The following is a 72,089-nucleotide window of genomic DNA, read 5'->3' as shown; positions in this document are numbered from 1 at the left end:
TGACAAAATGGTGCCAGTAATTCGATGAGTCTTTTTTTATTGTTTATGCCACAGAAATAGGATTTTCCTTACTAAAGAAAAAAGAAGAAAAAGCGTACAGTTTTCTCTTCAACAATATGAGATTCAAGATATTTAGTACACTTGTGACAAAATGGAGGAGATCTTTGGGAGGACACTCCTGTGTATATTTTTATTTTTAGCTTTGACTTGAACGTAGAGATGTGAAATAAGAGCTTACAAGTTTGATTAGATTACTTCTATGATGCTTTCCAGCTCTTTATCTATGAGCCTAGAGCCCTTTGAGCTTAAGTGCCTAGAAATAGAACTTCAAAGAGACACCATCTCAGCCTTTGGAGATGGTGTTGACTGTCTGTGTCACTACTTCCCTGATCGTAGATTTTCACTGTTTTGGTGGCATACCTTCAGTAGCTCTGAAAAGAAATTTTCCTTCAATCTGTCTTCCATGTTTTTTTTTTTATACCCCTTCCCCATTTAATTCCATATATTAAAACTCTTACAGTTATAGATGTGGAAAATAACTTTAGGAAATAATAGATAGAGATTGGGTAGAGAAAGAGTGAATATGCATATTGTATGGAACATGTGCATTTGCACTCGTGTGTGTGTGTGTGTGTGTGTGTGTGTGTAAGAGAGAGTGGCCTACTTTGCAAACTACATATATTAATTATCTCAAACACTACCATTGTTGCACTTCTTTATTGTTTCAATGACATAAATTAAGCTGCTGTTATTGTACCAGCCGCCAAGTCCAAAAATTGTGATCAAGCATTTTCTAGCCCCTTCAGCATAGAAAGAGGGTGCTGCTTTCCTCCTAATTCCTTCAGAGAAATTCATCACCAAATGTGTTTTTCCTGTGACAGGTATAAGTAGTGTGAATCCCAGACTAGCCTTTTATTCTTACCACTTCCATGACTGCGGATTCTGACTCAGACTATGTTCAACCTCAAAAAGTAGGAAAAAAGCAAAACTTCACTTTCTGTTTTGATAAATTGCCTGGGATTGGAAGCATTAAAAAAAAAAAGAAGTTGTTTGGAACCAAGGAATCATCATTTCTTATCATTTAATTATTTTGAATTTAGACTATGGCTAAAAACAAAACAAAATGCAAAAAGATGGCAAAACTCCCTTCCCCAAATTAAGACAAACAGGAAGACCATTTTTCTCTTTAGGAAGGATGCAGTTGAGTTGTTAATTTGCTTTCATGTCTATTAGTATATCTCATGTATTAAAATCAAAAGGAGATGCCATGAGAATCATTGTCTTCTCCCTATGCTACTTCTCTCCAGTGGACAAGTTTTGTTGTGTTTTCCTAATGCTAAATGTTGACTCCCTGAGGTTTTATAATGAGCACAGAATCAGAAGAGAGCAAGACAAATCACCTCCCCTACTAAGTGTTTGATAGATTTAATTTGTCTCCCTTTCCTGACAAATATTTGATATTAAAGCCCACTAAACTTGCCTTGCCTTTTCATTCCCATGAGGCTATTTGGCTAGTGAATTGTTAGCTATTATAGGCTAGAGAGCGATACACTGCTGGAGGTCATAATTTAGAGATCTTGGTTTGGATCATCGGTGACTGATTGGCACTGCATGAAGATTCTACCATAGTCTGCTATTGCTTTAAGAGCCCATCAACAAGCACTTATTAAGCTGGTTGTTCCAGATCCTTTGTTAGACAATATAGGTACAAAGACAGAAATGTACAGCTTTTGCTCTCAAGGAGCTTATCCTCCACTGGAATGTGTGAACATTATAACAACGGGCTGATACTTTTTCTTTAAATTATATTGTAATGACAATTATTTTTAGTGTGTCAAAGGGCAGGGTCACAAATATGTGATACACATGTACATGTTTTTTATAGTAGTAATGGTTTCTATCATTGAAACTCTTGATTGGATTTTCATTTCAAAAAGTCAACTCTTTACAAACTATGAGCTGGTTTTGTATGATATGATATGATATCATATTTTCTGCCTAATTCAATTCAATTCAACAAACATTTATTAAGTGCCTCCTACATTGTTTGTGTCAGGTTCTGGGGCTATGGAAACGTAAACCAGTCACTGAATTCAAAGAGCTTCCAAATGATACATTTGGATCCGGCATTAGCTGGCACATAGATGCTGGAATAGTCTGCTGAGCTTAAGGTTTATGAATTGCCCAAAGACCTTGCAGGTCATAGTTATCAACTATTAACTTGGTCATTTTGGGTAATGAAATGTGACAAAATATGTCTGTGACTATTACATATCAACTACTGGTTTGGGTATCTTGCTCATAATAAATGCTTGTAGAATGAGTGACGGATGAACTGCTTGTGGTAAGGAGTGAAACTGCCTACCTCTAATGATATTTCTATAAAATTAGCCAGTTTCCAGTTATTTGTGAGAATGATATAAAATGAAAATCATCCGCATGTTCCTCTGTGAATTATGTAGCTTTTGGGTCTCTGGCACTGATTTTACACCAGCATTTGATACTTGAAACAAATGAATTTTTCTATTGTTAAAAATGACTTCCTTGAGGGAGGAGATCTGGTTCAGTGATTATATGGCCAGATTGGAGTTATGGTCTATTGGTGGAACCAGCATGATACTATTGAAACCCTGTGTATATATGAGTGTGGAGTGGGAACTAAATATGTGCCTTTGAACAGAACATCATTTTGGTGCAATATGATGCCCTACAATTTTGTATTGTAATTTAATAATAGATGTATTTATGTATATAACACTTGTTTTACTTTTAAGTTGCTTCTAGATTGTCTCTCCTTTTCTCTTTTTTATATACATTTTTGTTTGAACACATCTGACTCAAAGTACATAATTTCATTTTCTTGTGGAAATTGAAAATTAAATAAATATTCATAAAGTTTAATAAATGTCAAGTGTAATGTTTTTTCTCCTCTCAAAAATTGATCAATTCAACTAATTTTTATTTCTACATCCTTAACAACTTGCCAAATCAATCAAACAGCAAGAAATTAAGTGCTTATAGTGAACCAGAGAAAGCTAAAGATGAGAATAAAATCACAAAAGCAAAGCAGTTTCTGCCTTCAAAGAGTTTATATTCTAAAGTTTCAGAATGCTCGACTACATCGTTGTTAAATGTGCCTGGCATGTGCTTTGTGTCCTTAGTGCAGGGTGTCTTGCTGCTCCAGCTAAGCTAAGTTGTCCGTCCCATAGGTCACAGGTAGTCAACAGTTGGTGGGAAAGACAGGTTTATTCCCCTGACTCTAGGACCAATGCTCTATCCATTGTACCTCTGTCTGCCACTGATTGGTTTACCATGTTTAGATGATTGCTGCAATCTGGAAGTAGAACCAGGGTTCTTGGTGGACAATGATAGTAATATCTTTGTTCTTTTTTCCTTCCTCCTTTTTTTTCTTGCTTTTAAAATTTTATTTATTCATTATTTTGTTGTTTTTATTTTATTTTTTAAGATTTCAGTAGTTTTTTTCCTTCCAGATACATGTGAAGGTAGTTTTCAACATTTATTTTTGTAAAACTTTGTGTTCCAAAATTTTTTTCCTCTCTCTCTCCCTTACTTCCCTCCTCCCCAGGCATCCTTTCTATTGTGTACACTATATTTATAATTAGAGGATATAGATTAAAATTCTGTTACTTTTATTTGCTATCTGTGAGATCTCTGGGTCTCAATTTCCTCTTCGTAAAATTAGGAGGGCTGATCTCACTGTGGACAATAAAACTTGCATGAAAAATGACAGAAAGTTGACTCAGATAGCTTATCCTATATATCTTCTGTGAAGAAAATTAGGACTTTTGATTAGATATTTGTCTCATGAAGAATTCTAATTTTTTATTTAGACCTGTGACTTACCAGAGATAGAGAACTTCATGTGAGGAAACTCCATCTACAAATGAAGGTTAACACTTGCTTTGTAATTTATCCTTTAGATGAGTTGCCTGGGCCATTGAAAGGTGAAGTGATTTGTCCAGTATCCCACAATCAATGTGTATTAGTGGTAGAACTTGATTCCAATGCTTTCTAACTATAATGAATACCTTCATAAAAAGATCAGGGAAGAAGCAAAATGTTAAATAAAAGTTGTTTTCCATTTTCTTAATTCACCATAGTATCGTTTCCAAACCTCTTCATCTCTTCTCAAATTTCCTACACATCCTTCTCTCCCTCCTCTTAATGGAGGACATTACCTCATTTTTTCCCTCAAAATCATTATTTTTTTAAACATTCTTTCCAAATTTTGAGTTACAAATTCTCTCCCTAGCTCCAACATCACCCCCATCCAGTGAGAAAACAAGCAAAATGAAATAATTTATACATGTGAAATCATGCAAGACATTTTCCATATTTCCATAGTCATATTTAAAAAAAGATAAAACTTGGAGTACTTGGAGTTCAAAATTCATTACTCTTTCTCTTGAGGTAGATAGCATTTTTTCATCATAAATCCTTTGGAATTGTCTGGTATTATTGTATAGCAAATTTTTGCTACTTGATCATCCTTACAACATTGCTTTTTAACTGTCCATAATGATTTACTGATTCCTCTCATTTTAGTAATTCATCACAATCAAATGTCACAACTTATTTGGCCATTCCCTACCTGATGGGTATCCTGTTAATTCCCAATTTTTTTTTTTTTTGTCACACAAAAGAATTGCTTATTATTGGTCCTTTTTCTTCGATCTCTTTGGGAGACAGTTCTAGTAGCTAGGTCAAAGGGTATGCCTTTGGACATTGCTTCTAATTGTTCTCTAGAATGATTGGACTAGTTCATAACTCTCCCAACAATTTATTATCCTTCGTCCTTCTAGCATTTGTTATTTCTGATAGGTTTGAGGTGGTACCTTTGTTTTAATTTGCCTTTCTCTACTTAATAGTCATTTAGAGCATCTTATCATATGACTATAGGTAACTTTGATTTCTTTATTTGAAAACTGCCTGTTCGTGTCTCTTGACCATTTATCAATTGCAAAATAGTTGTTATTTTTTAAATTTTGACTAGGATTTCCCATTTAGAGGAGAAATAAGGCTTTTATCAGAGAAACTTGCTGTAAAACTTTTGATATTACTTTATTGTCTAGGGTACCTTTTAGCAAAATATCATTCCCTGATTATTTCTCTTAAAGTCTATTTTTGCTTTTACTTTGTCTGAGATTATGATTTCTACTCTTGCCTTTTCTTTTTGCTTTAGCCGAAGCATAATACATCCCGCCCCAGCTCTTTATTTTTACTCAGTATGTGTCTTTTTGTTTCAAGTATGTCACTTACAACCAACATATTACTGGATTCTAGATTGTAGTCTATTCTGCCATCCACTTTCATTTGGATGAGATCCTCCCATTCAATTCACATTCGCTGTTATCCTCTTTTCTGTTTATCCTTCTCTCTCATTTATTCTGTTGCCTCCTTTAAGCCATCCTGTCTTTTGTCACTCTCCACACCCTCTAAATTTTTGTTATTCCCTTCCATTCTATTTCAGAACTGGGATATCTATATGCATGATTGTTTGTATATATTTTTCTATCTTTGAACCAGTCAGATGAGAAGTGAGGTTTAAGATGAGAAAGAGGTTCAAGTTTTACCTGCTACCCTCATTTCCCCCTCCCTTATAAAAGATCTTTTTACACATGTATGAGAGAGAGACAGAGGGAGAGAGATAAGGAGGGAGGGAAGGAAGGAGGAGTAGGGGTAGGGAGAGAAGGAGAGGGAGAGAGAAAGAAGCATTGTCAGTTTTTTTGTTCTGTTTTGTTTTGTTTTTTGCTACATCTTCATTCAGATACCACTAGTAAATCAGGAATGTTCACTACCATAAAACTCCTGTCTTGGGTCCTCTTCCCTCAATTCTATTTTGTTAGTGATTCCTTATCTAGTAATTTGTATATTGTCTCCTTTGTTATATTGTGAACTCCCTGAGGGCAGTAATTATATTTTTTGCCTTTCTTTGATTCCCTGGTGCTTGAGAATTGTCATACCTATACCACAAGTTGATTTTACCCATAATTTTTGAAACTAAACCTAAACAGCTAGATGTTTCATTTTAGTGAAATATGCTTAGAAAAGGGGAAAGTTTTAATAGAAATAAACAAAAACAAAACAATAAGTGATTCAGTATCCAGCATTCCATGGTCTTAAAATATCATTCAGCTTGAAAAGCTTTAAATTTTGGATTACAAAGGTTCCTGCAGTTGGAACCCATTCTATAGCTTTTTTCTAGAATTTTTTGGCTAGATCCAATTATGAAGATGGGAATTGTGGGATTAGTAGGACTAAGGACACTGTGTAGCGACCTTTGTCTACCCTGAAAATAAAATCTGCAGGAGTTCTCCTTACACATTTGACTTTGAAGGTCAAGTATTCATACTCATCTGATTATGATTATGGCCCCAGTCTGAGAAAACCTGGCTCATAGATGGAACTTGCTAGGATGGCCTTTGTAACTCTTAACAACTAGACCTGAAAATGTTTGATATTTTTAAGCATAAACCATAATTAGGCTTTAAAGCTCCTTGGAACATTCAGCAGCAAAAGATTAGGGGATAAAGTCTAAAAAAATGAATGAGGGTGTTAATAAATGTGAGGACTGCAAAAATAGAAATTTTTCCTTAATACAATAGTAATGAAGTTGGAATAAATGAATACAAATCCAAGAAGCCCTGGGATTATTGTTACTCTACTTCTTATTAATTTCTTTAACTCTAGTGTGTCAAAGTGGCTAATCGTCATAGCAACATATAGTTAACAATGGTTAACAATTATTGAATTTATTATGATTTTTCTTTTTAGTACAATCATGGGATTAAATTAAGCACCTGTGAAATCTTCAATAAGTCATTGCTCCTCCTTGATCCTTGGATTTTCTTATTAGACAAGATAATCTCTGACCTGGTCTTTCTAACTTTACTTCTATGATCTTTATACTTCTTTCCCAATCTCTGCTCCAGTTTGTTTCTCCTATAATACAAGACATATTTTAAGGATGGGAATGTTTGATTTCTACATCAAAAAGTTAGAAATAGGTTCTCAAACAACCCTTTCTCTCTTTAACAGGTTGTCATTTACTTTTTCAAACTGTACTCTCACCTATCCTTTCATTCAATGTAGATTTATTAATCATGTCATTAAAGCACTAGTTGTTAAATGCGTACCATGTGTCAGGCATTTTGCTAAGTGCTGAAGTTCTTTATATCCGCCTTTCCCCCTAAAAATATTTTCTCTCAAGGACTTCATGTTATAATGAGAAACAACACACAAAGAACTATTAACAACTAAGAAAAATACAAGATAATTTAGGGTTAATTTCGGAGGACTCACACTAAGATTAAAGAGAATGGACAAAAGGTTTTTACAGGTGAGATTTTGGCTGAAATTTTTTTGGAAGCTAGGATAGCATAGAGGTGAAAATGAGAAAGTTGAGCGTTCTAGGAATGAGGAGTCTACTACTTTCTGTTAGGGCCACAGAGATGACTTAAAAAAATAATATTAATGTTCAGTTTCAATTTCTCTGTCTATACACCACTTGCCTAACCACTGAAAAGGCAAAAATTTGGTATTTATCATATATACGAAGTCATGGAAAAAATATTTTTACATTACCCTCATTGTGAAAACAATAGCAAGAAAAATAAAGAGAAGAAATTATGTTTAAATCTTCACTTACATTCTATCAACTCTCTTTCTGGAAGTGGAGAATGTGTTTCATCATGAGTCCTTTGGAATACCTGGATCACATTATTATAGAGTTAAGTTTTTTACAGCTGAGTATCACTATAATATTCCTATTACTGTGTACATTATTTTACTGGTTCTGCTCACTTCATATTGTATCTATTCACGTGAGGCTTTCCAGGTTTTTTCAGAAACTATCCCCTTCATCATTTCTTGTATTGTATCACAACTTAATGCTACAATTTGTTCAGTTATTCCCCAGTTGATAGGCATCCTCTCATAAGAAGATATAAAAAATATGTTTGTACCTGTTCCTTTTTTTCTTTGATGTCTTTGGGGTATAAATATGTTACTGGTATTACTAGGTGAAAGGCTGTGCACACTTTTTTTAGCCCTTTGGGGATAGTTGAACTTGTTCTCAAAATAGCTGGGCCAGTTCAGAACTCTACCAGCAGTTTATTAGTTTACTTATTTTTTCACTTTCCCTCTAGAATTTGTTATTTTTCTTTCGTCTCATCTTAGCTAAAATGATAGGTGAGAGTACTACAGAGTTGCATTTCTCTAATTATTAATGACAAAGTAATTTTTTATAAAACTATTGATACCTTTAATTTCATCTTCCAAAAATTTTCTGTTCATATTCAATTTGTATCAATTGGTAAATGGCTCTTATTTTTATAAATTTGTTTCAGTTCCTTCTATATTTGCGAAATGAGATCTTTGTCATAGAAATTTTTTAAAATTTATTTTTTTAATTAAAGGTTTTTATTTTCAAAATATATACATGGATAATTTTCAACTTCACCCCTACAAAACTCTTTTTTTCCCTCCCTTCCCCTCACACCCTCCCACAGACTGCAAGTGATCCAATATGTGTTAAACATATCATAGAAATTTGATATAAATTTTCCTTAAGTTTTTTGTTCTTTTCTTCTAATTTTTGGATACATTTATTTTTGTTTGTTCAAATACCGATTGCTTTTATATAATCAAAACTATCCATTTTATCTTCTGCAAACCTTTCTATCTCTTGTTTGATCATTAATTCTTCCCACATCCATTACTTATATAGGTTTATTTTCCCCCCCATGATTTCCTAATTTGCTTATGATATCTAAATTACATACCCATATTAATCTTATTTTGGAATATATATGAGATTTTGGTCTAAAGCTAAATCATGCAAGACTATTTTCCATTTTTCTCAGCAACTTTTGTCAGTTATTGAGTTCTTGCCCTAATAACTAGGATAGAGAGATGTTTAAGAGCTTCCTTGTCTTCAAAGAAGTTACAATACAATAAAGATAAATATATGACTTTATTGTAAAACATTACTTTTTCCAGTATGTGACTGATGCCAGAAATATCACATATTTATTCTAGTGGAATGTTGGTTAGTTAGAATATTATTTATACTCTGGGGAGGGGCAAAGGAAGGAATCAGAGATGCATCAGGAGAAACTTTCATTAACATATGCTTAATTTTTAGTACATTTAGAGTAATACAGAATTTTAGGGTAAAGAAGGGCCATAGCATGATCAAATTATAAAACACTTGTGAGAAGATGGTATTGGACTTGCCCTTAACAACAGGATTTTAACAGATGAAACTGGAAGGGAAGAGCTTCCAGAACAAATGGTCTAAGCAATTAGTCAGAAAATGATTTAAATGCATGTAAAGGGAATGATGCATTGCCCAAATGTTCTAGGATTTAGGCTTTCTGTAGAGCAAAGTTGGTCAATAAATCAAATTGTGTTAGAATTTTAAAGATATTTAAAAGCTAGTCCGAGAAGTTTTTGATATATTTGGTAAAAGTAATGAGTTTCTTAAATTCAGCAAGATAACTATTACTTTTTAAACATCTACTGTGATCCAGGAATAGTACTAAGTGTTGGGATTTCACATGCATTTATTTATCTGTATAGGAATGATATGTTATTCATACATTCATTCACATTTATTGTCATTTGGCTTGATCATAAGACCAATCAACTAGAACTAATGAATTGTCCCACTGTTTCCATCTCAGTCCAAAAAAATCAGAATAATGACTCATTCCCATGTTCTGGCTTCTTAGATGGTCATTTTTAGATTCACATGGGATTTAGTCTGTAAGTCAGTTGGTTCATCACTCTTGATATGACCAGATTTCTCTGGGTAATATATAACCTGCTGTACATCTGTTACCCGAAATTTCTGTAGAGTTCTTCATTTATTATATCATCCTATATGGACAATCTCTGTGTTGTTCTTTCTGCTGCTGTATAAAATTGTCCTTTCTTTTATTCCTCTTAAAACATCTTTGAAATCTATCTTCTCTTTTTCTCCTTCAAAGATATGAGGAACAAATCTGTCTTCATCTCACCTAGCCATTTCATGATTTCATATATTTTGATTACATTCTTGCTTGTTCTCCATTCATCTTCTCCAGTGGCAACATCCCCAAAATTGCAGAGTAACATTGGACTTTGTGATATAAATAATTGATACAGCTTGACTTAGCACTCGGCCTGTGGCCCATTGAAGAGTACAAATGCATTCCAAACTAATTTAACTTTGTGCAATGGGAATGTCACATTTTAGTGGCAAGTTCCACATACAATTCATCCTTTTCTCTAACATGATCCAACCATGACCTGCACATCAGTTGATTTTTTAAAAGTTTTTTTCTGTCCTTATGTAATTATCCACTAGCAAATACATCTCACTTTTGCAATAATTGCTCATACTGGAACATCCTAAAAATTTTCATTTGATTATGCAAATAATTAAATTCCTAATATGTTCCAGGCACTGAAGATTTGAAGACAAAACTGAAAAATCATTGTTTTTCTTTAGACTACATTAGTTTTTATTTTTTAGATTGATTCCTTTTGTTTTTATTGTCATTATTCCCTACACCACAGATTCTGTTCCTGTGTCATTGCTGATGACTGAAAACTCCATATTTTATGTGTGATATTTTATAACAGAAATATAAAGTAGACCAGTTGTATAATGAAAGTTATGGGTAACTGGTAAATACTCCTAGTAATGTCCCATTGTTCATGAAGGGCTTTCATGAGCCTGTTTAAAGGATTTCTAGATAAAGAAAACAATCCCAGAGGATGAAGAATCCCAAAGATGTAGTTTGTACTGCAGGAGGAGGTGCTCATATCCATGAGTTCATAAGTCCATTATCTGTCCCCCAAATAGATTACCTAATTTCATCAAAATTCTTCTCTCAGTATTTTGCAGTTACATAGCCTTGTAGTTAGACTCATTTGCTTTGCAGTGTAAGACCTAGAGAAAGCTTGGAGAAGATCATACAGAAGTCAGGAAACCCAAGTTTAAATCCTGACTCATGTATTAGGGATATGAAAGTCATATGAGATCTCTCAAACTTACTTTCCTTTTCTGAAAAATGGAAGAAATAATATCAGTTACATCTCAGGGCTATTGTGAGGATCAAAGGAGATAATGCTTTATAAAACTTAAATATAATATGAATTAAAAATATTATTACTTGGGTGACTAATTATCATAAGGACAATCTATTAGTTATATCTTCATTCAGGTTATTCATAAAATGACTTTAAAGCTTAAGGGAACCAAACTTTTTAGTTTTGTCCATTTCTCTCAATCTCAAATTAGATTTTTCTTTTTTGGGGGAGACAATCATGATTAAATGACTTGCTCAGGATCATACAGTTAGTGAATATCTAAGGCTGGATTTGAACTTAGAACCTCCTAACTCCAGGGTTTGTGCTCTATCCATTGTGCCACTTAGCTGTCCCAAAGTAAGAGGTTTTTAAAAATAAACTTTCAGGTGAGATTTTTACCAATCAAAAGTGGAGTAATAAGGAATATTTATTTTAAAATCATCAATGTTACATGTACTGTTAAGACATGTTCATCTAAACAGGGGCTTTCCATTTGTTCATGAAACAATGAAAATGGTATTTAAGTCCTACCTTAAGGAAACTACTAGATCCACAAAGGTGAAGCATTATGCCTAATCCCTTTATTGTATTTAGTCATGCAATTTGGACTAGGTTCAGTTCCAGGGAAATTGAACTCTAATGAGAGGGAACTGTTCCCATTGACTCATTAAGTCCCTTGGAAACTTGATGATTTTTTTTCTTATTATTATGATTATTATTCCAGATCATATATCCAGTATCACTATATAATGTAAATTAAATGTGGGACAGGTGATTTAAGAAAGGATTTGATTACTTAATATAATTATTATAATTTACTACGAAGCTGATATTTAAATATCATCACAACATAAAGCATTTTTCAGAACTGTTAATTGGACAGCTTACATTTCACTTCAGCTTGACAATGTTCAAAAGAATATCCTGATTCACATGTGGAGATAAAATGGGGCAATTATCTTGGTTACCAGATACTTAAAAAAAATTTAATTGCATTTTTCTGGTTATACATATATATTAACTTTATGAATCATGTTGGGGGAGAAGAATTAGAATAAAAAGGAACAACCATGAGAGAAAGGAAAAAAAATAGAAAAAAGAAGTGAACATAGCATGTGTTGATTTACATTCAATCTCCATAGTTCTCTCTCTGGTTGCAGATAGCATTTTCTATCCAAATTCTATTGGGATTGCCTTAGATCATTGAACCACAGAGAAGAACCAAATCTTTCATAGTTGATCATCACACAGTCTTTCTACTTCTTGGTCATATTCTTTTTTTTTTTTTTTTTTTTTTTTTTTGTTGAACTCATATTTTTTTTTAAATAACTTTTTATTGATAGAACTCATGCCAGGGTAATTTTTTACAACATTATCCCTTGCATTCACTTCTGTTCCGATTTTTCCCCTCCCTCCCTCCACCCCCTCCCCAAGATGGCAAGTAATCCTTTACATGTTGAATAGGTTACAGTATATCCTGGATACAATATACGTGTGCAGAACCGAATGGTTTTCTTGTTGCACAGGGAGAATTGGATTCAGAAGGTATAAATAACCCGGGAAGAAAAACAAAAATGCAAGCAGTTTATATTCATTTCCCAGTGTTCTTTCTTTGGGGGTAGCTGCTTCTGTCCATCCTTGATCAATTGAAACTGAATTAGCTCTCTTTATCGAATAGATCCACTTCCATCAGAATACATCCTCAACCAGTATTGTTGTTGAGGTATATAATGATCTCCTGGTTCTGCTCATTTCACTTAGCATCAGTTCATGTAAGTCTCGCCAGTCCTCTCTGTATTCATCCTGCTGGTCATTACTTACAGAACAATAATATTCCATAACGTTCATATACCACAATTTACTCAACCATTCTTCAATTGATGGGCATCCATTCATTTTCCAGCTTCTAGCCACTACAAACAGGGCTGCCACAAACATTTTGGCACATACAGGCCCCTTTCTCTTCTTTAGTATCTCTTTGGGGTTGGTCATATTCTTTAAGAAAATTGAAGTAATCACAATCAACTAGACCTCTTACTGTACTTCTGAACTACTAGAATTTGTGAAGTTGTTTCTACCAGATTATCTAGGTTGACTATTAAGCAAACTTATTAAAATTATTTTCTTTAATTTACTTGGTTTGTGTAGATACCATATGCTGTTTTTTAAAATATATTTCCACATTTATCATGCTGCGCAAGAAAAATCAGATCACAAGAAAAATCAAGTCAATAAGGAAAAATGAGAAAGAAAACAAAAAGCAAGCAGACAATACCACATTCAGTCCCCACAGTCCTTTCTCTGAGTGCAGATGGATACTATATGCTGTTGTTGTTTTCTGCCTTTTGTTTTTGAAGAGGACCAATGATATTACAGGATGATGTCTTGATTCATGCATGAGTTGGATTTAAGTGAGGGAGAGCTACACAAAGTCATCAGTCTTACTCTCTCTTCCAGAGTCATCAAAGTCCAAAGGCAGGATAAAAGTCAGGATCACTGACAATGGCCCAGATTGCAGTGGATGATCTTGAAATCTTCAATGTGTCACCAAGCTCTGAGCAGTAAGTTTCATTGGCCCTAAGAACAAATTATTTATTGCTCCCTCCCCCCCACCCCCCATTCTGCTGAGGAAAGCCTTCACATACTTCAGGTAAACCTCCCCCTAACTCCTTGATGGATTTTAGCCACTATGACAAGATAATTTACTGGAATTTGGCCTTTATGCATGAATGAGCTTCTTTTTATTTTTTTAATTTTAAAGCTTTTTTTTTCAAAACATATGCACAAATAATTTGACAACATTGACCCTTGCGTAGCCTTGTGTGTCAGATTTTCTCCTTCTTCTCCCCACTCCCTCCCTTAAATGGCAAACAATCCAATATATATAATACATGTTAAAATATGTTAAAGAAAAATAAGATCAAAAAAAGAAAGTAAATGAGTAAGAAAACAAAATGCAAGCAGGCAACAACAAAAAGAATGAGAATGTTATGTTGTGATCCACAATGAATGAGCTTCTTGCAGCTGTAGGTGAGAGTGGAGTGGCAGGCAGATATCAAAAGTGGATGAACTTCCCTGAAAAGGGTTCAGAAAGTCTTTATAGCAGAGGTACTAGTCCTTCCCGCTCACCCCACATACCCTAGATATTATATGAGAAAATAATGGAGCTATGTAGCCTTGAGCTACATTACATGGATTTAAAATTAAATTGTAGCAATCCTTAGAGATCACTACTAACTCTTCATGCCTGCTCATGATAGGGATTTTTCAGGTGGATATTATGCTATATAAAAATATAATTTGTTGATTACCTAGTGTAGTAAAATTTTATTAAAAAATTTTTTGTTGTCAAAATATTGTTTTTCTTCTCTGAAAACATATAATTGCCATTTTCCTTAAACTATAATTTTTAGCCAATCACATGATTCATTGATTGGTTATAGTCTCAAGCAAGCCCATGTTGCCTCATTTAATGATACATTTACTCAACATTATTTAGTCTGGTTTCCAGTGAGCTTGCCATGCTTGAAAACCACCTAATTTAAGGACTTCCAAACTAGTAACGAAAATTGTCATAAGTATATATTGATAAGTAAGGCATCAATATCTCAATAATGACTTTAAAATGCTATCAAACTTTCTAGTTAGAAATCCTTCAGTTATATTCTTCAATCAAATTTGTTTCCAAAAGTTATATTTATGTTTATTTAATGGCACATCAGTTTGAATGTCAGTTACTTGGTGAAATCCAGTGCGGGTTCTTGGGAATGTTTTTTGAATTTACATCTCCAGAATGTTCACATTGTTTTGTTAGAGAAAAGTGTTCAGTTGACGTAGTGGTTAATTGTCTTAAATGTGAAGGCTCATAGTATATAAACACGGCGTAATCCCAGTACTCCAGGATGTGGTTGAGTGCACAGACATGTAGGAAGAAGGGGATGCATGAGTCAAATAAATTTAGGGTTTTGAAATTGAGAAAGAGAACAATGGGTTCCAAACCCACTCTGATGTTTCCTAACGATATAACCTTAGTCATACCATTTTAATTTTCTTGAATTCCACTTTTCTTCTCTATAAAAACAAAGAGGTAGGATTAGGTAGCCACTAAAGTCTCTTGGAGCTTTTAAAATAAGATTTTGTAAATGAGAATGTTGGTATAATTAGAATTTCAATGGATCTGTGAGCACTCCTTCCAATGGTTCATATTTTAGCCCATCCAACCTTTCGCATCCTGTGTAACTCTTGCCTATGTCCTTTCGTAAATCCTTCTCAAAAGCATCTGCCCAAAGTTTTGGGATTTTTTAAAGTTCTCTTAACATTGGACATCATGTCTCTATGATAACACTGTTAATACCACTTTAGAAAGGAAATATATCTCAAAATTTTAAGTATTTAGTACAGGTTGACAATAAACATTCTTTGACACCTTGAGAGGAGGGAAAAGATAATTTAAAGTAGACATAAGACAGAATTCTCTCATGTTGAGTAAATATAAGACATTTTTACAATAGGACATAAATTTACATATTATTTTCCTATAACTAAAACATACAAAAATCTCCATTTATTGTAATTAAATATATCTTTCAACCATTCAATTAAACTACAACAATAATTTATCCAGTACTTGCCATATAAAGCCACTTTACTAGATTCTGAACATACAAATACAAAGAATAAAACAATCCTGAGTAAGGATTGCTTTATACTATGTATGTTTATCTCCCAAGATAGTCTGGCAGACTAGGTACTTAATAAGTACTTACTGAGTGATTAATACAAAGACCACAGAACAAATAAGTAAATAATTCATACCCTCAAGTTGCTTTTATTTTCCTGGGAGTGTGCAATAGAATTAGATCTGTTAAATTAAATCTTCAATGGATGAATATTAGAATTTAGTTTTCTATAAGAATGGAAAAAAAATTAAGTACAAAATAATCAAGCAACTTGCCCCATTAGGTTGTAGCAACTATTTTGACACTCCCCATTTAAAGCCCTGATTAATGAGATATAAGGGAGTGAACATGCATTATTATCAGAGATCAAAGGACATTGGGATTGGAAATAACAAGTTAGAGCTCATCCAACTATTAGGGACAGTGAAACCAAGGCCTAGAGATGGTCCTTATGATGCTTGTTTTAGTGAAGACAATATTCTTCTATTGCCACATGCTACTTATGAAAATTCACTAAGGGAGTCACATCATTTTGGTAGTATGATACTAAATGGTATAATACTAAATCTTTGAAGTTAATCTTTTTACAGGCAAATGGGCCTTTCCACAATACCATCCCTCTGTCTGATGCCATTATCAGAGTCAGAATATTAGTCCAGATAGACCAGGAAGCTTAACTTGGCTAGCTACTCTTAGGATCCTTTGTTGCAATATCGATGAGGATATAGGTAATTCCATTTACTTCTAAGATCCTCCTTCCAACTCATAATTTCTTCAGATGCCTATCAAGTTGTTTGTTGCTGCTAAAAGAGTAAGGAAAGCTAGAACAAAGCTAGTTTTTCGATATAGTGAAGTAAAGCCCTCCTATCTTCATTAGCAAACTCTGGATTTTATCAGCTAGACCACCCTTAAGCACTGCATTTTTCTATAAGCAAAAGCAGCCACTTATTGCCGCAGGATCCCTTCCTAGTTCCATTCCTCCTTCCAACTTCTTAGCTGCTCTCTAGCTTGGCTTCCTGGGAGGAAATAATGTCAAGGGTGGCCATAAATGTTCCCAATGTGGATTTTGGAGAAGAATGTCTTGACCTTGAGATGTCAGGTCCCCAAAGGGTAGAAGTACCTGTCTAAAATGCCTGATAAACTTTTAGAAGATTCTCATCTAGCAGACACATTTGAAGTCTCCGATAAACTCTTAACCAGAGGAAATAGGCCAATTGACTTAAATGAATGTGGACTTTAAATGGCTTCCTACAGCTCTGTGAATTGCACAATCTTGAATCAAAGCTCTGAGTTTCCTATGTCATCAGTCTGAATGGCTCTGTGAGAAAGAACATTTATAGGTCTGTTTCTTTATTGGTCAGTATCTATGGAGAGACTGCCAGAAATGAATGGACTTCAACTTCATATTTCTCATTTAAAAAAAAAAAAATGTATAGTATACTTTGCAGATGTGCATTACTAAATATAAAATTTTCATTGCCATAGAGGGGAATGGAAAGAGTTCTGGATCAAGTTCAGATTTGGGTTAGAATCTGTTTCTATCTTTTGCTAGCTGAAATCCAATTTCTTCATTAGTAAAACTGGGGTAATAATACTCTCACCACCTGTGTCACCAGGGAAGTAAGGAGGAAAAACTATATCCTATGGGAAAAATACAAATCTAGTTGGCTGACTGACTAGCTAACTGAAATTGCTATATAAAAATGATTTATAATTTTAATTTATAATATAGAATAAATCATTTCAAATATCTTATTTATATTGATCAGATGAGTTGGATCTTCTATCTTGTTAGAATAAGTAAATTTTCAAGTGGGAAAGAAGACAGAAACCAAGAATGGGTTTTTTTTTTTTTGCATTTGTGCTTACAGATGATTGAAGTTGTTTTGCATTTACTGGCTTAAAAAATAATTAACTTCAGTGTCCTTTTCATCTTTTATAGTTAGCATTCCCCTCCTCACCACCCCTGCAAATTTATATTAGCTTTTAATACAAGATTATCTTGTGCACCTTTAGAACACAGACTAGAATTTAGCAGGTCAAAGTATAAGTGGAGTCAAAAACTGAATAAAATACAAATAAAAACAGTTCAATAGACACTTAATTAAGAGAGTGGAAAGTGCATTTTCTGAAGGGCAGAGGTGATGACTAAGGAACCCATATGCCTATCATTTCAGGAAGTATGGGTTTGGTTAGGAACAAATAAACACTATTTGGAATTTGAACTTAACTAAAGATCCTGGCAATTTAAACTTGTTTCCTCAAAGAAAAGCTGCAGAACCCATCTTCAGAGTGCATAAAACAGGAATCTCAAAATATTCAGAGTCTTCATACATAGGACCAAAAAACACATTTCCCACTCTTAACCTCAAGTTAAGACTCTTATTAACTCTTATTAAGTCAGGAAGGGCCAGTTGGACATTTAATGGGAAAAAGAAGAAAACTTTATTGCTACAAATATTATTAATATTATTCTAAAAGAAGGATTTGAACATCTAGTTGAAATGGATGGAGCACTGGCCTTGAGTCAGGAAGATCCAATTGCCTTCAGAAAAACAAAAAATGAAAATGAAAAATGAAAACAAAACAAAAATAAAACAGAAAGATTGTGAATGGTGAATCCACTAAATAAAAAGATTTATGGGGAGATATTAGGGAGTGAAAGCAAGTGATTCTCACTCCCATACATGTAGATAATTTATAGTAAATGCTGGGAATATTAACTATTGAATAAACACAACCAGTTTAAAGTTTAAAATCTGCTATGCATAAAATGTAATGCTAGGTGTTGGAGATAAAAAGAAAAAAACGGAGAAAACCCTGTTCTCAGAGAACTTACATTCTACTGGGAAGACAATGAGAACATATGTAAACATTCAGAAAATAAATACAAAATAAATATGAGATAATAAGTGAGAGAACTAGCAGCTGGAATGGGAGAGAAATGACCAAAGGCTTTCTTGGAAAAGATCTAGCCTAAGTGGAATCCCTAAGGAATTCTTTTAAGTAGAGGAAAGGCATTGAAGACAACCAGTACATAGCCATAGATATGAGAAATGGAATGTTATTTTTGAGAAACAGCAAGAAAGTTGGTTAAAAAAAAAAGGTGGAGGAGGGGGAAAGAATGATGGATAGTTTATAGTCTGGACTGCTTAAGAAAGAATACTGTGTTTTGTAAAAAACAGTTGTTTCTCTTCAAGCAGCTGAAAAATATGTGTGTTTAAATATATACATATGTATGTATACATATATGTATGTATATATATCAATATGTATATGTGTTCACAAATATATAGATAAATAAATTTCTAAGGGTTTTATGGGTAACCAGATTACAAAGCTGGATTTTGGTAACAGGAAAAAATAAATAAACACTTTCTATTAATAAAAACTGCCCCTAAATAGAATGGGCTATGTCATAAGATAGAGGTCAGTCCCTGGAGACTGGAAACATTTAGAAATGTTAGGGAGAATTCAGTGTAAAATAAGATAGGGACAGCTGGTTGGTGCAGTGGATAGAGCATCAGCCCTAAAGTTAGGAGGATCTAGTTTCAAATCTGACCTCAGACACTTAATTCTTCCTAGCTGTGTGACACTGGGCAAGTCACTTAACCCCAATTGCCTCAGCCAAAAAAAAAAAAAAGTGTAAAGTAAGATAAACTCTAAGGTTTCTTCTAATTGTGAGTTTCTAAAATTATAGGAAATTGTGTGTGTGTGGTAAATGAAGATTCCCTAACTTTTTGAGATTCATGAGAGGGAGGATAATTATGCATGTTCACAAAATCTCCATTTTTCCCCCTGGAGGCAGTCAGAAAGATTAGGTTATATGGCCCATGGATGTAAGCTAGTTTGAACATTATCATGATCTCTGAATTGTACCCATTACTGACCAGTAATATCCCTGAAACATTCCACCAACAGAGAAAAGCACTCTTATTTCTTTGGTTATGTTAGCAGAAGACAAGCTCATTCTCAGCAGTCACCAGGTGACTGAGATTTCCAGGCCCTGAGAGTGCATATGTATTCTGATATTTTTTTTCTCACTTACTCTGAATGTTATAGCAAATGAAGCAACAAGAAACATTGCTGTGATTGGGCCATTAGCCTCTCAGCCAGCTAGTAAGATGAGTGTGGCAAAACCTAACCATTGTGAAGTCTCTCATTTGAGATTTCTGCCTGAATATGGATTTTACATTACTGACTCAATCCTATAAAAGCTCCTTTCTCTTCATTTGCCAAATGGTGACCTGATTGGCGTCATGATATCAGGGCTTTGGGGATTTACAATTCCATTAGTACAGAAAGTGATTACTTGAATTTTTTATATGTTTTATACAACACCATCATCTTTAATGGCTTTTGCAAGCAACAAGTCATAGATAACTTAAGGAGTTTGGTTTGTTTGATAATGTCCCTCTCATTTTCCCTGGAATTCATCACTTTCGGGTTTATCATTTTGTGTATGTGTGTGAGTCTGTGAGTGGTGTGCATGTGTGTGCATGTTGAAAATTCAATTCCCAGTTCCCAATTGTCTCTCTGTCACAGCTCCTCAATATCACTCCAATTTACTTGGTAAATAAGATTTTTTTCCCCCTGCACTCTGTCAGGAGCTACATTTTCAGGATGTACAATATTATTGCATTATGGTGGATGAACTTTTGCTAGACATTACCATATTCTAGTGATTATCACATTCTTCTGCTCCCTGGAGTATATTTTCCTCCCTCCCTTTTTTCTTCTGGTTTCAGTATTTTCTGCCTTTCCATTTCAATTTTAAAAGCACCATGCAGAGATTATTTTTGTGGACAGAAATAATCTGTCTTCCCAACTGTCTACTGGTGAGGAGGAACATAATGGGTTTTCAGTAAAAATGGAATTGTTGCCATGATCAGTGATAATATTCATAAATGGTAATAATAATGATATTACATAATAGCTACATTTGATGGCTCTACTACATGGAACCAGCAGAAAGGCTTTAGAAGACAGTTCTAGTTTTTGATACAGAAAAAAAAAACTTAACTGGGTTGAATTATATATGTCTAGAAGTCTGAACAGACACAACCTTCAACCTTTATCTGTCTGGCAGTATTAACTCGATTAACAATGAACAAAATTAACAATTAACTTGAATACTTGAATGAGACATTAACTTAGAATTTTGTGGAAATAAATCATGGTATATTGTCATTGTCCTTACAGGATAACAATCATAGACTGTGTGCTCCTTGAGACCAGGGATGGCTCCACTCCCCCACACTCATCCCATTGCCTTGTTCAGTTCACTCACTCAGTTTACATTCATGATGACACGTGGGAGATTGCCCTACAGGGCCCACCATCACTCTGCTTTCACCCAAAATTGTCTCTTATGGGTACTTTGCTAGTTTCTCCCCTTCTAATCCTTATCACCCTCCTGCTGGACAGAGCTTTCTCTTCTCCGTTTATCAAGCTGATGAGTAAGCGATGGATTCTTTGAGCTCAAAGATACTTTCAGCAGGCACTGAGAAAGTGTTAACTGTTACAGTAGCATGTAGTTTATTTAGTTCATTTAAGCCCGAGAACATCCATGCTCCTCCAAACTATAAAGAGCCAGCAATTCTGCTTGTGCATCAGCTCCAAAGACTCCAAGCACAGAAAACAGAAGTAAAAACTCTCTCCCTTCCAGATTTCACCTCCACTTTTCTCTCTCAAACCAGAGAAGAAAAGAAAACAGGTATCTCTGAAAGGTTTTCCTCTCTCCCTGTAGGGAGCATGAAAAAAGGAATAAGCCCAATGACTTTGCGTAGAAGCAGAAATCAGGTCCTTCCCAATGAGTTTATAGCAGCTGCTTCAGCTTCCACAAGTAGATTTCATCAGTTTTTCTGAAACCAGTGTTCTTTCTCTGTCCCTTGTAGCAACCATTAGATTGTATTCATATCATAAAAAGGATTGGGGAAGTCTCACTTTTGGTTGTAGGTCTGACAAATTTTAATCAATCTACTTTTATAAAAATCTCCTGGGGCCTATCCTCACAAAGATTAAAAGATGATGCAAAAAGACTGAGTAAAAACTGATGGGTGCCAATATTATTTTTTATAAAATTAAAATAAAAAATTATAATATTAAAGAAAATAAAATAGATTTTTTTAGAATAATGATAATAAATGAAATCTAATCATGCCGTTTGGCTTGAAAGTTGAAATCCATAGTTTGAAATCCTTTGAGGTTTAGTGCTACTGGACTGTATAATAACCAGATTTTGTTGTTAGCTTTCTTCTATTTATGCCTTTGTCATTTTCTTTAGTTCTTAAATGGAAATAACACATAAGAATCACAGTTGGCAAGTGTAGGATTTATTATCTATTATTTATTGTGATCATTCTTGCTCCACCCACCATCTCACTCTAATAGGTTAACTATCAGTTAAATGGATATTTAAAACCCTGTAATTCACAGTGTACTATGTCTTTTGACTGTATTTAATGACCAACACATTCTACAAATGAGTTAAAATGTGTTATTGTGTAAGCATTTATCATCACTACTTCATCTGCCCTGCTAACACACTGTTCCCTCAATAGAAATTCTCTTACAATTCTGAAGACCACTGGATGTATCTTTAACAATATGCAGGATTAGATACAACACTTGAGTTCTTATAAGATCTTACCTGCTAGGAAGGAAAATACAGAGTCCTTTTTTCTTAGCAAAGAAATGCAAATGTGCTTGTACAGTGGATAAGCACCTATTTTGGAAATTACCAAAGAAATCAAAGAAATATAGAGAATTTCAGAATATCATTCAGTCTTAGGAATAGAGAAGAGTTGTCTAAAATGGTGTCTTCATCCCAGTAAATAGTCTAGGCTAAGACTCTAATAATAATAATAATAATAATAAGACATTATAAGAGGCTTATTGATACTTTATCCCTTGCTTATCTAAGCTCACTACTCTGGTAACCATATAGAAGCATCACACCCTAAGCTGATATACATACTTGGCAACAATTACAAGGTTAGGATGGGTGGCAATAAAACTAATCTCTGAATTGAATTCTCTCTGCAGTCTGGGAAATTCAGATATTCAGATGTAAAGAGGAAAAGAAAATAAATTGCTAGATACTATTCTTCTCATTTAGTTTAGTTTAGTTTAGTTTTTTTGTTTGTTTGTTGTTGTTGTTTTTTTTTTTTTTTTTATTTGAAAAATAAGGATAGGGCTACTAAACAGTACAGTGGATACAACACTGAGCCTGGAGTTAGGGAAAATCTGAGTTCAAATCTGGCCTCAGATACTTACTAGCTGTTTGAGTTTGGGCAAATCTCTTAAACCCTATTTGTTTCAACACCTCATTTGTAAAATTATGATAGATTAGAGAAAAATATGGCAATCCACTCTAGTATCTTTGCCAAGAAAATTCATGGCTAAACTCCATGGAGTCCTGGAAAGTTGGTTATGATTGAATGACTAAACAAGAATAACAATAAAATTAGGACAATAATATCATCAATCTCTGCCTTTCCATGAACACAACACTGAATTTCTTAGCTTTGGGCATTTTCTCTGGTTGTCTCCCAAGACTGCAATGATCTCCCTCAACTCCACCTACTAACTTTAAGTCTGAACTAAACTCTCCCCTTCAATAGGAAGCCTCCTCCAAATTCCAATGCTTTCTGTCTGTTAATTTTCTCCTAATCATCTTGAATTTGTTTGCTTTGTATATATTTGTTCGTATGTTGTAAAACTCCTTGATGACACGAACTTTTTAACTATTATATTCCAGAGCTTATCACTGTCCCAAGTATATAGTATGTGTTTAGCTGATGTTGATTGATTGATAGTTTTATCTAATTCTTGAGTCATAACTTGATTCAAAACAAGTGCTGGTTCATTTGTCAGGATCTTCTGTCATGAGAAATCAGGATAAGATCTATTAACAATAAGTTCATGATCAGAAGTTTGGCAAATAGTTGATTTTTTTTAATTAATGCAACTCAAGAAAACCACCTATGGAAAACAACTCCTCCTTACTTCTACCTTTTATAATTTTTACTTTCTTTAAACAATCTCTCACTTTAGGACCTTTCCTGATCACCAATTTTTAGTACTCTCCACTTTAAAAAAATAATTTATATATTAATACCTGGTACATTTTATATTCTCTTAAGCCCTAGAATATAAACACTTTGAAGAAGAAGATTGTAAACCATATAATAATGTGTAAATACTGGTCAGATTGATGCCTTATCCTTTCCCTTGAACATTTTAAAACAAACCAGGGAAATTTTAGTTAACTTTTTCCTCAAGTGACTTGAAATTCAGCTGGAACTTTTTTGGGCAAGGAGTATATAAGGATTGCCTTAGGGATTAATCAGCAAATCCTGTGAAATTTCATGGAAACTTTTTATATTCCACTTTTAAAACAAAACAAATAACCAGTCTTTGGGGAATGTTTTTACCTGGAAGTAATTGCATATATTTTGACTAAAGCAATCGCCTGAACCCTGAGGTTGCAAGTGTTCCATAGAATCAAATGTAGAATCTCTTCCCAAGACATGAAGACCATTTTATTTTTATCATCGTATCTCTATACCTAGCATAATGTCTTGCTCATGGAAAATATTTAACATAAATTTGTGCAAATTGATTGAAATAATGAATGAGAATAAGCTGAGCTGCAGATATAGTGTAATGAGAAATTTAGACCTAGGGTCAACGTCTTCTTTCTACCAATTTTGATAGTATTTGAATGGAGCCAAAATTTTGACAGAACTCTAAGTGTGGCGACCAAAGAAGCAAGAATTTCTCTTTTCTCAACTCAAATTTTGGTAATGGGCTATTAGCAAGGCAGCAAACAAGGCAAAGAGTGAGGGGAGACATAATAATGATTTTAATTGCCTAATAATTTTGACAAACACCATCATGCCGTACTGATCAATACATTTTTTTTTAAAGATCAGAGATGGAGCTGATGTATTTCATTAATAGTATTAATAACATTTGGTTCAAAATGATGATGCTACACATATCTGACTTAGCCATTTCCTTGGTAGCATTATTGGAAATATTGTTGGAGATAGAATACTTATCTGAAAGCACCATTTGTCTCATCTGCAATATGAAAATTTTCCTTCATTGATTTATCCCTGGCATGTCATTTCATTGGTATAGAGGGTGTTCCTGGTGATAAAACTCCCTTTACATATGTAACTCATCTCTTTGTTACAGTCTTGTTATTGTTTGGGGGTAATGTGAGGTGGTTGCCTGTTCATGATCATGTAACTTATTTATGTTTCAGAGGTAAGATTTAAATCCAAGTTTTCCTGAATTCAAGGCCAGGCCATAAACCACAATGTACTCATCTCTGTCATTTCTTATGTTTATACATGTTCATTGATATGTAGACATTCACCCTCAGATTGATGACTGCCTTACCCAAACCCCTAACCCCGACTTCCTTAAAGCCCTTCTGATGTGAATATCAGGGAAATTGCCTTTTCCTTCTCACTGACTGTCCTCTCAGTGTGTAAAACAATAAATATTGCATTCAAACAATTTACAAAGAGGCAGATCTTTTGGAGACATAAAATTAGCTGGATTGACTGAATGAGCCATACTAAATTCACTGAATTATTGGTTATGTAATCATGAATTCTTCTTTATCTGAATGATGAATCAATCAGCAATAGTTGATTGCATAGCTGGGATCAATCATGAACCTGATTTTGTAAAATCTTCATTTAAAGGATCACCGTCAAGCCTCACTGTTAATCAATTGAATTTTGCCCCTATGCTCATGCTAATATTATGGTTGATACAGGTATCATACTCTAAGGATGGCAAAGGATGGCTAAATTCTTTAGCTCATTTCAGTCTCACGATAGTCATGTAAAGTGTTATAGTATGATTATCTCCATCTCATAGTTGAGGAACTGGTACCCAGAGTGTAATAACAGCTAACATTAAAATGGCTTTATGGTTTACAAAGTGCTTTAGAGAGATGATGTTTCTTGGTCCTCAGATGGGATGTAGGTATTATCTTTCCTGTTTTACAGAGATCCATTGACATTCTCAGGATCACACAATTCACAAATATCAAAAGTAGAATTTCAATTTAGGACTTTCTGACATCAAGTCCAGCATACTCAATATTGGGCCACCCAGTGGCCTTGAGAGATAAAGTAATTCTTATATGGCTAGATGTCCAACAGGAGTTACAAAGAATATTTGAATCCACCTCTTCACTTCAGAGTGGAAAGCACAATTTGCTAAATAGGGACAACTGTCAATTAACAGTATGAATGGGATAGTAAATCAGAGGAGCAGCTATTTCTGCTCCTGAAAAGACTGGGGAAATGCTGGAGAGAATTTGCTTTTTTTTTTTTTTTTAATGTTTGGACCTTGTATTCAGATAGTGAGGGACAAGAATATGGGGTAACATGGGAACATAGTATTGCCTTCTGGCATAAGAGAATGAGTTTTCTGCCTAAATCAGAAAGCATGAAATACCAGGACAAGGGTCACAGTGAAATGGGAATCAGGAAACTGTTTAATAAAAATACAAAACGGATAAGAGACAGCTATTCTTACAGTTACCATGAGTTCATTAAAAAAAAAAAAAGTCTTATCCCTTCAATTTCCTGGACAGATGCCAGAGAAATTATGTCTGTGTAACTACTTAATTAAATTTTCAGTTATATTTATGAGTGCCCATTGCTTAAATACCAAGAAAAAAATGTGAACCATGGTTTTTGCTTATTCAAGGAATCATAGATTTAGAAGTGGAAAACAACTTCAGAGACTACCTCATTCAAAATGCCCAGTTTTGGCTTAGTTAAATGATTGTCCAAGGACACTCAAGGAATAAGAATCAGGAGTAGGATTTGAATTTAGGTTTTCTGACGTCAAATCATCTTCCTCACACTTTTTCTTGAATTAGGAACTTAAATATATATGTGCATATATGTATTTGTGTACACACATATGTATATACACAGGCATATATGTATAATTTAAAATTAAATTATAATGTAAGAAAAAAGATACATAAATACAATTGATCAAAACTGATAAATTTCTACGCCCTCACTATTAACAAACAAAGACATTCACAAATATTGAAAAATTACTGATGCTAAGAGAGGTAGAAGATAGGGCAAAGTCAGGGTTAGATTGTAAGGTCCTTGAAGGAATAGATTGCATCTTTTTCATCATTTCTTCCTCAGTGTCTAACATTTAGGTACTCGATATGAATTTAGGTTTTTCTGTTTATTTTTTGCAGTTCAGTAGAGAAAGACACCAAACTTTAGTCAAGTTCTTCTAAGTCGATAACCAAACTTAAAAGAATAACTCTAGTCAGGGACATTATGCTGGTGATAATTCTATTCACATTTCTACTCTGTCACTCTCAGAGTTTCCTAGACCTGATAAGATAAGATGTGAAGGTCCTCAAAACTCTTTCAAAGACATTCAGTTTTAAACTCACTCTACCAACTCAGTACACTCACTCAATCAACATTTTTATAAAGTGCTTTTGGAATTCTAAAAAGTAATGGGGATATAAAGAATAAAAAAGCAAAAACACCTCGAATAAATAAATAAATAAACAAACAAAATACGTCCTGTTCTCAAGAAACTTACAAGGTAGGATAATTTGGGGTGCTTTGTATTCTGTCTTAGCTGAATCCATGTTGCCAGCCTAAGTCATCAGTAGTATCCTGCTGCTAGAGCTTATGATATCTTTGATATCACTTATAGCTGCAATTACTACTCTATCTAGAATGTTATTCCTCAAAGTTATTTGAACTAGATGTCAAAATACTTTGTGCCCTCTTATGTTCAGTTCTGTATGCATTATGTTCTGATGCAATCATGTCTGAAATGAATGAATATTATAACAGTTAATAAATAAATAGAAGTGAGGCTTGAACAGTATTTTGAAGAGAATGATAAAAGATTGGAAACTTATTCTTAAGACCATATTATTTACCATTTTTGGTCTCTCCCATTTCTACCAGGTAATGTCATTCTAGTATTTGCCTATATACCTAACTTTTTAAAAAGTAGTTTTTATATATTTTATTTTTATTTTTAAAATTATTTAAAATAATTTAAAATTAATCATATATATATATATATAATATATATATATGAATTCATGCAAGATATATTTCCACATTAGTCATAGAATAAAAAAGTCACAAATAAAGAAAATGAAAAAAACAAAACTATTCTTCAGTTTTCACTCAAAGTTCAGCAATTCTCCCTCCGGAGCTGGATGGCATTTTTCATCCTGAGTTATTTGTATTTGTCTTGGATCATTGTATTGATCAGTGTAATAAACAATTTCAAAGTTACAGTATTATAATATTACTGTTTCAGTGAATAATGATCTCTCAGTTCCTCTCATTTCACTTTGCCTTAGTTCATGTAGGCCTTGTCATTTTTTACCTTTCTGAAACTACTCCCCTCCTCATTTCTTACAGCATAATAATATTCTATCACAACCATATGCCACAACTTGTTTAATCATTTCCCACTCAAGCATCCTCTCAAGTTCCATTTCTTTATCAACACAAAAAGAGCTGCTATAAATATTTTTGTAAATATATGTACTTTTCCTTTTTCCTTGACCTTTTTGGGATACAGATCTAGTAATGGTAGAGCTGAGTCAAAGGTAAGTACATTTTTATAGCTCTTTAGGGATAGTTCCAAACTTTTCAAAATGGTTGGATTAGCTCACATCTATTCCCAGTTTATAAGTATATCTAAAGTTCCCTTACCCTCTCCTGCCTTTGTCATTTCTGATAGACTAACTGTGTATTTCCCTTCATTCTATTTTTCCTAACCCACTCTCTTTTTATTTTATCCTTTCTCAAAATTCTGGTTTGTTTCTGAGCACTACTTCCCTTAATCTGTTTTTCTTTTTATCATCCATCCCATTCCCAAATCTCTTATCCACTTCCTTGACTATTTCCCTAATATAGATGTCTATACCTAAGTGAGTGAATGTTTATAAAATACATACATATATATGTATATGTATAGTATATTCTTCTCTTTTTGACCAAATTCTAAGGAGAGTGAGATTTAAGCATTTCCTGTCACCCCTCCATTTTCCTTTGCAATATAAAAGGTCTTCCTTTGTGTATCTCTTTTATGTGAGGAAAATTTCCTCATTCTAGCTCTCTTTCCACTTCTTCCATTGAATCCCTCTTTATCCAATCATCATTGACTTATACTTATGTCTTCTATCTATGTAGACACCTTCTAACTGCCCTAATTAGGACAAAGTTCTTAGATGGTATGTATATTATTTTCCCATGCAGGAATATTAACTTTATTGAGTCTCTTATGATAACTCTTTTGTGTTTACATTTTCATGCTTAAGTATTATGTTTGAATAGATTATTTTCTTTTTTTAAATAGATTTTTCTATACTCTGTTTTGTTTTTTTTTTTTTTTCATCAAGAATGTTTGAAAGTGCACTATTTTATTCAAGGTAACTTTTTTTCCCCTGAAGGATTATCCCCAATTTTTCTGGGTAGTTTATTCTTGGTTCTAATCCTAGCTCTTTTGCCTTTCAGAGTATCATTTCCCAAGACCTCTGCTCCTTTAATGGGGAAGCTGCTAAACCTTGTGGGACCTTGACTGTGTCTCCATAATATTTGAATTGTTTCTTTTGGGCCATTTGCAGAATTTTCTCCTTGACTTGGAAGCTCTAGAATTTGGTTATAACATTCCTAGGAGTTTTCATTTTGGGATCTCTTTCAGGAAGTGATTGCTGGATTCTTTCAATTTTCATTTTATCCTCTGCATCTAAGGTGTTGGGACAGTTTTTTTCTTGAAATATCATGTTTAGATTCTTTCTTTAATCATAGCTTTCAGGTAGACTAACAATTCTTTATTTCTTCTTGTTTTATTTTCCAGTTGTTTTTCTGATGAGATATTTCACATTGTTTTTTATTTTTTTATTTTTTTTGACTTTAGTTTATTACTTCTTGATATCTTTATGTCTTTAGCTTCCACTTGTCCAATTCAAATTTTTAAGGAATTATTTTCTCTAATGAGCTTTTATACCTCTCTTTCCATTTGGCCATTTTTAAAAAAATGAATTCTTTGGTGATTTTTTAATGCCTTTTTAGTTTTTTGCCATTTAGCTACTGTTTTGAAGGTGCTATTTTCTTATAGGTTTTTTTGTTCCTCTTTTTTCATTGCTAATTCTCTTTTCATAATTTTCTTGTACTACTCTCATTTAATTTCCCAAAATTTTCTTTACTCCTCTTATCTCTTTAATTCTTCTAGAGCTTCTTGTTGGTCTTGCCTTTAATTAACATTTTTCTTTGAGGCTTTTTTGGTAACTGTTTTTACATTGTTATATTCTTTTGAGTTAATATCTTATTGTTTACCACTTTAGGAGCCTTTTGTGTTCAAGCTTTGTTTTTGTCATTTTCTCATTTACCATCCTATTTCTTGATTTTTAACTTTATGTTAAAATTGAGTTCTGCTCACCTAAGGGTGGGGAGCCACTGAAGCACTCCTCTCTACCATCAGACTATGACTCAGAACTGCTTATGGCTAAGAGTGCAGCTACTCCCAGGGCCTTCTAAAGGTCCTTTGTAATATCTTTATGAACAGTTGTTTGATCTTACTATCTCTGGGATGAGAGCACTTGAAACTTTGCTGTTGCTGTTATAGTGGCCTTTTTATGCCTAACTTTAATGAATGATATTTATAAAATGTGGTCTCCTAAGAGTTAAACATGTTTCTGAGTTGTCAGATCAAGGACTGATAAATGAAGGAAGCCACCAATTCTAACACACCATTTTCTCCCTTTTGACTTTAATACTATTTTAAAGTTTTTCTTCCTTTTAATGATGACTTTAGCCAATCAATCAGTCAAGAAACATTTGCTAAATAAATACTTATGATGAGGAAAACACATACTTAGTTTTGACAAGGGGGAAGGTATTGTGGAAAGATTTATAAATAACAGTTTGCATCTTCAAACTTTTATCTACAGAACAAGACGATGTAAACATAGAAATAAATATATGGCATTTCTTGGGGGATGAAAGGGAGTCATAAGAAATTAGGAAAAGTATTGTGTTTAGTAGAAGTTTACACTGAGCTGAACTTTGTAGGAAATTAAGGATTCTAAGAAGCTGGTAAAGAGAGAATTAATTTCAGGCTTAGAGGACAGTCTATGTGAAAACACAGGAATTGCAGATAAAATGTCATGCAAAGTGAATATGAAATAGGTGAGTTTTGCTAGAAGGTATAAGTGTGGATATAATGATAAAGTGCCATAGTTCTTTTACATCATCCTATTTTCTCAGGCTTTTAGTTAACGTCTTGTTCTTGTAAACAAGTAAAAATTCATTATGACATGAAAAGAGTAACAGCCAGGGCCAATTGTCTGAGTCTGAGTAGCCCCAAAGCCTGCACTGGCCATTTAAAAAGTGAATGAAAGCCAGCATCTACAAAGGCAAAAATAAAGCAGTCAATAATGTTATAAAAGAAAATCCACCTTCTGAGTAGAAAAAAAGAACTTTATACAATCCTAATCCATTATTAAAGGTGACCATTCATCCTTGGTAATCAGATCAATTTGTGCTGAAAATTTAGTTCTATATGTGAGAATTGCAAGTGATCTTATTAGTGTTCCACTGCATCAACTTTGATAAAATCCCCAATCCATTTCAGTTAAGTTTCTATTGATCCACTTAAGAGATCAATTTGGACTCATTCGATTGTTTTGTCATGGGATTTCATCTGGCTTGAGTCTAACATAGAATAAGTGAGATTTAGTAATAGAAGATGGAATAAAAAAAAAAGTCTAGATAAGTATTGACAGTTGTTTGAAATTTGTGCATTTTTGTTTTGGAAAATGTAGTGCCCACCTAGCATATAGTAAGAAGAGGACACGAAAGTCAAACAGTCTCTTCCACAAGTCGCTGGCTTATCTCCTCACATCTCTATTAATGATGGAAATTCTAATGATATTTAACAGTGAATTAACAATCAACACCTTTTGCACTCACAGAAGTATCTTTTTCTCTGCCATCTTTTGATGGAACTGCAATCCCATGGATATATGTGGTTATAATTGGCACATCGTAGGCACTTAATAAATGTTTCTTGACTCCACCAGTGTTGCTCACATCACATCTATAACCTTTCATACATGTGATTCTTATTGCATCTTTCCATAAATTTTTGATAGCTGTATTCAGCATTTTAAAGACTTTCCCCTGGTCTATTTAAGGTGAAATGTGTCATAATATGATATTTCTGCTACCTAACTCTTGTTGTTTGCCCTTCATTCTTGAAGAGGACCATGTCATCAGGGAGGGGATGCTGTGGCATACAAGTGAATTGGATTTAAGTGAGGGAGGGCTGGGCAAGGTCACCTGCCTCACTTTCCCCTCCAGAATCATTTGGATCCAGTGACCAGATACATCGACAATTAGAGATGGCCCTGGATGCAGTGGGACACTTTGGTCTTTTCAAACTAATCTTCAACAGGTCTCAGTATGATTGAGGGAATCCCTATCTTGCCACTATGATGGTATAATCTTCTTTTCTGATTATTCATATCTTTGATATCACTTTTCATGCCAATGTTATCCCAGGCAACATATCTTCACAGTGATAAATACCATATTTGTCTCCATTGCCCTTTGGGTTGTTTACAATTACAGTGTTTTTACAAAATAATGGTGTTTCATGATTCTCAGCTGCATAGCATCCTGAGCAGGATAGTGATATTAAATATATCAAAAGCATGTGTTTGTTTTTGTGAGTACTAAATTTGGTATTACTGAAAGCATTTCTCATTCTAATTCAGTCTTATTGCTTCTTTTTTATTTAATTTGTGAGTTAATATGCATTAGACAAATACCATCTTTAGTACCTGGCATTCATGCCATGAAAGTATGTTTGTATGAATATAGATATATACACATAGAAGTGTGAGTATATTACATGCAACTAAGGGACATAGTGGATAGAGTGCCAGGTCTGGAATCAGGAAGACTTGAATTTAAATCTGGTCTCAGACACTAGCTATGTGAACATGATCAAGTCATTTAATCTTGTTTGCCCTAGTTTCCTTATCTGTAAAAATGAGTTGGAGAAGAAAATAGCAAACTACTTCAGTATCTTTGTCCAGAAAATCCCAATGTGGTCACAAAGAATCCGACATGACTGAAACAACTAAATAGCAACAATAAAAATGTATACGAACAAGAGAGATAGGGAAAATGTGTGTGTGTGTGTGTGTGTGTGTGTGTGTGTGTGTATCTGTGCTGACAATATCTAAATATAGATATCTAATATACATTAACATTCAGATATATAATTTCTAGAGCTAAATCTTTATAATAGGTAGAGAAATATAAATCTGTAATGTGATGGATCTTGTATCCATAACTATATTTATGATCTTGTCTTTATCTCTGTGTATGCTGGTGTCTATATCTATATATCTATGTCTGTCTATATCTATGTCTATGTCTGTCTGTATCTGTTTATGTCTACTATATCTATGTCTATATCCATGTCTGTCTATGTCTGTCTGTGTCCATGTCTGTATGTCTATGTCTGTCTATGTCTGTCTGTGTCTGTCTATATCATCCATGTCTATGTCTATGTCCATATCTATGTCTGTGTCTGTCTGTGTCTGTTTATGTCTATGTCCATATCCATGTCTATGTCCATGTCTGTCTATGTCATCCATGTCTATGTCTATGTCCATGTCTGTCTATGTCTGTCTGTGTCATCCATGTCTATGTCTATGTCCATATCTATGTCTATGTCTGTCTGTGTCTGTTTATGTCTATGTCCATATCCATGTCTATGTCCATGTCTGTCTATGTCTGTCTGTGTCATCCATGTCTATGTCCATATCCATATCTATGTCTATGTCTGTCTGTGTCTATGTCTATGTCTGTCTATGTCATCCATGTCTATGTCTATGTCCATATCCATGTCTATGTCCATGTCTGTTTATGTCTGTCTATGTCATCCATGTCTATGTCTATGTCCATATCTATGTCTATGTCTGTCTGTGTCTATGTCTGTCTGTGTCCATGTCTGTCTATGTCTATGTCTATATCTATGCCTGTGCCTAAAGTCTATGTCTATGTCCATCTATACCTATGTCTATATCTATGTATATCTATACATATACATACATACAAAGAGTTATGTTTATCTTTTTGATGTACATATGCCATCATGACAGGATAAATCAATGAATATCTGAGTTCAAATCCTACCTCTCAAAAATACCAGCTACATGACTATGGCCAAACCATTTAAACTCTTAGTGTTCCTGGATAACATTTTATGATTCTAAATCACTGATAAGTTGATGAATTATTAGCACTGATAGTGGGAACAAACAACAACAAGTTTCCTATATGGGCATAATTGTATGTCTGGAAAAAATTTGCATAAGTATACAGATTTACAAAATGCTTTATACATATCTTTTAAGACTCATAACAATTCCATAAGATGACCTAGATGGGAGGAAAGTGCTGTTATTATATCCACCTTACCAATGAGGAAACTGAATTGGAGAAAGACATAATATATATTCTGAATAGTCCTAATGACCAGGAGTAGGGTGCACAGCTTTACTCTGTTATTGTTCTATGAAACACAGCCCAGGATCTTAATGGTTGTACATTCCATTATAATAAATCATCAGAGGGTGATGTTTGTATATATGCATGTTTATAGACATATGTAAATGTTTGAAAGAGTATACATATTTACATATATACACAGACACAACCATATGTACATGTGTATGCATATACACATATTTATGTGTATATATACAAACAGACATATGTTCAAAGAAGTGTAGTTAAAATCAACTACTCACATTACTAATTCCTTACAATTTGTGCCATAGTCAAGAAATCCTGTGTTTGACTTTTGTCTCAGATATTTACTAGCCATGTGACCCTGGAAAAGTCCTTTAGTTTCTCTTATACTTAGTTTCCTCCAAATAAAATAATATTATCATCTACCTCACAGTTTTTGTTGAAATAGCATATGTAAAGTGCTTTGCAAACTTTAATGTGCTATGTTAAGTGCTAGCTATTATCATTATTTTCTGTGTACATATGACTTCTCTCCAGGGGAATGTAAATACCTTGAGTACAGGGACTATTTTAATTTAATTTCTATATTATGAAGGCTTAATAAGTGTTTGTTCAGTGAGTGAATGAAATACTCAAGGAATATTTGAGGAGTTACAGAACATCAATACTTGGTGGGGGAAGGATCAGTGAGCTGATGCACGTCTAGAGAAAGATAAGGGAAATATATATATATTAAGTATGAAATAAAGAAAAGATACTGGTTATTCAAGATATATAAAGATTAAAAATTACAGTAAAGTTTATGATTTATAGTAAAACATAAATCATAAAATCTTTTTAAAATGGTTCACAATTCTATGAATTAAAGCCTATTCTTAAAGTTTATAAATGTAGTTCTAATTTTTCTGGCTCAAGTATAATGAAAGCTCACATATCTTAGTTCCAGCTTCATTTAAATAATACCTATTTTGTTTTTCATTTTTTATGGAATTAAAAAAATTGCCTGAACAAATTAAAAACACATTTAGCTAAGCTCTGTGATAATCTGCTTTTGCTTTGTTTATTGCACAAAACACGATAAGAGGCTGAGATTGATTAATAGTCACCATATATTTGGGATTCTTGATCAATCTGCAAATCCATTTATAGTTACTATAGAGACTTTGGAGCAATAGCCATTATTCTTACTGTGCAAAAGTCAGTAGCTCAGATAGGTTGCCTGGCCTTCCTTTGGTTGTGTGTGTGTGTGTGTGTGTGTGTGTGTGTGTGTGTGTGTGTGTGTTTTGCAGGAAAGAGGGCTATCTGACAATTTTTTCTTACTTCACAGAGATCTCATCAATTAAGAAGTAATCAGTGTACAAGCACAATATGTGCTACATATACATGTATATCATACATACGATATGTGTATGTACACAAACATTATGTGTTGTGTATATGTAAATATATGATAATACTTATTGTCTCCTCCATAATATATGCACATGTATACACATATTGTGTATATATAAATTCCCATGTGTGTATATGAATATTTAGTACATGTTATATATTTTCTAATATATGGCATTATAAGATTGGTGTGTTAAAATATTATTTACAGCAGATAATGTAATGCTACTTATATTAGCTATTTTATACTGTATATTATATAACATAATACTATATAGGTGATATATTATCTCTATATAATACATATGTATATACAATGTGTATATATATATATATACATATATATGTGTGTATATATATATAAAGTTAATCAATACAAATAAGGTAAATATGTTGCTAAGAAGGATACTAGTAATAGGGGGAATCAGAAAAAGCCTTTTGTAAGAAGATGGTACCTGAAATGTATTGAAGGAAGAAGAGGACTATTTGAAAGAGAGTTAAGGAGGGAGTATATTCCAGAGTTTTTGCTTGTGCAAAGTATGGAAATGAGAGATGGAATGTCCTGAGTAAAGGATAGAAAGAAAGTCAATTTGGCCCAATTTTAGTGTAAAGGAAGAAAAATAATGCTGACTGAGGCTGAAAAGATAAGTTAGGATCATATTTAAAAGCTAAAGGGACAATATATTGTATCCTAAAAGGAATAGGAAGATATTCTAGTTGATTAAGTGGGAAAGTAGCAAGGGTGGATTGACAATGGTACAGGAGTGGGGAGAGGAGCCCAATTAGGAGGCTGGTTCTATAATTAAGTTGAGAGATAATGGAGACTTGCACTAAGATGGGAGAAGTATAAATGAAAAGATAGGGTCAGAGAGGAAGAATGTTGTGCAAATAGAAACATGAAATCTGGTAATTAAGTGTCTAAGTAGAGTAAAGAGAATGAAGGCTCCAGGATAATCCTGTACTCAAGAACCCAGGAAGGAATTGTGATGTCCTCAGTAGAAATGAGGAAATTTGGAAGAAGGAGAGTTTAGGAGGAAAAACAATGAGTTAAGGTTGTACATCCTATATATAAAGTATTTTTGAGCTCTCTAGGGTGAAATATTCAGTAAGAGACTTGTTATAATGGATTGAAGAAACAGGTTAGGTCTGGGATCCATCTGCAGTGAGATGATATTTAAATACATGGAAAATAATGAGATTATAGAAAGAGAATGTAGAGGTTATAGAGAAGGCCTAGGATTCAAACTTTGAATGAATATTTAAAGGATGCGATGGGATGATGAGCCAGCAAAAAAGACAAAATGAGAAGGAATGGTGATGTAGTGAGGTCTAATAATATAGGGCCTATATTATTATCATATCATATATATTATATTATGTTATGCTATGTGATATTGTAGTTTATTATATTGTTATAGATATATAATATATACATATATGTAATATATGTATATATACACATGTATGTGTGCGTGCCAGATAGTTAGGAGGAAAGCCAGGAGAGTATAATTTACAAAAACCCAAAAAGGAGAAAGTTTCCAGAATGAGAGGGTGGTCAGTAGTATCATATGCAGTAGGTATATTGAGAAGGATTAGAACTGTGCTTTATCATTCAGATTGTCAATTAAAAGATCACTGGGTAACTAGAGAGAACAGTTTCATTTGAATGATGAGGTCAAAAACCAAAGAGCCAAGGAGTAAGAGAAAAAAAGAAATAGAATATACACATATAACTTTTTTTCAAGGAGTTTGGCTGAGAAAGGGATTATTTGAAGACAGTTTTGAAGGAATTGATTGATAGGAAGAGACTGAAGGTTAGAAAGGGAATAATGATTTAAGATTCAATCTGTTACAGAAGATGGGGAGGAAAGGGATCAAGTGTACTCATAGGTGGGTTGGCCATGATAAAGAAAAGAGTTGTTTCTTTGTCAGAGACTGGGGCAAAAGAGAGATTGGGAGCTTATGCTGAGCAGTTTTGAGATGAGGAAAGTAGCAAAGAAAATTTATATCTAAAAGTCTCTTCAGTTTTCTCAGGAAAGGAAAATGCATAATCCATAGTCAAGGGAGAAAGAAATATGATGAACCTGGGGAAGAAAGAAGGTTTGGAATAATTTCTTTGGAGATCGAAATAGGGAATGAATTAGAGAGGGAAAAAAGCATGCTTGCTTCAGTTGAGATTGGAAAAACATGAATTTGTAACGTGCATAATCATACACATCATCATAAGACATCTTTTATCTCCTTTTACTTCTTTGTGCAGATGGTGGAAATTGTCTAAGACTGGGGTTTTGCAAAAAAGAGAAAGACTGCAGGAGGACAGAGCCAAGAAGGTGGAGAAAAAGCAGTGACTTACCTGATCCCTCCCCAAATCCCCTCTGAAGAACTTTAAATAATGCCATAAAACAATTCCTGGAGCAGCAGAGCTCACAAAAGGACAGGGTGAAATAATTTTTCAGCAAGGGACAACTTAGAAAGTCAGCAGGAAAGTTCTGTCAAGCAGTCCATCTCAGCCCAGTCCCAGGACACCGGGAGTGGTCCTTGGAAGCCATCACCAGCAGAAGCAGCAGCAGCTTCCAGAGCTCTTATACAGAAAGTAAAGAGGTTGCAAACTGGTCAGACTATTGCAGAGGTCTCTTTGCTAGCACTGAGGCAGAACTCATTTACATTGTCTATACTTGGATCTAGGTTACAGTCCTGCATGGCAGTCCCAGGGTGAGGAGGAGCAGTAGCACATCACAGCTTGTAGCCCCAAAGGAGTACGAAGCTCCTCATTGTTCCAGGCAGAAAAGAGTGTTTGTGGTCACCACACAGTAGTAAATACCTCTCCTTCATTCATACTTTCCTGGAAGAACTGAAAACTTACAGGTCCCTAGAAGTATCTATGAAAACAATTGCACGGAGCTCCTGAAGCTTGGGACAGAGCACTTGCCATCCTGGAAGAAGAGCCCCATTTTAACAAAGAATTAAAAGTCAAGAAATAGGTTGGGAAAAGGAGCAAACAAAGGAAAAAATTCTGATCGTAGAAAGTTACTAAATGACAAGGAAGATCAAAACACACACTCAGAAGATAAAGTAAAAACTCCTATACATAAGGCCTCCAAAAAATATGAATTGATCTCAGACCATGGAAGGATTCAAAAAAGAATTTTGAAAACAAAATAAGAGAAGTGAAAGAAAAATTGGGAAGAGAAATGAGAGTGATACAAGAAAATTATGGAAAATGAATCAATAGTTTGGTAAGGGAAACACACACACACACACACACACACACACACACTTCTGAAAAAAAATAGCACCTTAAAAACCAGACTTGTTCTGGTAAAGGGAAGCACAGAAATCAATGAGGAAAATTATCTTAAAAAGCAGAGTTGCCAGTGAAAAAAGAGGTACAAAAATTCGCTGAAGAAAAAAAAAAAAAAAACAATCTTAAAACGTTGAATTGGCCAAATGGAAAAGAAAGTACAAAAGCGCACTGAAGAAAATAATTCCTTAAAAGATAGAATGAGTAAATGGAAGCTAATGAGTTTTTGAGAAATCAAGAAACAAGAAAACAAAATCAAAAGAATGAAAAAAAAAAAGACAATGTGAAATATCTCATTGGAAAAACAGCTGATTTGGAAAATAGATCCAGGAGATATCATTTGAGAATTATTGGACTACTGAAAGCAATGATAAAAAAAGAACCTTTCAAGATATTATCAAGGAAAACTGAACTGATAATTTAGAAGCAGAGGATAAAATAGAAATCAAAAGAATCCATTAAACATTTCCTGAAAGAGATTACTAAATGAAAACTCCCAGGAATATTATAACCAAAGTCCAGACCTCCAAGGACAAGGAGAAAATATTGTAAAACCTGCAAAGACTTACATGGGCTGATGCAAAGTGAAATGTACAATGTAAATATTAACAGCTATGTTGTAAGATGATCAGTTGTGAATTATTTAGCTATTCTTAGCAATACAATGATTTAAAATAAGTATGAAGAACTTATAATGAAAAATGTTTTCCATCCTTAGAGAAAGAACTGATGGTATTTGAATACAGATTGAAATATACTTTTTAAAAAAACTTTATTTTTCTTAAAGGTTTTTCCTATTTTTTTCACTGCATGATTTATATAAAAATGGTTTACATGACTACATATGTATAACCTCTATTGAATTGCTTGCCTTCTCGATGAGAAGAGCGAGGAATGCAGGAAGGCAGAGAATGTGGAGCTCAAAGTTTTAAAAATGAATGTTAAAATTATTTTCAATATAATTGGGGAAAAATAAGAAACTGAATAATTTTTTAAAAATAAAGGCAGCAGGGTACTAGTGCAAGGGATAGCAAAGGGTAGAGTAGAGTTGAAATGGATAATTATTGGGTTGAAATTGTAGAGGAGGAAAGTGATGTCAGGGCTCAGAAAGTGCTTGGAGTAGAGGGACTTGAGGTCTTGATAGCAAATAGATTAGGTACAGGATGGATAAAGTTACCTAGAGAGAGAGGGAGATAATAGGAGGTTGTGTTAGATACCCAGATGGGAATATCAGAGTTTCTAATTAGGATTAGAAAGTGATTTAATCTTTAATCTCATCTAGCCCTTCTATAACTCTAATTTGTAATTAGAGAAACAGAACAGTTGGCAAAATCCTGCATGTGCCCATGCCCAAATGACTAATGTGAAATTAAGAAGTGATGATGGTACTTAAGAAGATGACAAAAATGGGATGCTGGGAGTTTGAGGAAGGATCATCAGGTCCCCAGGACAGAAGTCCTGTCAGCGGTTAAAACCTCCTGTTCTAGCAGGGCTGATGAGAAGGCTAAGAATAGAAAGCATAGAGTCCGCAATGGTAGCTTTGAAAAGTTAATAGCCAAGAGCAGGATGATAAAATGAATTATTCTGCAAAAATCTGATTATTCTAAAATTGGATAGATGGATGCAGATATCTGCAGAATGAAATTACTTCAATTTGCCTGAATCCTACAAAGTAACTCATTCATGTTCATGAATATTAAAAGAAAAACCTGCAATATTGAAATTAACAAGTAGGATGCCATAATGTATAGAGTAATAGGTCTGTACCAAGGCAAATCTGAGTTCAAATCTTGCCCTTTAACATTAGACATCGAATACAGTTTCCTTTGAATGATAAGGTCAAAATCTAGATTGCAAAGAGCTGAGCAGTAAGAGAAAGGAAGTAGAATATGTACATGCAACTTTTTTCAAGGACTTTGCTGAGAAAAGGATTATTTGAAGAATAGGAGGAACTATTCTTGTTGATTGGAAGAGACTGAAGATCAGAAAGGGAACAATGATTTAGGATTCAATTTGTTCTAGAAAAGATGAAGGAAAGGAGCCAAGTATATACAAACATGGGTTAGCCTTGGAAATAGGGTAAAAAAGGTCTCATTACCTGTGGGAATGAGCAGTCACTGAAGGTCTAGTCTAGGAATCTCAGGCACCTTAAATCATAAATAGTTTGTGATTTGCATATTTACCCTATTCCCTCCACTCAATGATTTGCTAATTCTTATAGTTTCAGCTGCCACAGTCATACTCATTCTTCTTGCCACTCAAATGGCTTTATTATCACTCGCTAGACAGCAGTCTTCTTCTTTGTCTTCCTGCCTCTTCTCTTTCCCTCTCTAATCCATCCTTCACAAGGCTGCCAAATTTATATTCTTAAATCACAAGTTTGACCATTTCACTCTCCTGCTCAAAAACAAACAAACAACCAAAAAAATCCCCAAACCAGTAGCTCCCTGTTGCCTGTAAGATAAAATACAGATTCCTCCATTTGTCATTTAAAGGTCCTTAGGATCTGGCTCCTGCCTACCTTTCTCAGGCTGTTACCCATCCTTCTCTGCACAGTCCATGTTCCAACCAGACTGGTTTACCTGCCATTCTCTGTGCTCACTATTCTATTTCTAGCTCTATCCCTATAGCATGGCTCCTATGCTTTTTTTTTTTTTCCCCCATCTGCCTTACAGCTTCCTTCTAGGTTCATCTGAGTTAACAGTAATCCCCTAATGATCCTCTGTCTCTCTGCAATTTTTATATGAGTTTACTATACACATATAAATATTCCCATACATATATGTCCACATCTATGTATACACATCTATAGATATACATACAGAAACATACACATTTACACATATCTATGTATATATGCATGTATATAGTATTGTCTCATTTGATGCATTTTTGCATCCCCACAGGTAAACTCCATGCCTTTGTAGCTTCAGGGCTGAGAACAGTTTTTGGCACATAGAAACCCCCTATTAAATCCTTTTTGGTTGTAGAGAAACATGTCAAAATAAATCCTTTACATATTTGCATATGTTATAGATGGGAAATTCTGAGCCCAGTAGAAACACCCCAAGGCCACACTCGTGCTTTCAAGAAAATCCATAATACCACAGGGGCAAGCATGTTTCTTGGCAAGGTAAAATAGAAATTGTGAATACAAGTCTGTAGGAACAAGACAATCCTAAGAACACATTTTTTTTGTTTGAATTTAGCTCAGAGGGTCAAGAAGGTTTTTCGTGCTGTTTGCCCAATGTTTAGTTCTTTATAAAGCCAGTCACAATTCTTTCCTAGAAGAAACATACACTGTTCCAGCTTCATTACAGATAAAGCCACTCACCATTTGTCTTGGATCGCCTCTTGCCTTCAATACTGCTAGCCATAAGCAAAATGACAAAGTTTGTTTTGTGCTGCTTTCAGATCCCTTCCCTCCCCCTCTTGCTGGCTCATCCTAATCCTAATTCTCTTTATATTGCACATTGCATTAAGATGTGCATAGTACTTTTACCTGCCTGAATCTCATTTTGTCTTCTTAAAAGTTCTTGAGCATGCATGTATACATGTATGCTTGAATGAGTGTATGTCTATATTTATTTGTTTATTTGCTTATGTATGCATGTATGGGTGAAGATATACATTTGTTTATTTATGTATATATGCATGGATTTATTTATCTATTTTCTTATGCATATCCATTCATTATTTATTTGCTTATTTGTGCATAAAAATACATGTATACATATGTATGTATTTGTTTTTATAGAAAAATAAAATATGGATCAGTAATTGCAACTAATAAGAGACTGGGTTTGGATAGAGCTTCCCCGGAGCTCAAAGTTAGAACCCTTCTCATTACTTTAAGCACCTCACTTTCTCTCTGCTCCTTTTGTGAGCTCCTAAGCTCTGTTGGTTCTATTTTATGTTCCTATATTCCTTATTCCCATTCATTCCCCACATTGCTGCTATCAATTTTTCTTGATGTGAATGCAGATCATTAATTTACCTCTTTTTGCATATTAAGCTGTGCATTGCTTTTATTTTATTTATTTATTTTTTCCTGAGGTAATTGGGGTTAAGTGACTTGCCCAGGCTCACACAGTTAGGGAGTGTTAAGTGTCTAAAACCAGATTTGAACTCAGGTCCTTCTGACTTCAGGACTGGTGCTCAATCCACTGTGCCACCTAGCTGCCCCCATTTCTTTTATTTGTAACTAGTTCTTAAAGGGGATTAGGGAAGCATCCCTTTTCAGTTGCTCTGAAAACCTGACTTGGATCCTAGATTAAGGGGACTCTATGATAGCTCATTTTAATCTCTCCCACTGATAATTCTTTCCCTATAGGTAAAGCAGTTATTTAAAATCACATAGATATACTACTATTGTATATCATCTCTCTCTCTCTCTCTCTCTCTCTCTCTCTCTCTCTCTCTCTCTCTCTCTCTCTCTCTCTCTCTCTCTCTCTCTCTCTCTCATAGTATATCCGGTATATACAATCCAGTATAATTAGGAAAAGCATGGCAATATCAGGGTGGTGCAGTGGACAGAATGGATACGGCTCAGAAAAACATGAGTTCAAATCTGGTATCAGATACATACAAGCTGTGTGATTCTTGCCAAGTCACTTAACCCTGTTTGCCTCAGTTTTTTCATCTGTAAAATGAGCTGGAGAAGGAAATAGCAAACCATTTCAGTATCTGGGTCAAGAAAACCCCAAATAAGGTCACAAAGAGTCAGACAGGACTGAAATGACTGAACAATGGCAGCAAATGATAATATCAAGTAAGAAGCCGTATAAGGTGCAGCAGGTTCAGTATTCTATCCAAAGTCAAGATCACCATTGGAGGAGAAGCCAATAGTTTAGCTATCTTCTCATAAAATCTCTCCTACCTTATACATTATCCATAAACGTTCATTTTGTGGGACTGTTCAGTTTCCCAGATATAAGAAGAATTACAAAGAAAAATGAAATTGAAGTTCTTTTGTGAGTTCCTGTCTGAGTGATAATAATAAAACAATAATAATGAGAACAGTTTAAAAGTGCAGATCTCTGTTAATGTGTCATTTTAGCATGGAGATGACCCAAGACTCTAGAAGATTTTATTATGCTTAGATATAGTAGGATCACCCTTTATCTTCATTAAAAATACAGTTCATAAGTACTGTGAGAAGTTTATACAGAAGTTAATTATCAATTGATTATTTTGCATAATGTTTTTGAAATTTTTTTTTAAAACTTGACACTCAAGACACTCAAGTCTTTAAAACCTGACTTCAGTATGTGTGATGAGCCCTCCAAAGTAGGTGAATAGCTCATTGCTAATGTGGTAAAACCCAGTTGGAGAGGTAAATTCTACTGTATTCTGAAGCAGCAAGAAGGAAGTTTTTGTTTCCCTGACACACATCTGAACACTCAATTAATAAAATCTTTAGATTTCATTTCTTTAGACAGACTTTGAGGAAAATAGATTTTTACTTATTTGGGTAATATTCTCTTAATGAATTTTTAAAAGTGTATCAGAAGTTGTTTTTATAGTACAAATTCCATGAAAACTAAGTCAGTCATGTGCCATAATATCATTGAAGTAGAGCTGAAACGAGGCGGTGACCGTAAAGGCTATATCCCAAAGTACCAAAATTGAGAGCCTACTGAGCACTTACAGTCATTCAGGAACAAACAACTAAATTTAGGAGGAATAACTAATTTACATAGAAAGCTATGAGATAGTATCTCTTCGCATTGTTAACTGTATCTTAGATTTGCCATTTCCTTTTTCAGATAATTTTACAGATGAGGAAACTGAGGCAGACAGAGTTACGTGACTTGCCCAGGACCATACAGGTAGCAATTTCTGAGACTGGCTTTGAACGGAGGAAGATGGAGCCTTCCAGAATCCAAGCCTTATTTTCTGAGGTGCTTAATAACTGTGGCCATTGAGGAAGCAGAGATTATAACTCTTCTGGAAGCAGTTCCTAGGTTTGTTGTTTAGTCATTTCATTCATATGCAACTCTTTGTGACCCCAGTTGGGATTTCCCCTCCCCTTCCTTCCCCTTCCCTTCCCTCTCTTTCCCTCTCCTTCCCTTACCTCCCTTCTTATTCTCCCCTTTTTTACCTTCCCCTTCCTTTCTCCTTCCTTTCCCTCTCCTTCCCTTCCCTCTCCTTCCCTTCCCTTCCCTCTTATTCTCCTCCCTTCCTTAACCCTTCCCTTCCTTTCTCTCCTTTATCTGTGGGTACTCTGTCCAAATGAATGTAAATTTTGGTCCATTGAAACCTCTCAGGATATCTTGCTGTTTATGGGCTAATATCACCCCTTAAATCAAGATCTCTCTGGCTCTCATTGATCAAAAATAGGTCATGGACTAAGCCCCATTTGGTCAGTGTTTGAGTTGAATCTAGATGCAATAAATCTAAGGTATGATTGTTTCTGTTTTGGACAGAGACCTTGAGGAGACTTTCCACTCCCATATGTATAAATAAATAGATATATTCATATATATATAATATGTACACATACAAAAATATATTTGAGTAAGGTAAAAAAAAGTCATTCTCTCTACCTCGTTTCTTAGCTAGTTTTAATTATTGATTGAGCATTGCATCAATGAAATTGGGATCCGTTAAAAGACTTTGCTTAAAAAGGTAAAGATACATCCAGAGCCAGCTCTGGTCCTCCTGATCTTTATCTTGCCTCTGGTCCCAGATGTCTCTGGAGAAGAAAGTGAGGCTGGTGGACCTTGCCCAGCCCTCTCTCATTTAAATGTGAGTTCACTTTCGTGTCATAGCATCATCTCCCCAAGTCATGGTTCTCTTCAAGAATGAAAGATAAACAATAGTAGCATCTTAGCCCAGAGCCATGGACCTCTCCCAGTCCCTCTAGAACTTCCCTATCACAAATGAACTGAGAGCACATTTTATGCTACTTGCTCTGGGGGCATATTATACTACTTTTCATAGAGGTAAAGGTGATGAAAACCCCCAAAGTGAGTTTAATCAAAATATAATATTCTTTGACATTATGTTGCTGTTAATTAATTTAAGAATTCCAAGAATTGTGTTTCATCTTTAGAAGAGCTTTAAGAGACAGCATATTTCTTTTAAAGCACTATTCCCAGTGGGTACAGGGTAGAGCATGAATAGCCATCAGTATAGAATGCCTGTAGATGATATTGCTAGTACAATTTTGGCCAAAATGCAGCTCAGTGAAAATAGTTGCTTTGAATTTCTTTCGTCCTTCTAGATACTCAAGGGTCAGAAGGTTTTTTTACAAAAAGTCAAATGTCAAACACTTATGCTTTATGATAACAACATGTTATAGAAATCAATATGTGAGCTGGTAGATAAGTAAAGAAGCTTTTACACTTAACCTGTATGACCAAGGATAAAGTAATGGTTTGCTCAAGATCATATCACAAGCAGGAACTGATTAAGAAACAGAATACAATTCTTTTAAACCCTCCAGCTAGATATTCCAAAATAATAAACAGATATGGTTAGTTTAAATATTTATTATGTAATAATATTTTATGCTTATGCCATATATTTTACTGAAAGAGACTGAGGTTCAAATGAGAATTGAGAACACTTAAATAAATTACAAGTTCAGATTTCAGATCTCATCCATAAGGGAAGAAAAAAAAGAGGTTGCTTGAGGATTATGGAACAGTTCAAATTAAATGAAGAAATAACCTGAACTGCAATCAAAATGTGACCTGAAACTCTTTTGAAATTGGAAATGGTTTAGTTTACTCTTTCCAAAGCTATTTTACTTTGGGACTGTTTTGTTTCCCCTTTATGGTAGGAAGAATTACAAAGAAAAATGAAACCAAAGCTCTTTTGTGTATCTGAAAGAATGGTAAAAATGAAACCACAATAATAAGAACAATTTGGCAGAAAAATACTCCATTAATGCATCATTTCAATGGAGAGAGGACTGTAGGCTCTAGAAGGCAAAGCTACTGGAGCTCATGGCATTATAATTTCTACGAAGCTCGAAGTCTACTGATGGGCTATATAAGTTTTGCCCAAGAATCTGTCTGGCTAAGTTCAGAGAGCTTCATCACCAGACTGGCTACAAGAGGGTGATTTATCTAACCATGGCAATTCTTGAATCAACCAATCAATCAACATTTATTAAGGGCTTTTTACATGGCACCGTGTCAGGCACTATGCTAAGCATTGGGGATACAAAAGAAGCAAAAGACAGCCCCTTTCTTGAAAGAGCTCCCATCTAATTATATTTTAGGAAACCTGTCTTTGTATTAGTAGAGAGAATATACAGAGAGAATAATACTAACAAAATTATATATTTTTGATGTTTTGAAGTAACATTAAATGCGTCACAAAATGGTTTCTACCTATCTTTCCAGACTGATATTCCATTAACCTCCTCTCAATTATTTCACATACTAGTTAACCATATTTTTGGTTGTTCTTTGAATACAGTTATCCCTCCCACATTGTGGGGGATAGGGATGTGGTACCTAGAAAATTTTGTGATCTAGAAAATTCATGTAAATTTTTTTGGCCTTTCCTTTATACCAGAGAAGAAGTCTTGTTTTCATTTTTATTTTATGGGGTGTTTATAGTACCTTATTATAAAATTTGTGTTAAGTATCTGTTGGTCTTTGTGCATCAAATGTGGCTTCCATAAAATTCCTCAAATATTCCTATTTAATTTCTTATGCTGACCCATGGTACATTGAAACTGTGATGGCAAAAGCTGTGATGTGGAAGAGATAATTTTTTCTCTGTAAAATAACTTCTTAGGAGTTTGATTAGTATGGAACTGAATAAGTAGATTAATTTAGGTAGAATTGTCATTTTTATTATATTAACTTGGTCTACCCATGAGTCCTTGATATTCTTATAATTAATTATACCTGACTTTATTTATGTGGAAAATGTTTTGTAATTGTGTTCATATAGTTTCTGACTTTTTCTTGGCAGGTAGATTCCCAAATATTTTATATTACTTACAGTCCATTTTTCCCCCCCTGAGGCAATTGGGGTTAAGTGACTTGCTCAGGATAACACAGCTAGGATGTTAAGTGTATGAGACCAGATTTGAACTCAGGTCCTCCCGACTTGAGGGCTGATTATCTACTGAACCACCTAGCTGTCCCACCTACTTTTAAATGGAATTTCTCTTTACAACTCTTGCTGATGGATTTTGTTGGTAATGTAGAAATGCATCCTGCAACTTTGCTAAACTTGTGAATTATTTCTAGTGGTTTTTTAGTTATTTCCCTATAATTCTCTTAGTATATCATCATATTATCTGCAAAGAATAATAATTTGGTTTCCTCATTACTTACTCTAATACATTTAATTTTCTTTTTCTTCCATTATTGCTAAAGCTGAAATTTCTAATACAACATTGAATAGTAATTGTGAGCGTAAGCAACCTTGTTTCACCAGCAATCTTATTGAGAATGGTTCTAGTTAATCCCCATTACATATGATGCTTGCTGATGGTTTTAAATAGATGCTACTGATAAGCAAACGTTTTTTTTTTTTTTTTTTTTTTTGAGCTGTTTATGGGATAAAAACTTTTCCTTGATGGATATATGATTATTCAAAAGAGATTGCCTAACAATCTGCATAGAAAAAACTAAATGGATGAAAAATGTCTGTTGCTCAAATTATGACTTGCTGTTTTCATGACTGTTTTACTGACTTAGGACATTACTATGGGACAGGTACTGCATATGAACAATGAGTATTTTTTTTTTTTTTATGTGACCTCAAACCATTTCATATGGAAAAGACCTGTCTTTTTAGCACAAATGTTTACCGGCAATGATCTGTTTTTTTAAATACCTCACACAATCTTTAAGGAACCAATACTCTGTGGAACCCAAAGGAAGGACAAAAATGAGAGAATAACAGAAATCACAAGACTGTTTGGGGGTCACAAGTTCCTCATGGCATTTTGTGTTCATAAAAGTCTTCAAGATCTGTATCCAAAACCAGGAAAAATAAAGCAAACATTAAAAAAAAAAAAAACCAACAATGCCAGCAAAAATGAAATTAGGTGTTTAACTTTTGGAACAATCTCTGTTTGAGCTGGCTGTGATTGGATGGAAAAAGAAACAAATTCCCAAGTTTCATGCTTGATTGACAGCATGGCTACAGTTCAGTTAGCTTCTCACAGAGTATTTAAGAAATGTTGAAACCTTTCCAGGAAACAGTCCATTTTGGCACTTCTCTATTGGCTAATCCTCCTTTCTGAATATTCTATTTGGAAGGGAATCCTCCTTCAGTTGTTCTAATTGTTTTTGTTTTTTGTGGAGGGGGATGGGTAGCAGTGTTAATGATAGCAGAGACACAGGCATTGTTGACTGATATGGATGTATTATTCAATGAGCTGAAGAAAGTATCCACTCGGGCTTGATAATGATGGCAGTGGGCTGAGCCCCATCAAACATGAATGGGTTTGTGAAGCCAATGGCACTAGCGGCTCATCAAACTGAATGAACACCAGCTTTTTTCTTTTTCCTTTTTTTTTTTCTTTTTCCACAGCAGCTCATAGGAGAGTCATTAGAGAAAGTAACCTGTAGTGTGATTATATTTTCTTGTGCAATGTAACTAATTTCACAGTAGAATAATTTTGACAAGAGTTCCTTGTTCCCTCCCATATGTTTTATTTCATTTTCCCGAGGAGGGTGTTTTGCCCCAGCAAATTGGAGTGCTATTGAGCATTTTGGAAAAAAGAAATTAATTGGGTTATGTGTGTGCTGCTATCAGAGTTTTTGTTCACTGGGTTGCCAATGAAATCAATTCTTTTTCTTCTTTTCCCCTTTTTATCCTTCACTCCTTTTTCTGAGCTCCCTCCCTCCCTCTCTTCCTCTCTCTCTCTCTCTCCCTTCTTCCTTCCTTCCTTCCTTCCTTCCTTCCTTCCTTCCTTCCTTCCTTCCTTCCTTCCTTCTTCCTTCCTTCCTTCCTTCCTTCCTTCCTTTCTTCCTTCCTTCCTTCTTCCTTCCTTCCTTCCTTCCTTCCTTCCTTCTTCCTTCCTTCCTTCCTTCCTTCTTCCTTCCTTCCTTCCTTCCTTCCTTCCTTCCTTCCTTCCTTCCTTCCTTCCTTCCTTCCTTCCTTCCTTCCTTTCTTCCTTCCTTTTTTTCTTTTCTATGGTGTGTAGTACCCCTCCTCATTTTTTAATGTGGTGTGTTCTTCCTCTTTGAGAACAGGCACTGTTTTTCATCTTTTCTTGAATTTCTAATCCTTAGCACAATGCCTGGCACATAGCAGCTTCTGAATTATTTTATTTTATTGAATGATGGACTGAAATAACATTTAGACCAGTTGCCATGAATCTTGTTGGAACTTATATTGAAAAAAGTATCCCCCCGCTACCTAAAATCCAACTATCATAATGGTCATTTTTGATTTTTTTAAAGATAAGTTATAAAAAAATTAAGAATTATTTATATTCTTTCCCTTCCATACTTCTACACTGTCATAAAAAATGTTGTAAAATATATACAGTTGAACAAAAAAAGAAATTCTCTACTGTCCACAAATATGAACTTCATGCTGTGTAGTTAATCCATTATCTCTCTGTCAGGAAGTAAATAATTTTCTTCCTCATTGGTCCTTTGGAATAATTGTTCATTGTGCTGTTTAAATGAGTTCTTAAAAGTCTGAATTCCCCATGTTTTTATTGTGAAAATTATTCTTTAGTTCTTCTCATTTTACTCTGCCTCAGTTCATACAAGATTTTCCATATTTCTCTGAAACTGTCCCTTCTACTTTTTTCATTAGCTCTTTTCTGACACTCTATGCTTAATTAGCTTCTGACTTTTATGGTCTTCATTTTTTTCTTTTAATACTGTAGGTTTATGTCAGATGGAAGTCGGATTTGTTTTTTCAGCTTTTATTATATTTTTCGTTTAGTTGAATTTATTCAGGCATTCATTCCCTGTCAGCTACAGGCAGAACATTGTACAATGTACTTGCAATTGGATTCAATGACAATTTATTGAATATATGTTACATATCATTCTATTTGATGGAAATAGTCTAGAAATGGCCATTCAAGTTCAACTTCATGTGGTTTCCTGTCAATCAATCACTCTTTCTGAAATGTCAGTTGAAAAGAATTTCTCCATGAGTGGAGAATGTGGGGCTCATAGATTGAGACAGAGGATCTGCGTTTGACTCATTTTCCTGTTTCCTACTTTGGAGCAAGTCACTCAGTCTTTCTTGACCTATTTCTTTATCTGCACAATAAATAAATTGGATTTGATATTGTGTAATAGTCTTTCTAGATCTCAGGCCAATGAGACATTGGGCAGCCTTTGTGTTCCATTGGTCAAAATAGTGTATGAATTTGGGATGGATTCCCTGGAGAGGATTCATGGAGGGACGTGGGTGAGAGTCCCACAGGATGAGCAGGCTGGCAAGGCTTTTGTTCTCCACGTTTGGAAGGACATCCGTGGACTCATGGGTTCATGGAATTATTAAAGTAGAACTCCATCCAGGCTGGGCTATTTTCAGGGGTCTTTTGATTGATGAGGTCCATGTGCCTCATCTCCTTCTGGAGAAAGGAAAGAGAAGGAATCAGGTCTGCTCTGAAGAGCCTGTGCCCAGGGCTGGTTCCAGTTGCTGGGAATCAGTTCTGGCTTGTGGCTCCTTCCCTGCTGTTACTGGTAAGTGTTGTTGGGTGTGATTGGCGTGCCCTGCAGGAAGAAGCCACACTGGCTGCAAGACAAAAAGGAAAAAAAAAACCCAGAGTGATATCAATATTCACCACAGGGGATTTATTGTAAAGCCTGCCATCTTGTCAACATTGTTTCTGGGCAGACGCTGAGGCTTTTGCCAAGTATTGAACATCTGACCTCGCCTGGTTTGTCACTTGAAGCCTTCGCCTTATCCTAAATGGAAGGGCTGACCCCACAAAAAGCCCAATTCTGAGCTGAAGTTTGGTTCATCTCCAAGTTCAAAATGATTATCTGAAATGGATTTGAACCCTGAGGGAAAATGCCTTGTAAGAAAGGCTTCACAAGAACAAATTTCTCCTGAGATCGTTTTCACTTATATTTCTACTCTTTCTTGGAAATGACAAACACAACCTTGACTCAGATATCTTGAGATTCATCTCTGGGGTTCCAGTCAGATTCTTTCTCATTCTAAGCAGAATGCTTTTGGGAAAACAAAAGCAAAAAGTTCTTATCCCAAGCCATATGTGAACATTTTCAAAGGGGGTAGAATAGGATTTCAGCCTTATTTTTTCCCCCATCTTTCTTTTTTCTTTTTTTGGTGGTACATCGTTGGACATAAAAAGAAATACATCTATCGAAAATCCCCAGTGACTAGGAATTTTTTTTTTTCTGTTCCACTATGGTAGAAGCCAGTTATAACACTATTGGTTATTAAACTGATCCCCAGGTAGTTTGTGTTTATTCAAGTTGTGTCCTGTTGAAACATAGCCACATCTAGGCAGTAAAATGGTCGTCTTATGGGACTGTGCAGTGCTGTAGACTGAGAGTGGAGTTTCAATCTCCTTGTTAGTAAACTGAGGATAATATAAGATGTATCTGGGATGTTATGGGACCAACACAAACCAGTTTGTAAGACCTATTGTTAGATCTTTAGTGTGTTCTTATTCTTTTTTGTTGTTGTTGTTTTTGGTTTTGTTTTTTGCTGAGGCAATTGGCGTTAAGTGACTTGCCCAGGTTCACACAACTAGGAAGTATTATGAAACCATATTTGAACTCTGGCTCTCCTGACTTCAGGGCTGGTGCTCTCATCTTCTTATTCTTATATTATATTCTTATTTTTCATTTACATATCTCAAAAATTGGCAAACACATGATTTATTATTTTTCTGATTGTCTTGACTTAAGAAGAAAGAGATAGAGAAGATGTTAATAATGTAGATTAAATATAAAACTATGCTGTGTATACTTTTTTCAGACTTGATGATTAACTTATTTTTTTTTTAGTAAAATTGCCTATAATATTGTCTTGTAAATTATTGTCATTTATTGTAAATAATTGGTATAAGATACTTTGCAAACTTTAAGGAATTACATCAAATTTTAATTTTTTTTAATTTTAAAAATGTGAAATGATTAATATACAGTATTTAAATATTCAAATAATTATATTTATTATTAATTTTTTTGACAGAGGCAATTGGTATTAAGTGACTTGCCCAGGGTCACACAGCTAGATTAAGTGTCTGAACTCAAGTCCTCCTGAATTCAAGGCTGGTGCTCTATTCACTGCACCACCTAACTACTCTGAGAAATCCTTATGGCCCCAAGATATTAATGTGTAACGTTTCTGATTGAGAGATCTTTCCTTCAAATATAGACTAAGACTGTTTAAAAGAAAATCAAAATACATATTTTTCTATATATCTGATTCTTCTCACAACCTACAAGATAAAGACCGAAAGGGAAGAGCAATTATTGATTTGTTGATGTTTCCTGCCAAAAATATTTAGAAAGAGTGACACTCAGATGATGTTGGGCTCTTTTAGGAAGGGAAATGTTAACTAACATATATTGTACATATTAATTCAGTGGAATTTAATGTTAAGCACAACGTAAGCTCCCTGGGAGCAAAGCTTAATATTATTTTTGTCTTTATATCAGGAACATAGTAGAAATTTAATAAATATTCATTGAATTTTATTGATTAGAATTGTGATATGACAAACCTAATTGTCTTTGCAACACTGTACCAAAGACTTCTTCCTATATAGTGATGAAGAAAAAATAATCTATGTATAATGGAAGCAGTAATGAATTTTAAATTAATTATTTCAGGAACATTCTAATAGAGGACTCAACACATATATTTTTCAATGCTCCATTGGGGTGATAATAGCGATAGTATAATCAGATCAAAACTACTGTGCTTTCCTATTTTACACAATTCTTGCTCATGCCCTTCCATAGTCTATGATGGAGAATCTATCTAAAATTTTATGGGATTTGTCACCAGATTTTTCTCAGAACTAAATTTAAAATTAATGATTAAAAGTTATGCCCAATATAAGCTAACCTATGATCTTTCTTCTATTCTGTCTCCATCTAAGTGTCCAGCTACAATGTCTGTCCCAATCATATGTACTGATCTATTAATTCCTTTGAGTTGATCATAAAATTGACAAATAATCTTTATGGACGGTGTCATCCTCCAGCTATTCCTATTTGCAGGTGATATTATGATGTTTGTATTAAATCCCACCATTATCATGAATCTTCTTCACTATGATGCATGATTATTTAATAGAGGGACCAAATAATTTATATAGAAACTAAATGAGTGACAAAAGACAAATGCATATTATTCTGGCATATTTTTGGATTAACTCAAAGGAGTTAATAGATCAGTACATATGATTGGGACAGACATTGTAGCTGGACACTTAGATGGAGACAGAATAGAAGAAAGATCATAGGTTAGCTTATATTGGGCATAACTTTTAATCATTAATTTTAAATTTAGTTCTGAGAAAAATCTGGTGGTATAAGACCTGTTTTTTCAATATCATATTGCCATGAGATATTGCATCTTTTGATTCCATATTCTCCAATGAATTAAAATTATGGATGAGCCATAGAATGATGGAAAAATTCATGGTGACTGTAAATAAACTTCAGCATACTTCCAATAAAATGTACATATCATTGGAAAAATATATGATTAGCAATACAAATGGGCTAATTATGTTGTGAGAGAGAGCAACAAGAATTGGATGGAGTCTGAGTACTCATGGGTACATACAAAACATGAAAAAGCAAAAGGGCAGGCCTCCAATATATATAACATAATGATATAAAAATTCAAAGGCCATGAATCTGGATTTATATGAGCAGTTCTGAAGACAGAGTTTTTCTTTTTTCTTTTCTGCTATTTAATTAAACTCTGTCAATATTATGAGTGTCATTTAAATATTTTGAGTAAAGCACAAACCGTATCGTGAGATGATTATTCTGTAGTTTAGGAATATGAGTGGGAGGAAATCCATGATGTGCGAGGTAATTATAAAGTGATGAAACATCTTCAGTGTGTGTCATACTTTGCTACTGATGGCAAATCCCAAAGAGAATTTCACTCCAAAAATGGTTTGCACCTTGGTGGCAACAGTAGAATAAGTGAATCCTAGGTGATGACTTTGAAGACAGATACTAAGATGCATAATTTCCAGTATGTGTTCTTTTAAAAAATCTATCAGTCATATGATTTTACAGTCATTCTGTATTTAATTTGTATAACCTCTGTCTTGAATTAGCTGATTTCCCTATACTTATTTCTTCTATAGTATTGATAAAATTGACAGTCATTGATAGGAAATTAATTTTGCGACAGCACCTCTGCCAATTTAAAATATTCTTTTAAATTCTGAAAAACATGGCATTAAACTGTGCATTCTCTACCCACTAGACTTATGTCTATGCAGTTGAGGGCTAGTTGATATTATTTCTTCCTATTAGAGTTTTGAAGTAAACTATAATGTCAAAACTTTGTATTTTTCCATCTTTACCACACTACACTGGAATATAAGCTAACTTGTTTATAAGGGGGAAATATACTGTCTATTTTATATGTCCTGACATCATTTTTCCCTTTTTTTGACAATAAAATTACATTGCTATATATATATATATATATTTAGTCTATTGTTCACTAAAGTGCCTGGATCTTATTTACTCACTCTTTTATAAGCCAGCTCTTATCTTTTATACTCATTCATACAAACACATAGACATATCAACTTACACTTATATAATATACAGATATATTTTTGTTTGCATCTGCATAATCTGTCATCTCTTTCTCTTTTCTTTTTGTCCTCCCCATCTTTCTTTCTCCATTCTTCCCTTTATTTCCCCTCCTTCATTCTTTTTCTTCCCTTTCCCATCCTCTCTTCCTCCCTCCCTCCCTCTCTTCCTTCCTCCCTCCCTCTCTTCCTTCCTTCCTTCCTTCTTTCCTTCTTTCCTTCCTTCCTTCTTTCCTTCCTTCTTTCCTTCCTTCCTTCTTTTCTTCCTTCCTTTTTTCCTTCCTTCCTTCCTTCTTTCCTTCCTTCCTTCCTTTCTTCCTTCCTTTCTTCCTTCCTTCCACCTTTATATCATGGACTCATCTTACAGTTTGGTGGAATCTATGGTCTACATCTCAGAAAAAAATATCTTTTATTTTCATTAATAATTGTTTAGCTCAGACCCTAGAATAATTAAAATCCAGCTGAGCTCCTTATTTTGCATGCCCCCCACCCCACTGAAAATATTACTAGTTTGGGTCAACTCATTTGAAAGTATTAGCTCTGTAAATTTTTTCTCTCAAGAAAGAGAAGAATTAATTACATGGCAAGAGCATCAGTTGAAAAGTAGATAACTAGAATATTTCATTAAAACCCTTATGGTATCAGTAGAAAGAGAGGAAAGTTTTTTGACAGATTGGGTACATTGTGAGTGGTGGATAGTGGAAGAACACAAGCCCCAAAGAACAAAAATTCTGGGATGTCCAAAGGCCAATGGAGAAATACATGATGAGTGTGAGTAGGCTGCAGGATATGACAATAAAGAATTGAGTAGGAAAAATTGCATAATATATATTATTAAAGAAATGCATGAAAATGAAGTGGACGGATAATACTTATGAAAGTATGGGTCAGCCAATGAAAAGATGTGTTCTCCATTGTTTTCCATTGATGTTAAGACATTTACAGGCAAACTCCAAAAACTTTGGGTAATTTCTACAAGAATTTCACCAGACAAGAAAGTGTGATGCAGTTGAGATCCAACATCTGTTGGATGTAGCACCTCTATTGATATGTTTACCTATCTAAATATTATATTTAGGTATTATAATAAATATAAATAATAGATAAGTATTAAGAAATACATGCACACATGCACATACACATATATGCACACACAGGTAAGTGTGATAACAGCAAACACCTGTGGAAAAACGTTTATGACAGAGAACAGAAGTCAAACATTTGCACATCCTTTCTCACTCTTTTAAACTTAATATTATTGGAACAAGATAATAATTCCAGAGAAAGAAAAGTCATTAGTTATCTTCATGTTTGCTCTTACTAGACATTTCTCTGCTACTTCAAAGAGATATTAACTGAATTGTTGTTTTGATTATCTGAGGGGCCCTGAACCCTGTTTAACTGGCAAATACAAAACCATTCCACACTGCCCATTAAATGAGATTCAACCATAAGATCATATAACTTTATTGGGAGGAGTGAAGGGGAATTATAATCAAAGAAATGACTGGAGGGATCTGACTTCATTCAACATTTCTGTACAAAGGAAACAATAGATAGCTGAGCGATGAAGTTATATTGCAACCCAAATGCATTTCTAATTTATTGCAGCTAATTTAGGAGTTTTTGCATGATGCATTGTTTGCCACACAAATAATTTATCAACATTAATTGCAGGAAAGAGAGGAGCCTTTTGCTTCAGAGCACCCAGCAGCAATCTGTCCTTCCTGTGTTATCAGTCCACAGTGCTGAGAGCAAATAATAAATGGGATCGTCCCTGCACGGCAGTCTTGAGCACTTATGAAATATAGCACCGTCTCCCTCTGGTGTATTCTGTTTTTAACTGGGTAGATCAGAAGGAAAAGAGGTGTGGAGGAGGATGAATGAGTAAGTGTCTCTGATGGAGCATCCTTTTCTTCTCACACAGTTACTTTAGGAGATTGGACTCTAGTATTTGATCATAGCAACTTGATAGAGTGTCCTAGTAAAATGCATGGAAAGGTATGTCCTGGAACCTAAGAGTGAGACGGAGAATATCTGAAAGGGCCAGGGTAATGCTGAGTGGACTTATTTCCAATTGCCTGAAACTCTCTAAATCATTATATAGATATGTAATACTGAAACTTTTGCTTCCATTGGCCAGATGTCAAATTCTTGTAATTCCTTCACAGTATTTGAATCCATTTTGGGAAATAAATCAATAATTATGCAAGCATTATGAATGTGGATATACCAATATACTTTGTTTTGCAACTATGCTTAATGATGCAGATAGGAAGACAGGGCCTGGATTTAGTTTATGCTTTAAAGTCTATTGAGAAAATCTTCCCTCTTACTTTATGTGAAACATCATCAGAAACTATTAAGGCTTCCAACTTAAATATATGAGATACTGATCGTGGGTCTCTGGAAGATCAAGTAAAAAGCCCAATTATTTTGTGTGTGTGTGTGTGTGTGTGTGTGTGTGTGTGTGTTTAATTTAGTTCAACATGAGAATGAAGGAACACTATTGGTAATGACAGTGATCACCACCAACACCAAAAATCTACAGACTTTTAAAAAATCATAGTTTATCCCCGCCCCCAATTTCATATAAAAGACAATTTTTAGCATTTTAAAAGGTTTTAAGTTTCAAATTCTCTCTCTCCTTCCCTCCACTAAAAGAAGATGAAGGAACAATTCTCATCTGGGAGAGCTGTTGGAGCTCTAGTATGGAAGACAGGGATCCTCGATGGTGATAAGAGAAAGAAGGTGTTTTGTAATTTTCCAGGAAGCACATTGAAAATTGGCCACTGATCGACCAGGAAAATGAAAATCAAATCAAGAGGCCAGTATATTCTGAAGAAGTAAAAAATCAAAGTATAGTTTCCAAAGTTTACAAAGTCCTAGCAAGCCGATTCTGGATAGTGTCTGTCATCTGTGTATCTCTAGTATCAACCACAGTGACTTAATTTCATAGAATTATGCATCCAGAACTAGAAGGCACTTCAGAGGGTATTTATTCTAGTTTTTTCACTTTCCAGATGAGGAAGCTGAGACCAAGGAAGATACAATTGTGGGTAGTAGGCACGTAATATGCATGTGATAATTTTGCTGAATAAAGCAAATAAATGAATGAATAAATTAATAAATAAATAAAATAAAAATCAACTCATTAAAAAAAAAGGCATTTCTCTGGTTCTCTGAAGTATTAGTGTTCCTTCCTTAATACTGGTTTGCACATTTGTTTTTGTACTAGAAATTGACTGTTATACCGAGAACAAGCTAATTCCAGAGTCATGACAACTTGGACTCAGCTATTTACTCTGACAAATAGTGGTCCTAGATCCTGGCAAGTTATGTCACCTTTTAGTGAGCTAGGCACAGGACAATTCCTGATTTGCAGCAGGGAATTATGGAAAGCACTGGGAAGTGGTTTTCCTCATTGCGAGTTTCCTATACTAACAGACAATAGGTCTCTAACTCCTTCATCCATCCCACTGCATATATATGTACACTGGATATATGCACATATTACACATATATGTATATATATTCACATATAATAAATATGCATACACAGATATACATAAGCAAATTTAGTAATAGGTATATGTGAATGTTTATATACATACATGAATATATGCATGCAATAACATATGCAACATGTTTACAAACAAGTATGTACAGATGCATACATATGTATGTATATGTGTATATGTATATACATGTATACACATTTTCTCTGAGAATGTGTTGCTTTCTTTTAGTAAATAATAAGTGAGGGAAGAGGCCTTTTTATCCCTTAAACCTAACTCAGAGCCTCAAATACAATAAATTGCTTAACATTCATTAAATGAAATGCTTATAGCTTTAAGTTATAAGGCTAAAGACTAGTTGGACTGTCCATTTTTTATACAATTAGTAATATGATACACTGAATGCATTATCCAAATGTGACACTAAAGTAGTCATTCTCTCCAATCTATGACCAGTATTGCTTAGGTGGAGCAGTAAACAGAACATCAATGCTGGAATCAACAAGACTTTTTTCTGAAATCAAATCCAACTTCAGTCATTTACCAGTATGACCTTGAATAACAACACACTTCATCCTGTTTGACTCAGTTTCCTTATCTGTAAAATGAGCTGGAAAAGGAAATGGCACATCCCTCCAATATTTGGGCCAAGAAAAGCCTAAATAGGGTCCTGAAGAGTAGTCATGACTGAACAACAAGAAGACACTAATATACTAATTAATTTAGTTTAAATAGCTCTCATAATAGTTTACAGGGTCCTTTGAAACAACCATGTGAAATAGGTAATGTGACTATTATTTCCATATTTCACAGATAAGACAAGGGAGGCTTAATACCAAGTCAAGTGCCTATTCAAGGTGGTTCAGTAGTAAGTGACAGATTAGAATTTGAAGCTAGGTAATTTCTGTGACTTCACATTCAGGATTCTTTCTCTTTACTGCAGATATATATCATATATTCTTGATTTGGTGACTTGCTTTAAATAACAAAATATAGAAAAATCCAAACCAAACGAAACCAAAACAAAAAATATAACAATCTTATATGCTCGTTCTTCGTTCAAAATTCTTCGATAAAGGTTCTTCCTGTCAGAGATGGTTTGGGGTCATTGAAAGCTATGCTAGAATAGTTTCTGCCAAATGAGAAAGAGTTCAAGTATGGGCTTCCTTAGGATGGACTGGACTATATGACCACTGAGATATTTTCTGACTGAAATTGTGCGAATTAGAGTATTAGAAGAGAAGTGGTATATTATAATGGAAAAAGAATTGGATTTTTGAACCAGAGAACTTGGATTCAAATCTAGCTTTTTTTCCTTCCTACCTGGTAAAAGGCTTGAGAAATAAGTCCTTTAATCTTTCTTGAACTTATTTCTTCACCAATAAAATTACATAGTTGGCTAGAGTTCTAATGCTCCTTCTGGAGCGAATATCATGACCTTATTCTAAGAATCTAATAGTAGTATCCTAAATATTTAGACATAAGTTCATGAAAAAAAGACTATCTTTGAATAGTCTGCTAACAATCTACTGTCCTTACAAAGTTGACAAGAGATGGCATTAAGACAGCAAGATGGTGAAGCCATTGGAAAGAAAGAATTGAAAGAGTTTATATCAACTTGATTAATCACTTCTTATATACACTAGGGGTTGAGAGCCAAGAATAAACAGAGAAAGTAGTGGTTAAGTCAGGGTAGGGTTATTGAGGAGAAGAAAGAGAGAGAATTTTTCCCCTCCTCAATCTGCCATCCCTCTCTAAATTTCCTCTCTAATTCTGTTTCTTCTACACCATAGATAGTTTGCAGAAAAATGACTAATTACAGAGCATCAAGTATGATGGTCTTGCTGCAGATATTTAATAAGTGCCTGTTGATTGATTAATTGATGTGTCAAGAGAATGCTCTCAGAGTTCTTGCTTCTCTCTCCAAAGCAGTAAGAATGTTCCAAGATAGATTATTAACCTAATTTGTAACAACACTTAAGCTCCTAGTCACCCCAAAGGATAATAGTTTAGGATTTCATATCCAGTTGTTTTTAATAAAGCAGGAAGTATTCAAAGGGCTTTATTAAGTCTTTATTACATCCCAGGGACTGTGCTTAGCACTGATGATACAAATACAAACTAAAAGGAAAATAGACCCTGCCCTCAACAAGCTTACATTCCAATGAGGGAAAACAACCCCGAAAAGGGAGTTTAAAGGCTGGGGAGGGACCGAGATATCTTGTGGAGGACATACTTTTAAAATCCAGGAAATCAGGAATAGTGCTGAGAGGAGACTCACCTTTTCACAAAGGAGAAGTTGTAAAATGGACTCAGAGATGAAAGAAGTGGCAGGGGTTGTAGAGGAACATCTGATGGTGAGCAATCACAAGGATGGAAGGATGTTCCAGGGTAAATCTGGACCAGATTCTGGGGAAAGTTCCAGGATGAGACAGCAGGAAAGGAATGATTTTGAAGTGCAAAATGTTAGGGACAGGGCCAAGATTTCATCAGGAATGAGGAGTTTCTGGTATGGAAATTCCCTCTACAATGTCCATATCTTATAATCTTAAAGAATTGCCTGCAGGCTTCTGGGTAAAATAGTGGATAGACTACTAAACTTGGAGGCAGGGGAATCTTAGATTCAAATCCTCTCCTCAGAGCCTCTCAGAGTCTTTGATACTTATATTCTTGGATAAGCATTAACCCTTTTCTAGCTTCATGTACTTCATTTGTAAAATGAGCATAATAACAGCTGTTTCATAGGGTTGTTTTGAGGATCAAATGAGTTAAGGGATAGAAAGGATCTTGCAAAGTTGAAAGGGCCATATAAATGTTGATTATCACTGAGAGGTTAAAAAAACAAACTTTTCTATTTAGCAATTTAGCTGCATGACTTGAACTCAGATCTTCCCTCTACTTTCTCCTGATTTAGCTCAGATTCCTCCCCTCCCCCCCAGCTTTGAAGCCAATTAAATTATTTTAAGTTATGTGCAACTATACTAGGGGCTGGCCAGTCATCCAAAGGACAACGAGGAAAAAAAAATCCTTGCATCAGGGAGTCTGATTTCTCCTAGAGGAAATTGTTACTCATTGCTTCCAAATGGATCTCTTTTGATTAGGATCAAAGGGAACTGATTGGGAGATCGGTGAAACAATCAGCCTCGCATCCCAGCATGGGATCAGTTAGCCACCCTCTTATTCCCCGTGCAGCATCTAGCCCTTCTTTTCTCTGCGATGGAAGATGAAGAAACAATTCCCCATCCAACTCTGCTCCGGAAGCAGCAGTGAGCACGGGGAGCTCCGCTCAGCTTCAGAAACAAAGTAACTGCCTTTGCCTGTGTCCGGGACCGTTCTCCCTGGACAAATGCGTTGGCAACCTCTGACCACGAGGGGGCAGCATGGGGCAAAGCTACCCATTCCCTCAATCCTTTGAGCAGAAACTGTCCCTCATCATCCTGAGCCCTCGCTCCTGCCTGTCAGAGCTGGAGGTACCATTCCTTCAGGCACCTGGACGTGACAAGCGGCCTTCAAACTCCTCTCTGTCTCTGTCTCTGTCTCCCTGTCTGTCTCTTCTTTCTCTGTATGTATTTCTGTCTCTCTGTCTCTCTCTGTCTCTCTCTCTCTCTGTCTCTCTCTCTGTCTGTCTGTCTCTTTCTCTCTATTCTCTCTCTCTCTCTCTCTCTCTCTCTCTCTCTCTCTCTCTCTCTCTCTCTCTCCTCTCTCTCTCTCTGTCTCTGTCTCTGTCTCTGTCTCTGTCTCTCTCTGTCTCTGTCTGTCTCTTTCTCTCTGTCTCTGTTTCTCTCTCTGTCTCTGCCTCTGTCTCTCTCTCTCTTCTTCTCTGTATGTATTTCTGTCTCTCTGCCTCTCTCTCTCTCTCTCTCTCTCTCTCTCTCTCTCTCTCTTCTCTCTCTCTCTCTCTGTCTCTTTCTCTCTATTCTCTCTCTCTCTCTCTGTGTCTCTTTCTCTCTATTCTCTCTCTCTCTGTCTCTTTCTCTCTGTCTCTCTCTCTCTCTCCGTCTCTGTCTCTGTCTGTCTCTTTCTCCCTGTCTCTGTTTCTCTCTCTGTCTCTGCTCTGTCTCTCTCTCTCTTCTTTCTCTGTATGTATTTCTGTCTCTCTGCCTCTCTCTCTCTCCTCTCTCTGTATTTCTGTCTCTGTCTCTCTCTGTCTCTGTCTCCCTCTGTCTGTCTCTCTCTCTCTGTCTCTCTCTCTCTGTCTCTTTCTCTCTCTTCTCTCTCTCTCTCTCTCTCTCTCTCTCTCTTCTCTCTCTCTCTCTCTCCGTCTCTGTCTCTGTCTCTGTCTCTGTCTGTCTCTTTCTCTCTGTCTCTATTCTCTCTCTGTCTCTGCCTCTGTCTCTCTCTCTCTTCTTCTCTGTATGTATTTCTGTCTCTCTGCCTCTCTCTCTCTCTCTCTCTCTCTCTCTCTCTCTCTCTCTCTCTCTGTCTCTCTCTCTCTGTCTCTCTCTCTGTCTCTTTCTCTCTATTCTCTCTCTCTCTCTCTCTCTCTCTCTCTCTCTCTCTCCGTCTCTGTCTCTGTCTGTCTCTTTCTCCCTGTCTCTGTTTCTCTCTCTGTCTCTGCCTCTGTCTCTCTCTCTCTTCTTTCTCTGTATGTATTTCTGTCTCTCTGCCTCTCTCTCTGTCTCTCTCTCTCTCTCTCTCTCTCTCTCTCTCTCTCTCTCTGTCTCTCTCTCTCTCTCTTCTCTCTCTCTCTCTTCTCTCTCTGTCTCTTTCTCTCTATTCTCTCTCTCTCTCTCTCTCTCTCTCTCTCTCTCTCTCCGTCTCTGTCTCTATCTCTGTCTCTGTCTCTCTCTGTCTCTGTCTCTGTCTCTCTTTCTCCTGTCTCTGTTTCTCTCTCTGTCTCTGCCTCTGTCTCTCTCTCTCTTCTTTCTCTGTATGTATTTTTGTCTCTCTGCCTCTCTCTCTCTCCTCTCTCTGTACTTCTGTCTCTGTCTCTCTCTGTCTCTGTCTCCCTCTGTCTGTCTCTCTGTCTCTCTTTTTCTTTCCTTTTACTCCCTCCTTTCTCTTTCTTAAATTCTCCTGCTGGACTCAAAACTTTGATTCTTGCAGTTTTCAGAAGCTTAATTAATAAACATGGTAACCCAGTGGAAGCTGGCACAATGCCTCCTTTCCCTCAACTACACAGACATGTGAGGGAAATTGTAGTTATTTACATTTGGCATCCAACTGACTGAATGAGCTGCCCTGCTCTTTTTTTTTCAGGAATACAGAAGCTGTTTGAATTAACCAGGTTAATAGGACCAGACCATCTTGCCCACCCTCTCCCCACTATCCCCACAGTCCTAGTAAATCTGCCACCTGTTTATTTCCATAAAAATTCAATTACAGCACTACCAGTTCATCTTCTGCAACCAATTAACTTCAGGCAGTTTCTGGCCAAAAGGAGATGCCCCGCAGGCCTACGGGCACCCTTCTTCCTCTTTTTGCTCTGTTTACCTACTAGGAGCTCCTTTTTGGTAAGTGACAACACTGCTTCATACTAGTGAAAAATGAAAGAATAGACTTGACTGCTGAGCCCTGTCATGTCTGGGAGAAAGCAAGTCTCCCAAATCACAAACAACTATTCTATCTCTCACAGTCAGAGCAGTAGGGGAGCATGCAGGCCAAGGGCAGTGAGCACAAACTGGGCAGCCAGGCCTGGGAAGCAATTCTAGAGGTGTTTAAAAACACCCTGATTGAAGAGGATGCAAGTCATCCTTTCTCTCTCTCTCTCTCTCTCTCTCTCTCTCTCTCTCTCTCTCTCTCTCTCTCTCTTTCTCTCTCTTTCCTTCCTTCCTTCCTTCCTTCCTTCCTTCCTTCCTTCCTTCCTTCCTTCCTTCCTTCCTTCCTTCTTTCCTTCCTTCCTTCCTTCCTTTCTTTCTTTCTTTCTTTCTTTCTTTTTTCTTTCTTTCTTTCTTTCTTCTTTCTTTCTTTCTTTCTTTCTTTCTTTCTTCTTCCTTCCTTCCTTCCTTGTTTCCTTCCTTTTTCTCTTCCTTCCTTCTTTCCTTCCTTCCTTCTTCTCTTCCTTCCTTCCTTCTTTTTTTTCTTTCTTTTCACAGAACCATAGACTAGTTTACAAAATACCATATGAGCCTAACCATGACAGAGGTGGGACTTTTGTAATAAATAAAGGTCACCTTTACCAGAGCCCTGGAAAGTGGCACAATCACAGGCACTGGAAAGCAGCCATACAGCTTTGTTTGGGAATAGTTTTGTTCTCTTATAATATAATTTAAATTTTCTGGGCCTCATTTTTCTCACCTATAAAATGGGAATAATTATACATGACTTGGGTTCTGGTACTGGTCATGCTATTGAATCAATGGACAATCTAAAACCAATCATGTAACCTTTCTGGATCTCACTTTCTTTGTAAAATTAGAAGGATAGAGTAAATGATTTTCCTTGTCTCCAAGAGCTCATAAATTTTATTATTTTAATTTAAATAATTTATGAGGAAGGATAAATTAAAGTAATATAATATTAACTTTAAACTATTATACAAATCTAAAATAGTAGTAGTAGCTGTTGTAACAATCTGAAAAAATGTTTTTTTAATCTCTTTTCCTATTAACTATTTATCAGTTGATTGATGCACACAACTTTTCACTCCATTTATTTGCTTATCACAAATATCTATATTTCACACAGCTATCAAAATAATCTTCTTAAAGCACAGATCTAACTATATCACTTCCCTGCTCAAGAATATTCAGTGGCTCATTAGTGCCTATAAAATTATATAACAACTTTTCATTTTATTATTTTAAGTTTTTTACAACCTGACTCCAACCTGCCTTTACAGACTTATTTCATATTATTATCCTTCCTGCAGTATATATTTCAGTCAAATTGGTTTAATTGCTGTTCTAAGAATCCACTATTATATCTCATGCCTCCATGTTTTGCTCTAGGTATCAGACATGAATGGAATCTACTCTCTTTTTATTCCTACCTCTTAAATTTCTTAGCTACTTTCAAAGTTCAACTAAGATACAACCTCTTACAGGAAGGCTTTTTTAAAAATCCCTCTAGCTAGTTCTCTCCCTATTTAAATTATATTGTATTTATGTTTCTGTGTATATATTATATTATCCCAGGAGAATATAAGCTCTTTGAGGGAAGGAACATTTTTGCTTTTTTATTCCCAAACCTAGAGCAGTATTTTGCACATAGGAAGTGCTTAATAAGTAGTTTGGGATGAATTCTTATGGAATATGAGATTCTATAAGCTCCTACCTACCTTATTTAAAACTTCTTTAGGATCAGAGTTGCTGCTTCCACATTATTCTTTCCAACTATGTTGATATTTATTCATTAAAATATATAAATAGCATATACTGCCCTATGAGTAAATTTTGAATATATTAGGCTTTCTTTAGATCTATTGGCACAGACACTGGGGTAGACAACATCTGATAGAGTATTTGAATTGGGAGTAAAGTCAGGTGTCTACACTGTTGTTATCAGTATAATATGAGAGAGATAGAGAAAGACAGACACACACAGAGAGAGAGAGAGGAAAGAAGGAGAGGAAAGGAGAAGAAGAAGAAGAAGAAGAAGAAGAAGAAGAAGAAGAAGAAGAAGAAGAAGAAGAAGAAGAAGAAGAAGAAGAAGAAGAAGAAGAAGAAGAAGAAGAAGAAGAAGAAGAAGAAGAAGAAGAAGAAGAAGAAGAAGAAGAAGAAGAAGAAAGAGGGAGAAGGAGAGGGGGAGGGATTGGAAAAGGAAGAGAGAAAGAATGTGTATGGGAGTGGGGAGTGGCAATCAGGCAAGAAAAAATGAATTGTTCCAAGTCAGAAATGGAGCAGGTCAATGCTTCAGTATTGATCAGTAGGATCAGACAGTACTTCTAGCTTAGAAACAATAAGGGAATTAAGGGTTAGAAATAGGTTATTTAACTAAACACCCATGTATGTAGCCTAGGAACCACATTTTAGGAAGGTAATTGATAAACTCCAGAGAAAGCCAATCAGGATAGTGAAGGATATAACATTCTGTCATAGAAGGTTTTCCTTAATGTTATTATCATGGGCAGATCAATCAAAACTTCATTGTCATCATCTATTTTAAAAAGAGAAAAAAAATCTAATACTTTCTTACAAGAAGGATACAAGAATCAATTGCTTTGTAAATGTGAAAGTACTATGTGACTATAAATTTGTATTAGATGCTTTTTAATAAGCTTTTCAGACTATGGCAGAGACAGTCCTTTCTACTGAAATTTGTTCTTGTCAGACCACATCTGGTATTTTACATTCATTCAGTTCTGGGCACCAAATTTTAGGAAGAACAATTGCCAAGCTTGAGGGCATGCATAGGAAGGAGGCCAGAATGGTGAAGGCCTTGAGTTCATATCACATGAGAATCATCAGAAGAAACTGGAGTTGCTTAGCCTGGGGAAAAAACAAAAAACAAAAAAGCAAACAAACAAACAAACGAAAAAACAAAGTTTGAACATGATAGACATTTTTGAATATTTGAAGAGCAAACCCTTGGAAAAGGAATTAATCTTTTTCTGCTTGGCTCTAGAGAGCTGAATTGGCTCTAGAGAGGCTGGGTAAAACTTTTAAAGAGGTAAATTTGGGCTTGAGATAAGGAACAGCTTCTTAATAAGTAGAGGTTCCCCAAATGGAAGAGGCTGACCCTCTTGGAGAAGTCTTCAAGTAAAGCTGGAGGATCACTTGTTAGGAAATGTGGTAAAACAATCTTTTATCCCAGGAAACTTGAAAGATTAGCAGGAAGGATTTGTCTTACTCAGGTAAAGGTGGGGGATCAAAGGGCAAGAAGCTTCCCAGTGAGTGAATAACAAGACCCACATCAGCAAACCAGCAGGAGATCTGAGCCCCATTGTGGTGGAGTGGGTGAACACTAACAGCAGGACCCTCCACATGCCTTAGCACAACCAGGAGAGCCAGAGGACCTCAGCTGCAGAAACCACCAGGTCCTTCAGTGTGGCCCCAGGCAAATAGACATCCTCCAGCAGCCCCACCTCCATGTGCACAACTCTGGGCAAACAGGTGGAGACCAACCCTCGGTGAGCAGACAGCCAGAGCCAGACAGTCACATACTGCCCTGAGGAAATATCCCATGGGGCATCCACCAGACACCACCACCAGGATCACCACTCAGCACCAGATAAGCTGACAGGCTCCAACAGCTTCTCTTAGCACCTGCCACCACTCACCCACACTTTCAGCTTAGCCCTACACAAGAAGCACCTTGTGGACCTCAGGGAAGCATCGGAACAACGCCAGGTAAATAACCAGGACTTGCAGCCAGTGGCACAAGAAACCTGAGAGAGGGCTGAGAGAGCTCTCTTTCCATCCTGGGAGCAGAGCTTAAATTTCAAAGAAGGTGGGAAAGGTGAGCAAAAAACAACCTGAATCCGACTGTGCAAAATTACGGTGACAGGGAAGACCAAGACAAATTCAAAAGAGGGCAACAATGTCAAAACATCTATTGGCAAAACCCCAAAGAAAAACAAGAAGCAGTTTCAAGCCCAGAAAGAATATGAAAGAGATAAAAAAAATACTCAGAAATCATACAGGATATAGAAGAAAAATTGTAGAAAAATGAGAGTGACATAAGAGAATTATGAAAAGAGTCAACAGCTTGGAAAACTTCTTAAAAAGTAGAACTGGCTAAATGGAACCATTTGGGAGAGCAATTTGGAATTATGTCCCAAAAGGCTATCAAATTTGGCATACCCTTTGATCTATCAATACTATTAGGTTTGTATCTAAAAGAGATAATAAAAAGGTGTGTGTGGGGGAGATCTACATGTGCAAAAATATTTCTAGCATATATATATGTATAGCATACATAAAATATTTATGTAGTGGCAAAATATTAGAAATTAAGGAGATACCCATCAATTGGGGAATAGTTGAACTAGCTAGCTATGGCATATGAATATAATGGAATACTGTTGTGCAATAAGAAATTATAAATAGGCAGATTTCAGAATAATCTAGAAAGCCTTTGAAAACTGATGCAAAACGAAATGAGGAAAACATTGTACATAGTATCAGCAACATTGTGTAATGCTGCGTGAATGACAGAGCAACACAACTCTTCTCAGGAATACAACCGTCTAAGACAAGTACAAAGGACTCATAAAGGAAAATGCTATCCATATCCAGTTAAAGAACTGATAAATTCTGCATATAGATCAAAATATTTTTCCCCACTTGTTTTATCTTTTTCATATTTCCTCAGTATTTTTGATCTGTTTCTTTTTTCATAACTGTGACTAATATGGAAATATGTTTTACATGGTAGGACGTGTATAAAACTGTATAAAACTGCCTACCATCTTTGGAAGAGGAGAGAATAGTGGAAGGTAGAAGAAAGAGAGAGAACATTTGGAACTCAAAATCTTGAAAAATGAATGCTAAATTTTTCTTGGCATGTAACTGAGAGAAAAATAAAATACTATTGAAACTTCAAAAAAAATGAACAGAATTAAAAGAAGCACTTTAATAATAATAATAATAATAATAATAATAATAATAATAGCATTGTAAAAAAAAAAACAAAATAAATTTGAAAGCCTTAGGAACTCTGATCAACACAATGACTGATCATGGTTCCAGAGGACTATTATTGAATAATGAATGCTCTCTACTTCCTGGCAGGGGATAAACTAGAGATGACAAATAAGATATTTTTGGACCTGTACAATGTAAAAGTTTGTTTTACTTAACACTGTGTATTTGTTTTTCTTTCTTATGTCAGAAGGAAGAGAAAAAAAATAAATTCTTGCTAATGTTAAAAGTTAATTAAACAACAATAAAAGCAGCAGTAGCAACAACAAAACAATACAACTAGAGTATAGTGAGAGGCAATCATAATGGCAATGAATAATATCCTGGTTAAGGTCTTGGAGATGATCACTGATATCAGTCACTGAGATCATTAGACTTCCTACTCAAACTGGTCCCCAGCAGTATATCTTGTTGACTAGTAAACCATGGTATCCTTTATGATTGTTGTTTTTCAGTGATTTTCAGTTGTCTCTGACTCCTAATAACTCATTTGAAATTTTCTTAGCAAAGGTACTAGAGTGTTTGCTATTTGTTTCTACAGTTCATTTTACAGATGAGCAAACTGAGGCAAATGAAGTTAAGTGACTTATTCAATTAGTAAGTGTCTGAGTCTATTTAAACTCAGTTCCTACAGACTTCAGATTCCCGACTCAGTACTCTATCCATTATACCACTTAGCTGCCCATCTGTCATGATTAGGTATAGGATGTATTCAAAATAACTACCTGAAACTCTTCCTCCTGAATTGAGTTTGCCCAGCGCACGTTAAGTACCATCTCTGCCAGTGGCTGCAGACAGTAGAGACACACCTTAGCAGCATGAGCAAGGAAAAGCATAAGGCTAATTAAGTTGAACCTTCTTTTAAGTGGGATCTCCAAGTTGAAGTTAAAAGTTGGCTGTAGCTCCACTGTGGGTCTTATTAGAGGGAATCAAATAAAAGGGCTTTTCCAAACATTCCCTAGCAGATTCCAAACCCAAGCACAACACATGGCAGTTGGAAGAGAGGGAAAAACTTAAAACCCCCAAATTGCTAATGTTTCACCTTGAGAGGCTTTATAGACCTTCAGTGAACAAAGCCCAGAGCTCTTTGGCAATGAGACCCCATCTCAGTATTTCAGACAGGTTCAGATCCATGAACCTGAGTAATTTTCCTCTCTTTTCATAGGTTCTCAGGAATGCTTCCAACGCCAACTCCATTGGATCTAGAAATAAAAATCCACTTCAAGTGTTTATTTTTCAGTCTACAATTTGGGCAGATGCCTGATTTCCATTTATTCCATACCTCCCGAAGAGTCTGTGGGCTTTCAGCCTGTGCCAAAAAAACAAGCAAACTTTTAGGAGGGGACTTTGAAGTCTGATTTAAAACATAACTAAATGGACCATGTTTATCTGATCAATTAAGACACTGCCTACATCCCCAGCACTGGTGTTTCTCATTTAGGCAGGCATTCTATGCAATCTTCAGGAAATTAACAACAGAGCTTGGCTTTGGGGATTCATGGGAAGGGAGGAATATGTGAGAGTATGACTGGGCTCCAAGGTAAGAAAATCATCAAAACTAATTAATTTTGTGGTGGAGGTGATGGCAGGTTAAAAGAATAGCAATGAGATTTCAAAAAATAGAAGTATGGTTTAAAAGTTCCTGCTATTTAAAGCATTGCTGTTAGGTTCATTAACATTTGAGATCTTTAGGGATTAAGTAGTTTCTCAAAGGGGCAGACATTAATGGTTCATTTCTTTAAAATTGTTTTATCATTGCTTCTGATTCACAGGATTATAGACATAAAGGTTAAAGGATCTCACAAGCCTTTATTTTATAGATGGGGAGACTGTGGCTCAGAGAGATACAGGAAAAGCTAGGTTTGAACCCAAATTCTCTGATTTCCAGAACCAATGTTCTTTCTAATGAACTATTTTGTTGCTTCTCTACATTAAAATTCCATTGAATATACACACATGCATCTATGCATATATATTTATATTTTTATACCATATACATACACAAATATGTGCATGGAAATGAACACATATTTAAAATGAATCTTTGTGATCAGCTATGCAACACTGTACTAGGCTGTTGGAAATGATAGGTACATAATCAATAAGAAATTTGTAAATATAGGATCTTTCTGATCTGTGGGTTGTAAAAGATGTGTTATAATATTTGAAGATTTTAGGGATATGGTAGGACTTAAGGACTTTGAATGAAAGATCAGATTTATATAGCCTATTTCTGAAATCTTATTATTAT

The 72,089-nt window shown here is 35.1% G+C and overlaps 1 long non-coding RNA gene across 1 annotated transcript; it reads left to right on the top strand.

Moving 5' to 3' along the window:
- The first annotated feature begins 13,323 nt into the window (after positions 1 to 13,323).
- On the top strand, positions 13,324 to 57,909 carry LOC127540434 (uncharacterized). Its single transcript, XR_007948140.1, has 4 exons — positions 13,324 to 13,661; positions 38,031 to 39,669; positions 44,840 to 45,037; positions 57,475 to 57,909. It is a non-coding gene; the product is annotated as an uncharacterized LOC127540434 (long non-coding RNA).
- Positions 57,910 to 72,089: the final 14,180 nt, after the last annotated feature.

The sequence above is a fragment of the Antechinus flavipes genome, chromosome 6 (genome assembly GCF_016432865.1).
Source record: "Antechinus flavipes isolate AdamAnt ecotype Samford, QLD, Australia chromosome 6, AdamAnt_v2, whole genome shotgun sequence".
Taxonomy (NCBI): Eukaryota; Metazoa; Chordata; class Mammalia; order Dasyuromorphia; family Dasyuridae; genus Antechinus; species Antechinus flavipes.
Note: the sequence above shows the minus strand (reverse complement) of the source record. Positions and strands in the feature narration are given on the sequence as shown.